Source organism: Amia ocellicauda, chromosome 3 (assembly GCF_036373705.1).
Source record: "Amia ocellicauda isolate fAmiCal2 chromosome 3, fAmiCal2.hap1, whole genome shotgun sequence".
Classification (NCBI taxonomy): domain Eukaryota; kingdom Metazoa; phylum Chordata; class Actinopteri; order Amiiformes; family Amiidae; genus Amia; species Amia ocellicauda.
This window is the reverse complement of record NC_089852.1, coordinates 42,259,867-42,317,927: the sequence shown is the minus strand read 5'-3', so window position 1 is coordinate 42,317,927 and position 58,061 is coordinate 42,259,867. Positions and strand designations below refer to the sequence as shown.

The 58,061-nt window shown below is 41.0% G+C and overlaps 1 protein-coding gene across 2 annotated transcripts; it reads left to right on the top strand.

Annotated features, from left to right (window-relative positions):
- The first annotated feature begins 427 nt into the window (after positions 1–427).
- LOC136746793 (nuclear receptor-interacting protein 1) lies at positions 428–39,094 on the top strand. Of its 2 annotated transcripts, none has more exons than XM_066699558.1 (2): positions 428–673; positions 31,982–39,094. In XM_066699558.1, exon 2 carries the CDS (start codon positions 32,441–32,443, stop codon positions 35,828–35,830), a length of 3,390 nt encoding a protein of 1,129 aa, XP_066555655.1. In that variant the 5' UTR covers positions 428–673; positions 31,982–32,440; the 3' UTR covers positions 35,831–39,094. The 2 variants fall into 2 exon arrangements, with proteins under 2 accessions (XP_066555655.1, XP_066555656.1); XM_066699559.1 differs by lacking the exon at positions 428–673 and adding an exon at positions 21,498–21,674.
- Positions 39,095–58,061: the final 18,967 nt, after the last annotated feature.

Sequence of the window (58,061 nt, the reverse complement as noted above, 5' to 3'; positions counted from 1 at the left end):
TATGCTAAGAAATATAATAATACTTATACTGCAGGTAAGCCTTAATTATAATGTCTAGGCTACAAAGCTTGATATCCTAAAACGAATGCTTGAAGAGATACCGAGATCTAGTGATACTGATGGCACATGTTCTACATATATAAATAAGTCTGCCCTTTTGGAGCATGCGTGGTGCAGTGTCGGCCACGGTTATTTCAACTGATACTCTGCATTTAAATGCAATTAGCAACTTTCGTGCGTTTATACATGTAGCAGGGAAGCTGTGACGGGAGCCCCTGGTGGTGTTGATTTAAAAGCCCTGGTCTGTGAGCCCCGGCCAGGGCGCCGCTGTGCCTTTAAAGCGCTCTGCACGCCGCGGGGGCGGGGCCGGGCCGGGAGTCGGGGATTCCGAGTGTCAACAACTCCGTCAGACGCGGCTGCGCAGCGCGGAGCCCGGAGTAACCGAGAGGCGCCTCGCAGACACGCTGCTGTACCGCTCTCCGGAGGAACACGAGTCCACAAGATCTGTTGTTGCATTTATATCTATGCTTTTGACTTTGGTTTTTTTTTTTATTTTCTCCCTCGCAATCCACGACCCCCCGAGTGCTCCTGTGATCAGCCGGGTCGCAAACGGATTTCCCACGTTTCCAGAGACGCCGCTTGTTTTCCGTGGGATCCTGGCAGAGCCGAGCAGGTACGTGTCGGGCGGACGGTACAGGAGGACGTGGTCGTCGGGTGAAAAAACGAAAGGCGAGCCGCTCAGAGTGGAGACAGGGCCGAGGCAGGATCTAGCTGATCGGCGGTGTATTGGCGATGGATCTGTTTCTGTGTGGAAAGCAAACGGGACTGAGCCCAGTTGTGGAGGTGTCGCTACATGATAGTGTTGCCTAATATGAGGTGATGGTGGGATTGAGTGTCTCAGCCCCCTAGTGTAGTAACGTAGTTTCCATTTTGTTTTATTTGATCAACAAATGCAACATTGGTGTCTCTGAAGGGCCATTGGCATCTGTGTGTATTGCGGTCTGGTGTTTTTCCCCACGGAGAGCCGGGCGAGATTGTGTCCTATAGAAAAGGGAAATGATATCTAAATAGAAGCGTTTCTGTTTTTGCTGGGCAGAGGCAGGGAGGCAGGGAGGCAGGCAGGCAGGGAGGGAGATTTATGCAGCAGTGTAAGCTTTTGTCAGCTGGCTTTTGTGTTCATTTTTTTTTTTTAACAATATCCAAAACGACACCAGGAGAGTTGGACAATGCACTTTAAACTGTGTGTATCGAGTACGAGAGAACTGTCTCCCATCGACCCTGTTAGTTTGGTACCAGTGGAACAAACTGGTCAGACGGGGAGATACACCCTGTGAACGCTGTGTTTTCCTCATTGCTGTGATTCATGTCCTTCCCAAAACTATAAAGTGCAACTGTCAATGTACATTGGCACACGTGGTCTGGACTACGTCTTGCTGTACAACTATTAAATTCAATTAATACGATTATAATGAAGCATACGGTTGCACTGAATACAATGTATGATACCAGCACTGCTGTGTATAGCACTGTTACTGCTTCCACATCCACCACCATTAACTAACACTACTGGTTTTTGGCTGGTATTTACAGAAAAGAGGCATATTGCACCACCTCTCTTCCCAGATAAACTCACTTATTATTTTTCAGGTCCCCCCCCCCCACACACTCCCCTCTTTAAATTGTAACCTGGTGTAGATGAACCTGAATTGCAAGATAAAGCATTTCCCAAAATGTGCACAATTGTAAGTTTCTTACTGGAAAAATAAGACCGGTCACTGACCCTCCTATGGCAACTTGGTCAAAATGAGTTCGGTGCTCCTACTAGATTGTTTTCTAAGTCCTATTCATTACGAATTGACCCAGTTGCCCGTAATGGTAACCTAGTCGAGCCCAGGGGCAATTTTCTGGTCACCGTGACTTTTTCACTTCAGGTGGACATTTGTGAATTTACAGCTCAACCTATGTGTTTTTGTTAATTTATTCTTAAGAAGGGGGAAAAACCTTTTGCTTCCTCTCACCTTATGAAGGATGGTGGCTTGGCCAGAGCACTGTATTGTAATAGAGTATCCACTTCCAACATGTTTATGTTTATATTGTATATATTCTATACTGGAGTATATTGACGCTGTCAGGTTGTTGCCTTTCACTTGTGGGACATCTTTGGTGCTTACAATGCTGGCATATGGCTGAGAAATGTGTAATATTAATAGAACACAAGAAAGCAAGACATTGTAAACCACACACACATATGTTTAACATGCATATGTGGCAGTGCAACAAATATTGCTGAAGTGAGGATGGAGCACTTGCTTGTATATGAACAGCTTGGCCTGGTCAAGGTCTTCAGCTTACTGTTTGCACTGTAAGCCTCTGAATGTATTCACTTTCCAGGTTGGCTTAAATTTTGTTTATTTAAAATGTGACCTGTAATCAAACCTATAAATATTAAGGAATCTGATCGGCCCCCTTTTTGCTGTATCTTAGTTCACAAATGTGTAATGTTTCTGAAGAAATGGCCAAATCTTAAGATACATAACAGTATTGAACGAGCAACATTTCTTAGAAGAGATCCCAGGTCCCCTCTAACCATGAGGAACATTTATTTTAGTATTGGGAATAAGAATTGACATTTTTAAGGTAACTGGAAAGATGTTTATGGATTTGGTATTAGCTGGGTTAAGAGTCATTATTAACTTGCTCTGGTTTTGATCAATATGTGGGGTGAAGAAGCCAAAGGTCCAGGTCAGAAGGTTGTGGAAGTCACTTGGGAAAGGGCATGCTGAGGCCATTTTGCTTTTTGTTTGTTCAGGTGCTCCCTTATGTATGTGAACCCCCGTTTCTAAATGAATGGATCTGTTCCCGCTATGTGGAAGCCCAATCTCGTATTTGTATCTCTCTACGTATGGGATCAGTGGAGCCTTATTGTACATAGTAGTCGGTCTAAGGTAGGTGTTATTGTACCAAATTTAAGTCACATTCTTAGCAGTGGCAGAGGGAAAGGGTGAAATCCTAGGCAGTTTGCTTATCTGTTTCTGATGCTTCTTCAGGGTGGTTTGTGTACATCTTTGTTCACTGAGGAATTAACATAGTAATTAGTGTGTTTTTATTTCTCTCTAAATGTCCTCTGGAGCCCTTCAATTAAAATATCTTACATTTACATTGTGTTTCCCATATTTATACATCTTCCTTCTTTGAATGTGTCTCCTGATGAATTTCATCCTGATGGAGATCTTAGAGATTAAACTGTTGATCTCAATGTGCTGGAAAAAAATATTGTCTGCATGTATTATAATGTTTGAATGATTTACCTTTTTACCCAGTACCGTATAACGTGTGCGTATGGTTTTTGTCTTTTCAGTTAATTTCTCCACCTGATAAACCCACATAGCTTAGTCAAAACAGACTACTGAACATTGACTGCTTACTTCACCTCTCAGAGATGCGTGAGCGTGTGATTTCAACAACTATTGTATAAACACCGGTGCGAAAACATGGGCTGTGTTGAATGCTGGCTCAATAGAATAGCACGGAACATTATCAGTTATGACAAGATTCATATTGTGACTTCTGTTGTAAACATCCGGTAACAGACTTTAACCCCGTACCTATGGAAATCGGAGAGGAGCGAATAAGGTCACGGTGGGGAAGAAAAGGGGAAATGAGATTATTGGGCAAGACAACTGTAAGCAAAGATACTCATTGTTACTGTTGCTTTAATTTAGGAGTCTTTGAAACTCTTCTGTAGGTGCAGTTTTTAGTCAAGTGTGACTGGAAAGGAGGAACCTTCCCTCACTTGTGGAATAACTGTGTGATTGTTTATTGGCCAGTGCCTCCCTGTGCCCTCTGCACAACAACAAGGCTTTCAATTAACTTTTGAAATTGATTGTTTTCGCAGTCTGTGTTTGAGGTAAATTATTCAGACATTTCCAAAATCACTCTGAAACAGAGAGAGATTCAGGTCAGCTGAATGTTACGCAAAACACCCACGCCCTCATACGTAGTCTAAAAAAAAAAAAATCAATTAAAAAGAAAACAACGACGTAAAGTTAATCGACATAAAGACAGTGTTGAATGGCAGCTGGAGAGAGTGCTGATTGTGTCAGCCCAGTATTAGTTTAATGCCAGTTGTGTGCTGTTTATTTATTTTATAAGAAAAGTTTCTCTGTGCACAGCCGGTGGGTCTAAATCAGCTTTAGGTAAGTGAAAAGCAAAGAAATTCAGGAGCTAAGGCAGCTTAAGACGTTGCTTTCTGCTTTGATCATCTGTCATCCTGGGAAATGCTTTGTAAAACTGGCTGATTTTTCCAATTGCTGCGCTGAAATGTCACCCAAGGCACCCAAGGAGTGTCAGTTATGTTGTCATGGAATATGTTGTTAAAGGCAAGATCTGAATATGTAATGTAGAAGGTTTAAAGTCCATTTTCACGCTCTGGCAGTGCGGTTGGTTTTGTGTTTTTAACATTTCCCTATTCAAAGCAGTCTTTCACAGACACAGCCCACAAGGCTGACAGGGTCAAAGTGCAGCGGTCATTCAGAATGATTCCAGAACAGTCTGAAATAAATGATATATCCATTTTAATAAGTTTTTCATTGGTGTATAATGTCTTAAAAACAGAGGAGACCTGAAATTGGATCGGAGAGATACGCTTTCTACTCAGACTTTCTACTATGAAATGTATATTGGTTGGGGCTACAGGTGCGGTTTAGGTCAAATAAATACTTTTTGAATTTTAATTTCACTTTTAAAAGTCTTCTTAGATTACAGCGAAAACAAGATGCTGCAGAGATTCGAAACATTTGTTCTCGCTTTTGAAATGGCATTAACGCTGACAGTGAATTGTACAAATTATTGTACAAATAATACATCGGAAGTCGGTCGCCACACCTGACGGCATTTCTAGAATTTGTTTTTTGACACCGTTGTCTTTGTCTCTTGATAATACCACCGAGGATCGGGTTTGTAAAATTGACAGCCGAATCCAAGAGTGCTTTTTAGCAGGCAGAAGCTGTCAGATGAAGGGCTTGTGTTCAGCACAAGCTCGGAGAAACAAATTAGTCTCCCAGCCTTGTGCAGGCCATCAGCGAATGTAGTTTTATTTATTTTTATGTTTCTGAACTTGCTCTGTGGTGCCCGGGGTGGAAGGTTAGCACACCAGGTCAGAACGTAAGATGTAAGGCTTAATTAAATTGCCTGAAATGGCACCGCAGTGTGACAGTTAAATGGGATTCTTTCGGACTTGGGAGTGTTATTCAACTAAGTCTTAATTTAACTGGGTTATATTGAGCGGAGCCAAAGAGCACGATGGCTAACTGAAATGCCAGTCATTCCTAGCCAATCCAGAGTCTTGTGAAGGTTAGAAGCTTGTCTGGGTGAGCTGAAGGATTGATGTATGAGCCTGTCTAGGAAAGAATTCAAAGTCCAAGGCCATCGCGGAGCAGGCCTGTTAGAGTTTGTCCTTCACAACTTCTTAGCCGGCTGTCCTTTTCGGGACCTTCAGCGCTCCGGCAAGGGCGCCGTGCTTGGTACAATGAGCTGTGCACAGAGAGATTCATCCTTACGTAACGATCTGACATGGCACACGTACAGCCGGCTGCTTCACAAAAAAAGATTCCAACTTAATTATAGCTTTCTCTTTTAAAAGCTTTTTTTTAAATTAAATTTCTGAAGTCATTAGCTAAGAAGGAATTTCTTTACTTATGAATGAGTAGGAAGATTGATATATTGCACAGAAAGACAGAAGGGAGACTGTGTGTGTGTGTGTGTGTGTGTGTGTGTGTGCGCGCATGTGAGAGAGGAGAGAAAGAGGGGGTGGTAGTGGGAGCATGCATGATATATTGTTCTGCTGGACTGATCCTTTTACTAAGAAAAATACATTTTTTTTTTGTCTTGGTTTACTGTACTCCTTATCAGAAAGATGCAGTGCAGCAACTTACTGTAAACCCACAATATGCCTCTCTCTACATAGGCTTGTATGTGGGTTTGTTTCTGACCATAAAATGTTTTTGTATCACAATTTCTTGTCACTTTAATCGCGTAGTGAAAAGTATCTGTCTGCTGCTGCACGTTAACAGTTGGCATTTATAATTGTACAGCCAATGCATTTTTGACTTCACTCACAGCAGTCTCCGTTTCTTCCATTAGCCTATAGGTTTTTCTCAAGCCCGTTTTCCCTCCAGCTTAATATTATAATTGAATCCTGGCCATAGATGGATAGATAAAATGGCTGGCCAAGTTCAGAGGAAAGTTTATCACAACATCTGATTGTTTGTGTGGGGAGGTGGAATTTCCTTTTCGGTTGATGGGGATCTGCACAAAGCGGTTCCCGTAGGTGAGTTAAAAGGGCAACTCCCTTTTAACTGGTATCTGTATAAAGTGCCCACTATTAAGCAAATTGGCCCCAGTGCTCCTTAATCGCTAAAGCAAATGGATTTCAGTGCTGTAGTGGAAACAATACAGCCCATACAGTGTTTAAAAAATGGTGGTTTGAACCACAGTGGTGAAGCCCATGCAAAAAAAACTAAATGCACAGTGTTTTTATTAATTTACTACAACAAAATAAAACCACAGCTGTGTCCTTTGTGCTCTACTGAACCTAGAATAGACCTGGTTTTAAACAACTGCAGTTTATTTATTTGTTTGCATGCCTTTTGTTTTTAAAATCTGCAGTCTGTTTCAGAAATCCTCCTTTTTGAGTATATATATATATTTTTTATCAATCTCTTGCTGGTTGCACAGCATGACCCCAGGCTACTCGCTGCTACCCAGGGTGCTTCCCAAGTGTTACATTATTTGTTTAGACCAGCTACAAGTCGAGCTGTAACAACCTCACAGCTCTAGAGCTTTGTGTGAAAATTGATAATTTTTTTCAGGTACTAAAAGTAGATCAAGCACAGTGGTGTAAAAGGTAACTCGGCATTTGACAACACCCCCCCTCTAATTAAACCAGACCTTGGCCAAAGCCACGGGGGCTGCAGAGAGTGCGGGGTCCGAGCTCTGAACTCTGGTTCCCTAACCGAGGAGGAAGAGAATCGCCCTGTTCCCCTCTGTGGAATTTCTGCAGAGATTCTCAAACGTCTCCACAGGCGAATCTGGTCTTTATCACTGTCATCTGTATTATTATGCCAAGTCTGTATCCTTCTCTCCCCTCTCATGGCGTAACCCTATTAGGTCAGGTCTTAAAGCTCACCACATAATCTCGCTGGTGGTGGGATGGTTTATTTCAGTCAGAATACAGCTACCAATGGCGATAAATCTGGTCCAGATCGGTGTGTCACGGCATATTTAATTAGAACTAATGGTTGTTGGTGATGGATTATTTTGATAAATGAAACTTTTTCGAAGAGGAGAGAGAGGGTTGATTTCCACATTTATTCATCATTGAGGAGATCAGTGGTTGTGCAAACACCGCGTGGCGCACTTTCATTAACGCTGCAGTCAGGAAATGAACACACGCTGCATTACTCGTACAGAAATGTAAAACCACTCCATCGAGCATGGGTGTCGAGTACATCTCTTAAATTTGACCTTTTGTTGTTTTAAAACTCTGGGCCCATGAACGCATCCTTCTCCTCACACTTTCAAATGGATTGATTTATTTTGAATAAGAATTTAACTTCATTCAGTATTCAAAGGAATCTCGCAGATTGTTCAGCAACCTGCCAACAACAGCACAGAATGGCTCTTGTGCTTTGGCTGCCAGAACTAACTGCATATGAATTTGTAAAAATCATAAATAGAGCTGTTCAGAAGAATATCCCATCATGCAATGAGAAGAATTTGCAGCTCTCTTTATTAATTTGTCTTTTTTACATATAGGCCTCTGGAGAAGCATCAGCGAAACGTTTTCCAAACATGACTGTTTATTTATTTATTTATTTTGTCCACTGACATACATCGCACCGAGTAGAGAGATACTTGTGACTAGACTCCTCTTAACGGCAACACACTCACAACTCATTGATTCCTGGGACGGGAGGGGAATCTAATAAATCGCTTTTGAAATGCCCACACAAATACGACAAATGCACTTACATGACAGGGCTTTTCTGATTCAACAGCTTTTAAATACCCTGTTCAGGCCTGTAAAGGGAACATATTTTGTAAGCCTGCTGATTCATAGGGCTAACAAGAGTTAGACAAGTGGAAGGATCGAGGCTACGTTTGTTGCTGGGCAACCTGGGAAATCTTTGGAGCACAGGTGGTTGTTTACCGCAGGTCCCACTTCAGGGAGGCAAGAACTGTGCCAGACGTTCTAATGATCACGCGTGGCATGCAGGACGCCCATTCCCTCCTGGTATTTAAAATGGGCTTTGATGAACAAGCATTGTCTAATGACGAGAAAAAGGATGTGTGGAAATAATGCCCGTTGTGTCTGATTAGTGGGAAATTAGATGTCCGTGTTTCAGTAGATTTTGCTAACAGTTTGCCTTTGTCTTTGTTAACATGACTAGCAAACTACTGTACCAATTAGTCCAAAGTTCATACCCTGAACAAAGTTCTGGACACGCCACTTTCTTTCTTCCTAAGTAAATCTACGCATTATTAAAATATTTTTTAAATTTTGTGTACCGTACATTCGAATAATGTCATACGCCAAAAAATAAATACAAATTAATTAAACGGAACAACTTTACAGCATTGGTCAATTATAGCTTTTAACTTCACGGCTTCAAACGTGTTCTGTAATAGTGTATTTTATTTTTTTTACTGTTCATTTTTCTTACTTCTTTTTGGAGGCATAACTTCAGTGGTCACACAAGCAAAAAATGAAAAATCAATAAAAATGTCCACCTAGATTTATTATATTCTGCTGAACACTATAATGGAAAAGGGTTTTGTGTTTAGTGTGGTGTGTGTTTAATTCATGCTAATGTATCTCTTGGTAAAGAGGTTTCTGGGATGTATTTGATTGGACTAAACTATACAACGTGTTTTTTTTTTATTGATTGATTGATTGATGGATTGTTCAATTAATCAGATACTATAACCAATTCCAATTTGTGGCCAGGAAATTAATGGATTTCTCAAAAAATCTGTCGGCGCAGGAATGCTGATGTGCCTGGAACGTATACAGAATGTAATTGTTGATTATGTATCTGTCTTTAGTGTTTTGAACTCTCTTCTTCCTGAACCAGGATGCCTTTTAAATTCAATACAGGGTAGTAACACACTCCCTTTGTTGCATTTCAATGAGCTTTTCCTGGTTAAAAATTATTTTAGCCCGGACAGAATTCTGTTTGTCTGCATTCATTCAGTTTGAAGTTGCCCTTGGCAGAGTTGTGAAGATAAGTGCATTTCAATCACAGCAAACTGCCTTAGACCTTTAGAAATGAAGCCGATGAAAAGAGAACGGGTGTTATGTCCAGAACTGAAATAATTGCCTTTGATCATTTAAGCTGCTGTTTAGCAATATTTCAAATGCAGATTTTGAGAGGATCTCTTTTAAATAACGTGACCTGAAATATATAATATGGCTTACGTGGATAAGTGTCTGGATGGAGAGTGTCTGGGATCTGATGGTTCGCTTATAGTTCAAGGTTGTTATCCAATTTAAGAGTTGTCCCAAGGTCGGGCAGGGTTTTATCAGATGTTATGTCAGAATGGGAGTCGCATGATTCTTTCTAAGCCAATGATTTGGGTTAATTATAAGTGAAAGAATGCATTTTGGGAGAAGTGTCCTACAGTACAGTTGATGACCTGGTGCCTACTGTGTTTTGTATCTGCTCACAAGCAAAAACCTCACTGTGACGGTGGGTTTTTATTACAGCTGTCTGCTGTGCATTCCTGGAGTTGCTGCTGCATTGTTTTGTGCTTCGAAGCAAAGTTGGGTTTGTGTGAGGACAGGGGCAGAGGTTATAAAACCATTATTCTCTTGGTTTAAAATAAAACAACAACAACAAATCCTTCCTTACAAATCTAGGGAATCCTTATGTACCCTTTTCACCCTGTTAATCAGACGCACAAAGCTGCAGTGCACTTCAAATTGACCTTAAACTGACTGTTTAAAAGGAAGTCTTAAGCAGTAGCCTACTTTGTGGACAGTCAGGTTAAATGTATAGCCGTGTATCTGTCATCATGCAGTTGATTGGATTAAGTTTCCTGTGTGTATGAAAGGGTCCCCTGTCAATATACCCTACAAGCATTTTTTAATAGCCTTTGTGATCTGTTAAGTGGAAGGGCCGAATGTTTGATGTATTATATCTCAAAATCATTAAAATAACGTAGTACTTCAGTTAATGTAAAACATTATTTATTTTATGATAATTTTAATCATAAGTATATTTTACAAAATACGTTGTGTGTATGGAATGTTCCTGTTGTGCAATTTAGAAACTCAACTTGGGAATAAAAATAGCTAATGATAACGAGTGCTTTTTGTTCTGACTAGTGCAGCCATTTACATTTTTCATGATTTCCTGAATCTTAATCACTCTAATAACGATTTAAATATTTTCTTGTAAGTATACTGCGCATTTTGTTCATTTGTTCACGAGCAATACATTTTCCGGGTGTCAGTCTGTAACTTTGATAGCCTGTTTAAATAATGTGACTTTGCTAACTATACCAGCTTTTCAGAGATGACATCAATTCTCGCATTGAATTCCCTCACTACCTGCCTTCCTCTTTCCCAAGTGAGCTGGTTCAATTACTCCTGAACCTTCAACGCTTTCACTGCACACTTCATGTAAGCCGTGCTTCCACTGTAACTTCACTCCTTTAATTGCTGTATCACATGGTTGTATATCCCCTTGTGGGAGTTTATGGTACAAAATCTTCAATGTCATGCAAGTTTTCCCTACTTTATGATTCAATAAGTTTTTAGACCATGCTGTCACTTTATTATTGCAGATTAGTAAGCAATTGGGGTTTTTTTGGTGGCAGGGGAAGCATAACAGTCAAGAGATGAAAAGCTAAAATCATTAACTGTTTAAAAAAATGTGAAGTGCAGAAGCTCCTCCTCTGGCCAAACCCCGGTGTAGAGTTTGAGATTTGTTGATGAACTGTTTTCCACTTTTCTGTCTGCTAACTCTCTTCTTTTGAGGATAAATTCACAGAAAGGCCCCTAGCAAATGCATGTGACGTACGATGCAGGAAGTCAGTATTTACCTTCACTATTTTCAACACCGATTTTTGCACGGGTGGTTGACTATTGACATGCAGTCTGTTTGTGTGCAGTTAATATTGCTTGTGTGACTTTAGTTTCCCGTTCTGGCAGTTGAGGTTTCTACAGATGTTGGATGCTACAGTTATCAGCAGGACATTTTCAGAAGTGTAGTCATCGGCACTTTGATTGTGGCCTGACCTTGCTAATTATCCTGAGTTAGGTAGTGCTAGGGAGTGCCTGTGGTTTGGTAACCTGGATTCATATCCTTTATAAAAATGAGATGACACAGTTAAATGAAGTGAATGGGGCATATAAAGACAATTACCTAATAATAAAAGCTTCCACTTATAAAAGTTCTGTGGAAAAACAGAGGGGTGAGACGTTATCTGAAGAAGATAATGTAACAGGTGTGTTTTGGGGTCTGCCATATAGGTTACTTCAGGGTAACTCTGCACAGGTGTTTTAGTTTTTCTTAAATGCTCACAGTACATACTCCTCAGAGACTGTAGAAGATTAATTCACTGATTTATAACTTTTAAAGCAGGCTTTTGAATGTATATATTATCTTTTTTTTTTTTTTTTGTATAGAATTCTAGAAAACCATCCTCACAGTAATAAAACTGCATTTAATTGCCAAATTTAGTAAGACAGCTAGCTTGGTAATGGATTAATCCAGAGGTCATGTGCTAAATAGTTTTTATTTTCTGAAGGGCACCACGACCCCTATTATATATTGTGATATTTTGGATATCTGCCGGCTCTGGTGGAACTTTGTGGTGAAGGCCAACATGATAACCCCTCGTGTCCCAAAGCTGGGAGTGTAGCACTGTGGTTCAAGGAGAACAGCAAGAACAACATTTCATGGCCTGAAATCAAGAATAGAGCACAGAGCACCTCTGGGATCAACTGTACCAGTGAAAAATGGCATCGAAAAAAAGCGCCTACTCTCACAAGTCCTGAAGTATTCCTCAGGCCATCTATCTGAATAATTGAAAACATCTTTGGGAAAGGCTGGACCTGCTCCCTACTAAACAGATTATCCACAGCTGTCTTTTGTATTTTGTCTGTTGTCCCAGCTTCCTTCACTGCAGTACATGCTGGCGATTTTCATTAGGCTGAAATTGACCATTTGTTTCTCCAGTGTGAGAGTAGCAATGGATCTCTTTCAGATTTTAGTCACCCAGTGTCCAGAATCGTCTGCCAGGGCTGAGCTCAGTGCCGTACGGTGCCGCTGTTCCAATTCCACCATGCTTAGCTTTCGGTAACCTTGCAAGAAAACCCTGACTTCACCCTGGAACAATGTCAGGTCCATGTAGATGAATATAATTAAATGAGTGCTTATCATCAAGCCGAGGAAAGTTTAGCGGTAGGTCAAGCTTGTTTGCCTAATATTGAAGGTCAGGCTGAGGTTAACACTTTAATGTGTGGAGAGAAAGTATGCAGACAATGGCAAGTACACAGCTCACTACAGTGTGAGAACATTTTGTTAAAGTCTATTTTTATTCTACCATCTCTTAATTTTCTATTTTTTTCGAGTGGTGAAGAAGGTCATCAACTATGGCCTTGAGGGTATTTAAGAGAGAATATTTAACTGAACGTGCCCATGTCTGTGCAGCTTTGTTCCAATCTTCTTCTTCTTCTTCTTCTTTATTGGAAGCCAAAAAAATCAATTGCTGACCTTTTATTAGAATCCAGTGAAACCCAACACATGATCGTAGTGCTGGAATCAACTCAACAAAAATGGCATCGCGAACAGTGTGACTGATGTAACTTCTACACTAAACAGCTGGTGTATCCACAAAGAAAGCTTGCACTACATGTTGTTGTTTGTTTTGTTTTTTTACTTATTACTATACGCTGTATAATTATTATAGTTGTATTTTTCAGTGGCAGCTTCCAGACACTGCAGAAAATGTTCATGTTTTTTTAGTTAAGTTAGAATTTTGGAAATCCTTTGCCTGTAGTGCTTCAAATTTAATGACTAAACTTTCTCTGGTACCATTGTTGTGTAGTCCATGATGTTTTTGAATAATACTGAACATTGTATTAGAAAACTAACTAAACTAACCATCAATAAATTAAGAAGAAATCCATATTTAGAAAGATTTAAGCTCTGTTGATGTTGTTAATAATTCATATCGCATCCAAATTATTTATGATAAAAACTCGATTTTTAAAGACCTCAAGCGAGCTTCAGACTGGATGAGCAAAGGCAGCCGTGAACCTTGTGAAATAATGTGGCTGCCTGCTGCATACATTTCGCTGGAAGCGGTATTTAATTAAGATGTGCATGGCTTACATAGACATACACTGATAAGACTTTAATACATTTTTGAGGGTATGAGAGCTTGGTCTCTGATTGGTTGGGTTAATGAAGGTCGTCTCTTTAGAGCTGCTTGATCAAACTCGGTGGAACTTCACAGAATTCATTCCATGGTCTATGAAATTGGGTCAGGGTGACCTACTTTCTCACAGTTCAGGGAGCCGGGTGGCGGAGCTCCGGGAGTCTGTATGGGGAGAAGCACTTTTTGCAAGCTCGGTGTAGAGACCAGGCCTCATCTCGGCACACGGCGGACACCGGGTCTGCATGCAGGTTACATCTTGTAAACAGCTTGTCTGATTGTTGTGTAAACCCGTAAATGAGTTGGAGATTGTCTTGTCATGCTGTGTAAATAGGTCTGGCTGACCTTCATTACACTGGTTCTGACATTTGCAATGAGGGCTGTGCAATGACGTCATTTTATGAGCTCTGTACCCCCACCCCACCTCCTCCTCCTTTCTATGAACCGCACAGAGTAGCCCTACTTCGGGTGGACAACAATGTGAAGTTTGGTTCACCGATTGTCCTCAAAGTGACTGCTTTAAGTGCAGTCCTCAATAGCGCAATGATGGAAATCAGGTTAAATGTATAGCTGTGAAGCTCCGGTCATGCGGCTGATCTGGATTAAGTTTCTTGTGTCTTTGAAACAGAACTGCGGTTAATATCCGGTGAATTGTGAATTAAATCTATATATTTATAACATATGTGAACTGCTGAGTAGGAGATGTATACCGTCTGTATAGAAGCTTTCTTGTTGTTGTTGTTTTTTTGCCTGAGCCAAACTGAACTATGGCTGCATTGTTCTTACCCTGACCTTGGTCTGAAACCTTGCCCTCTGCACTGAAAGCTCAGTTAGTCCATCTGTTGCTTATCTGAGTCCCTGACAGGTGTCCTCTTTATACGATATGCGCAACCTAATCTTTTATCTAGCATAATTTGGCATAGAAAGAGACTCCTATTTACATTTTAGGGGCTAAATTAAGACTAATGATGTTGCTTTCGGATTGCCTAGTCTCCAAGCGTTGAAAAAGACACGGCCTGTTAACTGTACACTGCGTTCCCTGAAATTCAAGTCTGTTCCATATTTTTCCAAAAATTGCAAGCCTGGAATGTATGCATCAAGGCCATCATGTCAGCCCTATGCTGATCATTGCATCTTCTTTGGCTAATACATGTTCTCTTCCTTCACAATGCATTGGCATGAGCCAGGAAGGCTGATCGTGTGGTCAAACAAACGGGGGGGAAGATAGTAGGAAACGTGTGGAAAACTGGAATGAAATGTGCATTCAGAGGCAGAATTAGACTCTGAACCTTCATTAGATGGATGTCAACAAGACAAAAAGGCAATCTATTACAGCTGCGAAGGATAGTGGCTGCACCACGTGCAACCCGCTATAATGATGAGAGGTCTGTCCGTTTTGGCTGGTAGCCATAATGTTTCTGAAGACTATGTCACTGTGACCAGTCTCTGTGTTCAACCTCTGAATTCAAGAACATCATGTCTTTGTTGACTAAGAGCCTTGCCACAGTTATTCCAAAGGACAGAAAAAAATAAAGGAAAGTAGTTTCAAAGAGGTACCTGCCCTTTCTTGAGCAGTTCTGTGTTGATGGTTTCTGGAGTAACCGTTACCTGGATCATACCTGTAAAAGGCTGATTCACACTGGCAAATCATACATCATCTTCCTATCGTTTATGTGGTCGTCTTCAATGTTTTTTCATGTCTTGGGTTCCATTCGATAGCTTATTTTGTCCTTCTGTTTGTTCTCCGATCAGATTGTTGTTTTTTCTGTCATTCTTGTTATTCCCAGCATGTATCTTTCCATGCTGCTTTGTGAGGTTCCCAGTTTCTGTATACTTTTTGTGTTTAGTGACCAGGTGTCAGAGCCATAAGTGAGCAGTGGTGTGTGTGTCTGTGGGTATGTATGTATGTGTATATATAAATATACATTCTGCTTGCCCAGGAAAGCATCCACTCAGTTTTGCACTGACTCATCACCTCAATAGAGGTTAGAAAAAAACAAAAGCTCTATATAACTTCTGAGGCCCCACTTGAAATTAATTACAGGCTGCAGCAAGAAATTATTGAAGTAGCAATAGATTCAAGTTATAGAAGTCTGTTGCCTTTCTGCACAATTAAATCTGCAGATGTGATGTTCATTGAGTAGGTTTCAGTCGGTTTGACTGCTCGATGCCAGGAATGCACTCCTATCCTTTTAGTAACCCAGTCACTTTAGCCCTTATGTACATAGATAAAAACTTTGTCTCCTTGCTCATTACTAAACCACATGGGGACTCTCTTGTAAGTAACTGTTTATTTATAGAAAAGTTCCCTATTAGTATTGCTTCAGATTATAATTTGTGGGCAGCCATTCAGCATATGGTGACAGCCAAGGAAGTTGTACATTGCATGCCTAGATAGAGAACAGTGTTTGTCCATTATCCACTAGTGTAACCAAAAGGAACTGATGTACACTGTATTAGACTGGGAAGGGTTAATGCACAAATTCCCAGAATGGTTTTCTGTACTTTGTGGTGAAATGTGTATAAAGGACAGGATAAAGGACAGAACGCAGGATGCAGCTATATCCGCATGAATTGCCAGTGTGCTTGTTGCATATTTGAGTCTCTAAAACAATCACAAAATCACGTGTATCAAATTATCCCGGTCACTTTCAAGGTCTGAACATTACAACTTAGTGCTAAAGTACCTTGAGCCTGTAAAGTAAAAATATAAGCCAGACATTTTGATTGCTGTCACAGCCAGCTCACTAGTAAAGGTAAGGATGCCATGTCCTATCGTATATCTCTCTTTCTTACTTCCTTTCTTCTTTTTATTCTCTTCTTCACACCGGCACATATCCGACAAAGAGCAACACAGATTAGTGAAGCCGAATAAAACAACAGGAAAAAAACAACAACATTTGAAACGATTGGAGATGTCCTTCAGCCAGTTTTGAAGGTTTTTGTCTTGCAAATCCAGTACAAGGACGCCTGCAGGCGTCTCGACCCTTGCTGCGCCTCTGATGCGGCTCAAGGTCACACTAACCCGCCCTGTGACATTCAGCAACAACAGGGGAGGGGAAAAAAAAAGAAGATATGCAGAGAAACCGTCTGCAATCTCTTAGAAAATGAATTCCTCAACTCCTGTGTGAGGAGTCTTTAACTACTGTGGTCTTTTAAAATATATACATATTGTATATTCTTATAGTATTACATTTTTTTAAATTACATTTTATAATTTGCCAATAAAACAAGCCTGGATTGTTGGCTGTGATGACAAGGTCATCTCTTACTTATTGGGAACACATGTACAGAACAAAGCTGAAAGGCTTCAAAACAGCTTTGTAGTTGACACACACACACACACACACAGAGACACTGAGAGATTTAAATTATTTAAAGGGACAGACGTCCAGAGCCAACAGACTCCACAGCTTGTGGTGACTGAATACTAAAGCTGCACCCACAGTTTTCATCCCCCCTGTTATCTTCTAAATCCAGCTTTATCTCCTAGGTAACTGGAGTGAGTGACCACTCCCAAGGCCGTCTCAAAAACACCACTGCCCTGGCAAATTGGCAAATTATTGTTTGTATGGCATCAGTCTCTGTTGGACACAAAGTGTCAGGTGTTTTTTTTTTTTTTTTAATATTACAATCATCTTCCTAGGAAAAGCCTTCCACTGCTTGAAAGCTTGTGAAAAATAAAAGCAAAATATATGAAATTTGTATATATGTGTGTGTATAATATATCTAACTAAATATAACTGACCATTGAAAATCAAAAACATTTTATGACTTGCCAATGCTTTAGTTAGATTTTTGTAGCTCATTAATGTTTTTTTTTTTTTTTTGTGAGCACAGGCGTTTTGTCAAATTTTTTTTTATTTTTTTTTTTCTCCACAACATATTTTTAATTAAAAAGTGTCAGCTGCCATGTAAGAAGCCTGAGGTTTGTAATAGTAAATTGTGTGTGTGTGTGCTTCAGTAGGAGGGTGGGTATCGCATGCTTGACCACATGGGTCTGTTGGTGGTAAATTAAGCTTATCGTGTGCTGGTGGGAGACCTCACCAGCCCGTCTCCTCTCCCACTGGCAGAGGCGGGTGACACGCGATCGGGCAGGCGGCGCTGCCACACATGTCGATGAACACACTGAAACAGCGGCCTGTGTCGCTGTGGGTCTGCCTTCCGATGGGATTCAGACCATGGAGGTTGAGCAGAACCAATGATGTGTGGTGTTTGGCAAGCTGGCACACGTTGGAGACCATCTGCTGATCGCGAGGCTATTATAAGTCGCTCAGGGTGGGGCTCAGATTGGTGCCCCCCCCCCGCTGCCACCCCCCACCATCATCGAGAAAAATACAGCAGCTTGGGAGCATTAAAAATGAATGTAGGTTCCTGAATAAGTTATTTGAGTTATATCTTCTAATTTGTAGTTGGAGGCAATATTACTGTTGCTTTATTGGCAAATGGATTTTTTGAAGACATTCATGGGGACTGAGTATGTGTCACAACTGTACCTAGAAGCCAGGTCCTCTGGTTTACTGCCGCGGGAAAGACCAAAAGCAGCCAACGATGTGATCCTTAGCGGATCCCATCATTAAAATAGACATTTCCGGTGAGGTTCACTCACTGATAGACCGTAAACGCAACCAAAACAGGTCCAAACAAACACTTCAAGTACAAAATGTTAACACTGATATGTACACTTGCTACAACACAACTTTACAGAATGACACGAAGTCTAAAGTTCATTTTCTTGCATTCCATCTCCTACAATACTGGTCACAATATTCTTGCTGTAGTGTGTTTTCCTATTTAGGTCTTGTAGTGTGGTTCCTTATTTACTGGGGTGGAGAAAATATAAATTTATGGAATATAATCTGATGTAATTCCTAATCGTATTGATAATAGTTGATCTTTATATATTGGTTCCGTGGTGGGCAGATTTCATCTCATGGCAAAACCCAGATATCTAGAGAGCTTTACATGGCTCTATTATCTCTTAGATTTTGATCTGCAGTTCAATACACTGATAAAATCTTATATGCAAAACCACATATGTCTGCCTGTTTGGATTTTTCTTCTGAAGATTGACAATGATCTCCTGGTATAGCGATGACCCAAGGTGCTGTTCTGAACCAAGAAAAAGAAGTACACATGATAAATGTCAACTTTTTATTAAAAAAGTTATTTAGAAATGTATTAATGCTAGCATTTTGCTTACAGAAACAAGACTGACTTGTTGAAAATCCCAGTTTTGGCATTCTGATGTATTCGTGAGCTGTTGGAGACTTCTTTTCAACAAAAGCAATTTCGGTTATTCACATTCTTCTCCAGCCATTTTCTTGAAAATACTCCGTACCCCTCGGTCACACGTGTTTGCACTGATGACTTCAGTTAATAGCTCTGAAGAAGCCCACGGTAGGTTTGCTTATTAACTGCCTCCCCATCTGGGGAAAAGGCAGGAGACCCAGACGCACTTTCCTTTTTAATGCACTGGCTTTTCTTCAATCGTTTAATTAAGAAGACCGAGATTATTCAGTCTGGAGTCGGCTCTTACACTCTTCCAGGGTCTCATTTATCTATGATTAAATTTATAACATTCTGTAACTGTACTGCATGTTCTTTGGGAGTCAGGAAATAATACTTGGGTTTAAAAAAAAGAAAACACAAGATAAGTGAGAAAATACTAGAAAGTGTGGAAGGAAACCGAATGGTGCAGAAATCGTGTGGCAGTTGTTGGGAAGTTTTTATTAGCATCTTTGCAGGCTCGTGAGATGCATTCATATGTGCCTCGCAGGTGTCATTTCCAGAGACCACTGAATGGTAAAACTAGCAAAAACTAATGGAGATAAATTACTTCTATTTGGGTTAATTTTGGTGTTTGTTTAAAGCTTTTTACCATATTTTCAGCCCTAAACATCTCACGGCTCCCTGTTGATTGAAAGACTTTTCATAAGCCGTCAAAGCAGAGTGTGGGCAATGTGTTTAATGGCTGCTTCATTGTGTATAAAGCAGCCTTGCAGATATGAAAACTAACAGGCCCCTGGGCACTTAATGACTCCTAATTATGAACTAAGGATTTCCTGATCTTCTTGGAGAGTAATTTCAGGACAGAGAGAGAGCGGTCTTCTGCTCAGTTTAAAAAATAATGACAACAAACAATCGAATCGTGACCACAACTATAAAGTAAAAAAAAAAAAAAAAGCACAACAAATAACACAAAACAAACGACTACACACAAGTGACACACACACACACACACACACACACATTATCTATATCTATATAGTTATGTGTGTATCTTTTTTTTTTTTTAAACAAACAATAGTACTCATATTTAACAAAATATATATATGTATTTGGTGCCAGCCCAGTCGCGCCTTCTTCCCTGGTGCCTAAGGGGTTAATAGGTTGCTGTAATTGGCACCCGCAGCTGCTCTTTCTTTCGACAGGGGATGATTTTGCAGCCTCCGCTTTGTGTGACAGCTGCCTAATTGGGCATTCTCCCCTTGTAGCGAGGCTGCCTCCTCCAGCCGGGCTGCTGACGAATGGCAGCGGATTACAGATGAGGACACACTGACCCGCTCGACCTTCCCGCGGAGCGGTGGGAGGGGCCTCGCGCGAGCTTAGCGCCGCGGGTCACTGGAGGATGAGGTCGTGAGAAGGTGGAGATTCTGCCAGGTGGCGGATGACAGAGTGTCACATGACAGTAGCCTGATGTCAGTATGTCAAGGGCACAGCTATTGGCACCAAGCAGACCCTTTTTATTTTTTTATTTTTCTTCTCTCCCCCCAACCTTTTTTTTTTTTTTTTTTTTTGTTTCCTCGCGTTTCTTTTCTAAAGGTGTTTTGTTACAGTTTCTCGCTCTTGGCTCTTTCCCCAGTTCAGTTCAAGCAGTTAGCAAAAGTATAGGGAACAGATTTTACGTGTGTCCTGATTTTTATTTTGTAATTTTTTAAAGATTGTTCTGTATTTTTTGTGTATTCTGCCTTTCTAGTTTGTAGGAGCCAACTAGGAAAAGGTTGTGTCCTCCCATCAGGAGCTAATAAGCACTCTCGTTAGGCTCATAATGAAATATTCCTGGCGCAGCAAACTCACGACTCTACCTCCAGAGCTCCGGAGATGAGCACTGCCTCATTGTGTTGAGATGTCTGAGGAGACAGTCCACATAAAAGTACATTTTATAACTGCTCTTTCTCAAATTACTTTATAATTGCTGTAAAAAAAAAAAAAAAGCTTTACATTTACTCTGACTGCCTAGTCGGTTAAATACGTAAATAAGTAAATCACAGGAGTAAGAATTGGTGTTTAAGTGATTAAATCGCACATCAGTGAGCTAAGGAACAGAAAGCTGCTTTTCTTGAGCGTATGAGAGCTTTCTGTTTTGCAGACTACTTGAGCTAAAGGCTTGGAAATAGAATTTAATTTCCAGGCAATTTGTATTATATACCCAGTTAGGCTGCTCAGGCGATGTCCTTAACTCTTTGAGAAGGAGGCTGTTAATGCCTTTTTCTGTGTAAAGTGCTCCAGGGCAGGTTAAAGCAGTGAAGGGCTTGCCCTCTTACGCATCTCTGCTTGGCTTCCTTCTCTGCGCTTTTGTTGTGATCGCCGCTGCCCCCCTCCCCAAGTCACCAAAGCAAATATGCAGCATAGCTTCACATCATCTGAGCACGGAGGCAAGCATCCTAAGATCTGTATGTGTGCCGGGGTCTTGTTGTTGTCGTTCCTCCAGGATGCAATTTCATTCCCTCGAGGTAAAAAGCCGTCAGTAGTAAAATGTGATGAATTAGTTCACTCAAGTAGACTCGCCCCTCTTCATGTCCGTGTGTGAGCGCTGGGGTGTGTTTGTGTGTGTGTGGGTCGAGTGTCTGCGTGGAGAGGGCTGTGGGTGTGTGGGGGGGCGGTGGGGGGTTGGGGAGAGTGCTGGCTGGGTTACTATAGGTTTAATGCTGACCTTGTTGTGCATGTACTTAGCTGCTTTTCAGTGCCTGAGTCAGGCTGCGCGAGCTCTTTAATCCCACGCCCTCGTACACGTATCCTTGATTAGTGGTAGTGGTTATCTCGGAATAAGACAGTCCGCCCTCCCTTTGCATTGGTCAGGACTAGGGCACAGGGGGGTGTCAAGTCGAAGGAGAGAGATAGGGAGAGAAGGATCCACATTAGTATTCCACAGGAGCACTGCTGCCTGCAGAGCAAATTGATTACTACAGTGTACCTGTACTTGGCATCACAGCTTTGGAAGAAAGGTAGGGCTATATATTGTGTTTCTGTGTTTGCATTACATAGGAAAAACATGCCAGGACTACTTAACCTGCTTGGCATCTCTTCCAGCACAACTGCAGCCTATCAGGACAGTATGATTTCAGTGCCTTGTGTATATTTTTAAGTAGATTTTGATGCTCCATTAAAATATAGCTCTATATTTTAATATTTATGTAAGTTTGAGATCATGTTTTATTAATTATTCTGATGTGATTGTGTTGTTTTGTTTTATGTTATGTAGTGCTACCAAGGTCTGTAGCAGAGAGAAATAAAAGTCAGTGCTTTTAGGTTTTCAGAGATTTAAGATGCAAAAGCAGCAGGAAGTTTGTTTGTGAGGAGAGTTGTCCGTTTTCCCTCCACTATTACTGCCTTCGAAAGTTTCTGTGGATGCTGCCTTTTGCAATTGTAGCACACCTACTTTTGAAAACTTAGTGCCTCCTACCATAGCTTTATAAACATTGATGTGAGAGTACAATCTCCATAATGAACTTCTTTTGGCTGGCAGAAACTGAAGCAAGTTTGTAAACTTTTTACAATTTTGATATCTGTACATATATTATCAAAACCTGTGACGAAGGTGATACTATTCCAGCCAGAACCAACTCTTATATGAACCAGTCAGCTGCAATAGTTATCCACACTGTGATTATTTATTTCATATCCACAACCTGGGAGCTGTTGTTTTATGTGCTATTGCTTAAGTGTACTTTAAAAATGCTTTTAAATACAGTTCCCCTATTTTTAAAGTTACGCATTTGTTTTAATCGCCATATGCTATTTTAAACTGTTCAGGCAGAAACCTACAACCATTCAAACCACCGCAGCCACCTGCCGTAATAACTGAGTTTGCCGGTGGGGGTTATCAGTCCGTTGACCTTTTCGACTATATTTGCAGTGCTATATTTGCAAGTTCCTCTAAGAACTTAATTTATATAACTGGTGAGACCCTTGCTGAGAACTTTTTAAATACAGAAGTATTTAGTTTTTTTTTTTTTAAATGTTATGTTTCTTATTTGACTATTTTATAGCTGTCCTATAAAGAGATGGGCTTCCTACCAGAAAGATGTTTTGCAGTCTGTGAAAAGTGTTTGTCAGAATCGTGCGTGCTTTGAGGAGTATTCCTTATAGTGCTGAAACCCAAAAGATTTCATGAAAGAGATCAAGCATTCCTTTAAGTTTTGTCCCAGTTGTGAAAACGCTCTTTTTGTTTTAAGTATTAGTAGGCATATGGAGGAGAAGAAACGCTTTTATCTTCAGGTGTTAGGAAGTTGGCAACCTCTGTACTGAGACAGACCAAGACAATCTCTTTTGTCTGCAATTCAGATTCTAACTGTAAGGCCAGTTGCCTGGAATTTACCTTAAGTTTAATTTGGGAAGCCGTGTTTAATCGTGTTATCTTTTAGTAGGGTAAGTGGATCTTATTGATTAAAGAGATTAATTAAATATATTTAGTAAGTTACTCGCTTAAAACAACTACCACCAAGGGAGAACTATTTTTTTAGTTGTAGCTGAGGGGTTTCAGTTTTGATTCTGAAATAATTCGTAAGTTGTTTTATAATATGCAGAAGGAAAATGGATCATTCAGAAACATCAGCTTTGATAATGCTTTGAAACACAAACTAATGTTTCATCTCCACTTTAATTTGCTGTGTGTGCCTGGGGTTGTTTGAGGTAATATATGAGTATAGGCAGATCTCATTAGCCAGATTTAAGTTCCTTGTTGTAGTGCTTTTTTATTTTTGCCACCAAAACAGCTAGATCTCACTGTCTGTTATGTGCTGTTGATTTAAATCAAGGCCAAGTCTGTAAATATGAACTCATGACCTAATTTTACTGACTTAAGGAGAAAAAACCCATGTGGCCCAGCTTTGTGTAATACATTTAAATAATAAATAAATACATTTAAAGGTACAAACTGTCTGATGGACATTATAACTAGGGCCAGTAGTCTAGTATTTTTAGTTTTCCTTGTAATTCCTATTGATTAGTTGTGGCTGTGGAATCCTACATTATGGCAGGGGTACATTTATTATATAGACCATGAAGGGAATCAGACATTTGTAAAGCTAATAAGCCTTTCCACCTTTGGTGTGTTTATCCTCAAGGCCAAGATCACCTAACATTCCCTGTCGATTTTCTTTCAATTCAGACCTAATTTGTAAACAGACATTTAGGAAATCAATAACACGCAGTGAATCAGGATCGTGGTGTTTTGCTTTTTGTGTGTTTTTGTTTTTCTCCTTTCTTTTGACAAAACCTATTCGATGATAGAGCATGTAATTTAGAAAACCAAATCATATTGTAACATTTGGGACAGCCTTTACACATTTATCACCTGGTCTAGTTTGTGCACGCCTTCTTCTAGAAATCTGACTATTTTCCAGCTCTATTATAGTGCTCGCTTTCTGGATGTAAACCTTACCCAGCACCTCAAGTGAAGCCATAAAAAGTTCAGCAACACAGATCGTGGTATTTTTTTAATCTGGGGGACGTCATGGCTTTAGTTCACAGAGTCAGGTGGAAGTGGGGGTTGTTGTAGATGTGCATTTAAATTATATTCCAGTTGTTCAAGAGTCGTCTTTAAATGTAGAGATGAAGCTAAATGTTTAACACCATTCATTTAATGGAGAGCACTTGCTCGTTTAATCTGAAATGCCAATCATGTTAGATAAGTTTTTTCCCTCTTTTCAACTGTCCATAGATGAAACAATAGGCAAAACATTTGTTCTATTTTAGATGTCATCTGTTTTGACTGGAGAGCTGCATGGTTTCGGCTGAAATCCCATTTATTTGCTTAATTATAAATGAACATTTTTGTTAAGTTCCAGTAAACCTAGGAAAGCACAGAATGTTCTACAATGTTCTCACATGGAATGTATTTGTATTGGTTAATATATTATATAGGCCTACATTAAAATCAAAATTCAATATCAAAGTATACATAAATAACAGTTATCCAAATTAAACCAAAAACAAACCAACATGGAAGCCAACACTTTTGGTCTTGAGACTCGGGTACGCCAGAATCCCATCATGCCCCAGCTGTGAGGTTAGGAGTCGCAGGGCAGCAGTTCATTATTTTGATGCAGATTTCAGGTTCCATTAGACCAAACTGGTGATGTAGACAGGTTTAGTTTTCACAAACTAAGATATTGACCCAGCGTGAACCAATTTTGAACTTTGACTACTTTTCCCCCCAAAAGTGTAGGAAATTGTGTTTTGGTCCAGTTTTTCAATTGCAATTAGGTTTTGAGTGAAAGAGGTAATGATTCACCTGTGCTAGGGATGCACAAGTACGCCCTTGTCTATCACTCAGGAAAACAGCATGAGAACATCACAACTCTGGAAAAGTGTGGTTGTGAATATAACCGCAGAATGGCTTCTAAGGCCTCGCAGTGTACTGCCATGCGTGGCAAATTGTGAGATTGGTAACCCATGCCTCAATTGTGCCATGATATTGTATATAACCGTATTCTTCGGATCTTCAGGTTTTCTATCTGGCTCTAGAGGATCGGCACCATTATCGACCTAAGAGAACATAAAAATAAGACTTAACCTCTGATTGTAGACAGTGGAACAGTAGTAGTCTTTGGTTTATGGTTTCCTGTGATGGAGTAAATCATATATTGCTCAGGAACATTGCTTTCTCAACTTTCCAGACGCACTGAAGATGATCTAATGGAGATGTTTTCAGTCAAGAGTACACATCCCAGGTTGGCAGTGTGAAATAGTCCTGAGCACCATCCTTCCAGTCGTGTGGACATTCCCTCCCAGAATTTCTTGAGGTTATGGGAATCTGGGTCATGTTGATCTGCTTTTTTTTTGCCCGAGTTCTGAGCTCTAATTGGTGGAACTAATGAGTGTTGTATCGGAACTGTTCACCCAGCACACGTGGATGCGTGTGTTTTCGTCATGCGTCTTCAGAAGTAGGTCACAGTGACCTAGTTTTTATTGTGCCTGGCCCTGATTGACTGAGTCACTGAGCACTCTATCTTAGGAATTTTTAGCTGCATTTTGATGGTGTTTTGCATGGGCGTTTGTTATAATAACAGCAGTAAATTGATTCTTTCAAGGTGACAGAGGACTGATTTTATAGTTGTTGTCTTTTTAATACTTGCACTGTAACTGGGCAGCTCAATAAATTCAGTGATGGAACTTTTCAAAGTTTTTTTTGGTTTTGTTTTCCCTCCTCTTTAATAGTCAGCTTGTTTCTTAGTTGTATTTTTTTAAATATAAAAACAAGCAAATAAATAAATGAGACAAATTTTAAATCATACTGTGATTTGAATCTTTTGTCAAGAAAGTTTTACCTGTTGTAATATCAGAAGTGAGGAGAATCTGTGTGTAAAAGTGGCTAGAGAAGAGAATATAAATCCATGATATTTCTCTTCTTTCCATGTGGGTGATACTGGACAGTTACCCAGTGGACAGAGTATTTTGTGTAATACTGCTACTTCTTACATTAAAAGTATTGTAATGGTTGGTTTTATAACTTGAGCCACATGTGCTAATAAAGAGTTATCACATATTAGAAGTGATATGTACAGCAAGGGCAGGTTTGTCACTTATTATTAAAGCCAAGTGCTTTGTATAGACGCCAGCTGTTACATCAAGTTAAAGCTTTGCTCGTCTGTGACCTTGACTTTAACTATAGATCCTGTATTTTTTTTTTTTTTTTCATCATGCATTTTAAATAGCTTAAATGGATTACAATTCCTGAACAATGGAAGTAATTTATTATCCAGTATTTTTGGGACAATTAATCTTGTACCTCTCATGTGAGCAATGGTAGATTGGCTTCGGATATCAAACCCCTGCAATTTTTATCAGGGCCCCATATTCATACAGATCTTTTTTCTTTTTTTTTCTCCCCCCTTAACTCTTCGTTCACAGTGTCTTACAGCGAATGATGTTAATAATTTTATGACCTTCACATTACTGAATGTCTCAAAGTGAGCAAAGAACATCTTTTCATCAGATGATATAGCTTTTGTGTCCACATTGCTTTCTTTGCCAGTGGCTAGTAAAATAATTTAAAATGCTGTCGGATGTTATTGCCTGACATTGTCAAAGATAATGGATAATTACTTGAAGTACAGTAACTCAAAAGAGATGCATTACCTTTCTTGTCCAGAGGGGTCTTTTTTTGGTCGCATTTAAAACGATGGATTAAGACAGATGCATGAGGTCATTTTAAATCTCTGTTCTGCAATATCACTTAATACCCACATTTTCCTCTCTTCAGATGCCATGTCTTGTATAGCTTGGTTCTAGCTTAATGGGATTTGTCTTGAGGGATGTCGGGTGTCTATAAACGCTATCTTTGAAATTTAATTTCAATGCTTTCACATTTTTAAATGGTACGATGTCTAAATGTATAAATGGGAATGTCTTGTTAATGCTCATTTTCCTAATTTGCTGCTGTGCATCCCAAAAGTGCCAACAGAACTTGTGCATAGAAATTCTTGTTCTTATTGTCCCAATACATTGAATTTCCTTGAAAACTACATTGCTAAAATGTCTATTAGCCTTCATAAGCAATGTGGTCAAGCACAGCTGTTTCTGCTGGATGTATCAGTGAGAATTACAAGAGCTGAGGACAGGAATTGTTTCATGTTGATCACATCGACATTCCTATAAGTTTTCACTGCAAACTTTTGTCAAAAGAAAATAAAGACCAAGTGTAGAAAACAGAATATGCCTGTTCATGTAAATGTTTGTCAGTGAACATCATCTGTGTAAAGCTATGCGTTTAAAATGATTTTAACCTAATCCTGAGAAAAATCTGAGTTCCCACTTGCCTGATGACAATATACTATAAATGATACTTCCACTATACTGTGGGGAAATAAAAAAAAAAAAAAATAACTTTAATGCAAGACTGCCTTTAAAGATTATCAACATATGTCAGATGCCTCTTATTCACGTAGTTGTCTTTAATTAGTCGGGAAAAGGTCAAAATTGGGTCAATTACATTCACATAGCAACTGCTGTCAACCCTCTATGAACAGATAGATCTTCCTGGTCAGAATTTCTATGCTATGGTTGTAATTTAGTTGTAATATATCCTGAGACAGGGGGAGCTGCTTCCATAGGAATCTGTTACAGATTTTTCCTAAGAATCCACTCTTTCATTAGAAGAGCGATAAGCATATTATTTCCATTTCTTACATCCGTAGGAGATTGTAAAAAGTCAGATATTGTCATCATGAAAGTGACCTTGCTACATCCGGTTGTTTTGATTTACCAAATTGTTAGAACCCGGCTTTTTTTCTCATTAGGTGTATGTTGAAGCTAAAGGTTGATACCAGTTTTTCAAATTTTCTGCTACTGCTACAAATCTGCTCAAATGCATTTGTGTTGCATTGGAAAAGCCCCAAGGAGCACCTGGCTCCGTTCTTCTGTTTATCTGTTTTGACAAGGGAACACTGTTTTTGCTCATTTCCTGTGTTTGGAGATAACTAATAATGTTGTGGTGTTATTTTGCCATGTTTTAATTAAAAAAAAACAGTCTGCTTCTTGGCAGACATGGTATAATAACCTTGAACAACAAAAGAATATATAGAAATATCAATGGGAAAGCAATAGAGTCAAGGTGTTAACAACTAACAATGCTTTGCAAGATGTTGAACACTGTGGCCAGTTTGGGAGAGTTAGTCGAGTTCAGTATTGGCACAACTGGAGGCTGTAAGGACTTATTAAATTGTCTGTAGTCTCATCATTTGTCTGCAAAACTGAGAATGAGACCTCCTGTTGGCACAACAGCCCGGCCAGGAGGGGTTTGGAAGGAAGGAATAGGAGGGTAAAATGGACTTCAGTGGAGAGCTAATCAGGACTAGATGGGATTTAGGCAGTTCACATTTAATTAACCTTTGTGGATTTTGCCTTCACACTGGGGTTTTCTCTCCTTCTTCAGAAAGACAGTCGAGGGATTGTAGTCTGCCGAGCTGACAGGCCCCTGGTTTAGTGTCTCATTAGGAACCCTCTCTTTGTACCGGGTTGTATTAAAACGTTATTGCGAGCACCATGCAGCCCTGTCACTGGTCTGCTCTGACACAGCCCCTGCCCCGGAGAGCTTGTGCTTGATGGGAGCAAGAGGTCTGTTCACACTCCACGGTCTCTCGGAGCAACTGCCAGCTAATGTGCCAATTAGTGTCTGAGCTCCATGACGTGGACACTTGTCTGGACTTCGGACTTAGACGATGACAGATCTTTTCAGAGACTGCCATCAGACGGAGCGATGACCTTCCATCGTAATTTCTCTGGGCCGAACTCGATACAGCAGCCTCCAGGTAAAGGTCTCTCTGGCAGACCGGGCCTCACGTGGTGTATTACAAGCCTAGATATATAGGCCTTACACTACAGTTGGGTCCACCTTGAGGAAACCGGCCTAGGGCTTATCTGATTTGGAAAGCTTTATGCTATACTAAATGGAATGTAACTTATACATTTTCTGGGTCCTTTTAACCTTAATGCTGCTGGTGATTAATGTGCCTTGCTCTGCACCTGTGATTAATTTTAGATTTCAGTTTCAGTTCAAGTTGTTTATTTCTGGAGAATCTATCGGCAAACTTTTTTATGAAACACTGAAGATTAAAGCATTTGTTTTCTTCAAGTAAGTAGACAATTTCCACAGTACTTAAATTCATCTTGATGTTGTTAGTGGCCCCTTGATTTAACTCAAATTGTCTTGATAAGTCTCTCATAGGGCTTTCTCTTTCCTTAAACTGCATTACTTCAGGTATTTCTCAGTGGATGCAAATTATTATTGTCAATTGCAGTTTAAGGTCATGTACATAGAGTTCTGTGTTTGAAGAGTTTGTTTTTCCAGCTGTGAGCAAGAAACCTAGACACTCGTGACCCAGTGGGCGCTGTTGTTTTTGTGTGTGTGTTATTTTTAAATCCAGTAATGCTTTAAAAAATACAGTGCGGTGAAGCATGGGCAAACAGAAATTGGATACACCAGAATGAGAGAAAGTGTGATAAACCATGAAACTACCGAGCCACTTCACTAAGGTAAATATAATAAAAGGAGACAAATCCCCCTGGAAATCCTTTACCACCCTGTGGCTGGCACTGAAGGTGTAGCTCATTGAGGAAAAGGGAATTTCATTTAGTGGTTTACTGCTGAAGGTGCAGATGGCATTTTTTTTTTTTTTTTTGCCTACAAGAACTGACATGGCCAAATCACACTGCAGAGTGAGAGCTAGATCGGGGGTTTCTGACCTTACATCCTTTTATCTATCGGCAGTGTATAAACTGCCTTAGAATATAATGTACAACATATGTTTCCACTTCAGTAACCATGGTGCACATCAGAACCAGTGCAAGGCTTTTGCTAAATAGCACAGATTGCATTTGCATGTGGTTTCTGTACAGTTAATATGTGCAATGATGTAGGACAGCCCAGTGTCATTTATACATTATCTGTAAAGGTCGACTAGCTTTTTTGAAGAGCTAAAAATTGAATATCTACAATAACAATCAAGTCCTGAACTTAGTGTATTGGCGAATAAAATAATCTTTGAGATGCTGCTTTGAAATGCAAGGTAGCTGTTTTGCAAGACAAGATTGTAACACGGATGCTGGTTGCCCCTTTTATATGAACAACTTGTATTTCCAGCCAACGGATTTAGTTTACATTTCTAGAAGCTGTTCCTTGTCTTGTGTTGTTGAAGTTTTGTCATGCAGTACTTTGATGAAAGCGGTATTAATCATACCTTTACCAATAGGAGAGGAATATTTTCGAAGCGGTTTACCACTTATTCTGGTATTTAAAGAAACTTGAAAGTAGGAAGCCATTGAAAACAAATGAAGGAAAATGCAGCCAATGGATAAATGGGCTAAAAATGCTGTTGTCTGTTATAAATGTAGAGTCTGCAGATACATTTTGTGAGTTACACACTACTGTAAGTCTGGCAAAATAAAAAAGATGAACTGCACTTCTGTGGGTCCTCGTGAAGGATGGTCCTGGACTTAATGAATCTGTACAGCTTTACTCTGAGCCTCATTCCCGTTACCCATAAAATCGCTCATTTTCTCCACATTGTTCCCGCGTGTCTCCAAGGTTCATGAAGTCCCAGGCCTTAAGTAGGGGCATTACTCACGTCAGTGGTGTTCAGTGGGCAGTCGGGCCCACATTCAGCGTACAGTCCTATCATTGGTCTCCTGTTGCTCAGATCTAAAGTGGGACTGATCCGTCGTGCGTGTCACTGCTGGGAAGTCGGAGAAGCTGTTGTGTGTGAGATCCCCGTAAGCGGGGGAGTGTAGCTAATCCCTCAAAACGATCTCTCGTATGTGAAATATGAGTTGGAGCTCCGTTAACTCCTGTGCACATCCAGGCCATCAGTCCCTTCATTTATAAAGTATGTTTGTCTGCGTGTTAAAAAAAAGTAAGGTATCATGTATTACTTTACCAGCCAAGGAAGGGTCTATTATAATTTCTTAGTCAGGGCTCATGTTTTATGTTGAAACAATATATGGTTGAGTCTGAGTGTGCTTCGGTCTTACTGCGCATTAAGTTAGATGGTGATTTAACAACTATTTTTCAGAACCAAACTCTCGACTTAATACATCAGTGAAAAGTGTTATTTTTACTGCTGGTACAGACACTTTCGTTGTGGTTAGTGGGGGAAAGGGCCTGAAACGCACATTATGTATCACCTTTAATTTCCATGACATTTAGATCAGTTTTTCAAAGTAGGTCACAGGTTTACATTAACTGACAGGCCTACAGGGTCATGTTTGGCTGTGTGTTGGAGGCTTATATACTCTTTTGAAATATAAAACGGATCCAGTATCGTCTCTTGTAAATAGATGTGAAGTAAAATGCCAAGTTTGTGAAAGTATTCAGGCTGAAAAATGTTTAAAATAATTAATGTAATTAGATCTTTTCAATTAAAGTGAGAGGACTTGGAGAAGTAATGCAGTAATGTGTCACTTCCAATTCGCCGTGTGTGCAGTTCTCCAATCTCACAATGGATATTTTTCTTCGATCTAATGTGAGTGTATTAAACAAAATGACATATCATTCTTGTTGCCAGGCATTTGTAGGAAAAGGTTGTGCGACAATATTTGAGATCTCATCTTAACAATTAACTGGGAGAGGAGCATGGGTCAGTAACATGGAGAGTCTGACAGTGCATAATATGGATTAAACTGTCAAAAATGGAATAAGCTTGTATGGAACAACAGAGTAAAGGAGACTTTGAATTCTTATTTCATCTTTGAGATGCACCGTTTCAAAAATCAATGCTCTACATGCCATAATCTGTCTTTTTTTCATTTCTAGGTGTGTCTCTGCTTCAGCCGGTGGGCAAGAGTGCTGCAAGGCGACTGTCAACCCGTGGACCCTCCCGATTCCTCCCTGCAGATCTCGGACTCATCCACAATAATTTAATGCATCACAAGGGCTTTTGTGAAATCCTGCTGACTCCTCACCGGCAGCTGGAATAAATTAGCGGGAGATGGTTGTTGACCTCGGATTATCAAAGTTTCACTGCCGCAAGAGAATGGCAGCTGGATAGCCAGCTAAGGGCGCTGCGTACAGCCGAATCAACTCTATAACACTATTCTTTATAAACATCATTTTTGTATTTTGGACTTGAGGAAATTGGCTCTCATAAGATAAGGCTGAAATCTATTTTTCATCTCTTTTGTTGTGATTGGAGGAACTTCATTTCAATCTTAATCTGATCATATTGTTTTACATATTGGTGACAAACCATACAAGGGAATCCTAATATTGAACATGACTCATGGAGAAGAGCCTGGCTCTGAGATGCACCAGGATTCTGCGGTTTTAACTTATCTGGAAGGTTTACTAATGCATCAGGTGGCGGGCGGACAAGGTGCCACGGCTACAAGGAGATCTGAAGCTGGGCACGGCGACCGGGAGCAGAGCAACAAGCCGGTCGCCAGCTATCAGTTGCCGAACCATGGTCCTAATCAGGAAGACCGGAGCGTTCCTCTTGGGGGATCCACACAGCACCTTAAAAAAGCCCGGCTGCTCCGCTCCTCTGAGGCCTGGACTGAGCCCGAGAGCCGGCGAATGTCCGCCCCCGTAGGGGATTTAAATGGGCAGAGCAGGGAGCTGCTCACAGGAGCTCTGGATGGATCCCCTAAATGCAAAGGAGAAAGCACTCTGCTGGCATCCCTGCTGCAGTCTTTCAGCTCCCGGCTGCAGAGCGTGGCGCTCTCACAGCAGATCATGCAGAACCTGAAGCAGCAAGACTACCCCCAAAGCGACGAGAGCACTCCAGAGGAAGACGAGGCCCTGAGATGTTTTGGAAGTGCGTCCAGTCGCTTAAAGGGCCTGTTGAAGAAGAATAAAATGCAGAACCACAACAGTGTGCCTTACCGCCGGAGAAGCAGCCAGGAGAGGTCCTCCGATTCCCCCCAGGCGTCACAGGGCAGCGCTCAGCCTGCCTCTGGGGATGCTCTGTCCTGCGCCGCCAGACTCAAAGCTGTAGCCAGCATGGTGAAGCACAGATCCAGCCCTGCTTCTTCCCCAAAACCCAGTGTTGCCTGTAGTCAGCTGGCCTTACTGCTCTCCAGTGAAGCTCATCTGCAGCAGTATTCCCGGGAGCAGGCCTTGAAAGCACAATTATCTGGGCGATCTGCCAGTGAGAGACTTGCAGCAATGGCCACACAGCAAACACTGGATAATAAGCAGGCCAACGTGGGCCAGCATCAGCTGTCCTCAGATATGGGAAGCCCTTTAAATGAACAGAATGGCACACTCCCTCGGACCACTGTCGACTCCAGTAAATGCAGTCCTGGGCCCATTCTGGGACCGAGCAGATCCACTAGTTCCCCCCGCGCTCTTCATCCTTTCAGGGAAAAACGCTCCTTCGAGAAACCAAACCCAAGACCCTCCCCAAACTGCAGCAGCTTGCTTTTGCACCTTTTGAATAACCACAACACGCAGCGGCAGACCAACGGGCACAGCCACCAGGAGGAAGATTACAGCGTCTTCCCAAACCACAGCTCACCGCTGCCATCCGACAGCGAATACTCCAACCACGAGAACAGCTTCACAAAAGACATTAGTGATGCAGAGAGCTCCAGCTCCAGCTGCTCCCCCATAGACCTTTCCGTGAAGAGCAGGGCCAGCGGTCCCATGTTGGGTTCCTCATCATCTCTGGACAAACTTACGGAGTCTCTGATTAGTAACTGGAACCCTGAGACACCCCTGCATAAAATCACAGAGAACAGAGAACTGAAAAACAGTTCGGTTATCAAACCCCATCACAAAGTCACCCTTCTGCAATTGCTGTTGGATCACAAAAACAACGAGAAGGTCAATAAAAGTGCAGGCAGTCCCGATGCACAGAGAGACGTGAGCCCTAAACCCAGTGCGGCTACTGGCCGGAACACGCCTATCAGTAGCTTGGAAGACAGAAGTACGAGAAACTCTCCCGATGTGATGTGTTTCCGGAAATTGCAGCCCTTGCCTACAATCTCACAGGGGCGAGACTCGAACGGCAGTGCATCGCCGTACAGCTTGAACCTGTCGCCTCAGGTGCAGGCGACTCCCTTAGACCTGTGTAAGACTAAATCCCACTCCGGTGAAAGTGCCCAAGAGTCCTCCTTTAGTGCCAGTAAATTATTACAAAATTTAGCACAATGTGGATTACAAAAATCAGTCCCATCACCTCCTGCAGAGACTCTCGCGCCTCCTGGTAAAAGGCAGGCATACGAATTAAAAACTGATAAACCTGTGGCATTGCTCGAAAGACTCAATGCCCCTCTACCAAGGAAAACACACCCTGTTCTCGAAGAGCCCCATGTGAGCGGGGTCAAGTCTCCATTTGTGGTGGAACCTACATCCCCCTCCGTATCGGAGATCGAGAACCTGCTCGAGAAACGCACCGTCCTTCAGCTGCTATTGGGAACCACCACCACCACCAAGGAAAAAGCAGGGAATAAGCGGAAGAGACCAGCAGCCAAAGGAAATGCTCTGGAAAAACAGTCCAACCAATCCTTGAGCCACGGGAGCTCAAACGATACAATGCTGGATGTCCAGATAAAGACTGAGCCGACGCAGGAGGTCCATGTGTCTGAGCATGATGGAAATGCTGAAGGAGGCCAAAGAGAGGAACAGAGGGAGGGAAACGGCCCTCTTCCTGTAGCCTACAAACACATTAAATCAGAGCCCTTCTCTTCAGAAGCCATTCCTAAAGATGGCCTGCTGAGCCAGCTGTTAAAACACCAGCCCGGTACATATCAAATGCATAAAAGCCCAGATGTAAATATGAGCAATGTGAAAGAAGGGTCATCTCTGCATCAAGGACCAGCAATCCCCAAAAAGAGGAAGATCTGTAAGGAACTGACTGAACGCTTGAGCTGTGATGTCCGACCAGGCAGCAGTGCAGCCCACAGGGAGGCAAGTGCTGAGCGCTGTGCCTCTGGCCCGTCTGAAGGACGCAGTTTCAGCAGTCCGGTGAACCGGCTGGAGGCCGACGCCCTCGGGCCTGTGGGATATTCTGTGAGCAGTTCTCCCCCAAAAGACAATAAAGGCTTCAATGTGCTGAAGCAGCTCCTACTTTCGGACAACTGTTTAAAAGATCTGTCGCAGCCACGAATAGGCGCCAACCCCGCTGTTCTTCAGGCTAAGATCAATGGGAACAGCCCCAATCTGCCCAGTTACAATCATGAACTCGCCACCTTGCAGCGCAACTCCAGTCCACAGGGGCTGGGGCCTCTCGACCTCAAGGGCTTCAACGCTGCCCAGGAGCGGAGCAACCCTCCCATTTCTCCGTGGGGTTACAGCACCGCTAGACAGGACTCTCCGAAACTCAACCTCGTCCCTGTCAAGCGAGAAGTGGAGGGCCCCATTCAGTGGGTTATCAGTGGGGAAGACAAGCATGACTTAAACCGCGATTCTCCCAGGCTGACCAAGTCCAACCCCATATTGTACTATATGCTGCAGAAAGGGAACTCCCATATCAACCGAGAGGGCAAAGAGAAAAGGGTCGAGCCGCTGCAGTGTGGGATGCAAGTGAAAATTAAAGAGGAGCCCGTGTCTGACTTGGATGCTTACACCCACAGACTGAACTTGAAACATCACTTGCAGCTCCACGAGGAGAAGCGAGGGAGTGACACTGATGGGCTCAATGGGACAGTAGAAAAGTGCTAACTGTTAAAATGGAGAAAAGGCCTGAATCCTTGAAAAATATATATATTATTTTCTTTTGTGTCTGTTTTGCATCACAGTTACTGGTTTGCCTTGATTACTAAGTGGTGAGTAGAAAACAGCCAGTGCAGGAGGCAGCAGGGAGATTAAAACTGAGAATCATTTCGTACATGTTACGAAACACTGGAAATCCAAAGCCTTTTCGCAATGGAAAACGCTTTGTATTTTACTTTTATGATGAATTTTCATTTCTCACCGGGTCAACTAACATGTCAGATGGTCCAGCTTTACCTAACACTGTAGTGGGGGGAAAAGAAGAAAATGACCAAATTTGCTGAACATCAAACGCCGTTGGATTTTCTAGAAATGTATTTTCAAGTTCCCAGGTATTGCCTTGCCATGTATCTTTTAGTATAGATGAATTCTAGAAAGGTATTTCAATTTGTATTTGTGTGTAGGAAGAATATTCTGTATTGCACATACCTTTCACTTTTCAGGTTGTTGTCATGATTACAATTTTTAACAGTTTTAAGAACCTGTCAACATAATGTCCTCCTGTGATGAGGTTTCACGATCAGGGGTATAGCGTATTGTCTTTTATAGTTCAATATCAGTTGTTTGTCTAGAGTCTGCAGTTACTGTAAGTCCAGTAACTCTGTGATTATGTTCAGTATGATACCAACCCTGCCTAACTACAAGAGTTCCTCCTTACAAGCAGGCTGTCAGCATGATCACTTCCTCTAAAGAGGGTAGTCCTGTCAGGAGATGATCGCTCCTTAATCGACTTCAAAGGCAAAATGTCATTTAGCAATTCATCTTAAGATCTAGATGATTTTTCAAAAGTACAGTTTTAAGAAAAATATATATATTCTAAATCCCAAAACAGGCAACCTAGAGGTTCAGTTTAATCAAAATGACACCTTTTTATTTATTCACCCAAACACATCTTTGTAGATATGCTCCAAACACACTTTTTGTAAGAAAACAAAAAGTCAGTATTTAAGAATATTGCTGACAGTTTTTGTTTTTTGTTCTTCGTGTTTTTGTTGGTTTGGTTTGGTTTTAAACCCAGCAGTACCAATGAGACGGAGCCTGTCTGGCTGCAGCCGTACAAAGAGAAAAATCATCTTTTACATCTGTCCTGCAGCAGAGAAAAGGCTCGAGTACAGTCTCTGGGGGTCTATCAACACATGCTTGAGCTTATCTACCTAAAGCAGTGCTCAATACACTGAATAGACCATGCTGAGGGGAACACAATGACTCAATTAAAAACAAAGCCCCTGATGAGGAATTCGTTAATGCACCATTGCATGGTTGTTTCTATTACGAAAGATAAAAATGAAAAAGAGAGAGAGTGAGAGAGAGTGAAATATCAGAAATGATGATTATGAAAGGAATCCCAAAGAAAGGAGATCTTCTTTCATGACATCGTCCCTTGGAAGGTCCTAAGGGTGTCACTGTGCTTTATTCTGTTCAAGGTATAAATTCACAACCTTCTGGGTCAAAAAGCTGCAACATGTGTATATAACTCCAGGGTACTTTATACACCGTCCTTTATCCTCCATTTTGATCGTGTACATGACAGGGTGGGCTGCTGGGGGCGAGCTCTGCGCTCTTTCACATGGGAGCTAGAGGAAGAAAAGTGCACCTGTCCTTCCCAATGTTCTTGCACAGTAAATTAGTCGTTTCTCATTTGGAATGAGCCCTTCGGTGTTGTGAGGTGTTCCCTAGACTTGCAGCATGTGAAGAGTTGTTTTGTTTTTTTGTGTTGTAAAAAAGTTGCTTTTTAACATTTTGATTACAGAATTCTTTTTATTTTGTTTCAGCTTATTGTGTGAAATTGTGTGCTCTTTATAAAGACCCTCTAGCATTTTAATTGTGCCAAGCTATATACAAAGTACAATGAAAGACCATATTCCACATGTTTCCTGCCTGACGTTAATTGGCGAGCTATATTGTTTGAAGCAAACTTGGCCATTCACGCTTAGTGTTATTGCAGTTTTTTCAGATTTGATTTTTTTTGTCTTTTTTCCCTTACTATGTAAATCGAAACTAAAAGCAATTTTTTTTTTTTTTAATCATAAAAAAGGTGTCCTCTCCTGGTACATAGTGTAACCCAGATGTTACTGTTCTTAATTGGAACCTTTGACACACTAAATGCGTTGCCCCTTGTGTTTTAGAGTGCGTATCTGTCACCGTTAACGAGGGGGTAATGGGTAATATAGCCCGTCAAAGGTGTAATCCTGAGACCAACATTAACATTACATGGAAGTGATGAATAACAGACTCAATCAACATTTCTTGACACTCCCAGTCCAGTGGGTTGGGAAGTTATAAGCACGTGTTTCTGGTTTAGTTTTTTCCAGCTGGGATTGTTAATTTATGCATTATTTATTCAACTCTGAAGCGGGCAGAAAGACAGAGGGTCTGATGGAGTACACTTAATCACTCACAAACTGTTCTTGAAGTCTTAAGTGTGACATATATTGATATTGGGTTTTATGTTTGTTTCTTTGAATGTAGGTCATTCACATGTGATGCTTCTTTAAATTTAATTAGGTATGATGAGTGATTTTTTGTAAAAACTAAAAAACCTAAAAAAAACAACCTATATTTCTGTAAATAGTACTTTCATTATGAAAGATAGCTATTTTGTATTGTTTAAGAGAAAAATAACGTACTAGTTTTCAACTCCCTAAGGTGATGTAAATTCTGTGTAATAATGTACATAACTTGACAGAGGATGAACTGTTTCTTTTGCATGTGTCTCTATGTTGTAAGCTAATGATAATCTTTGTTCTGCAACATGTTATGTCATGACTGATGTTCTACACCGCTGCCTGTTGCATGCAGACGCATGGGAAATACCTGTGCATCAATCCTGGATGTGGGGAAATTAAAAGTCTTAAAATACTTTATCATGGAGCCTCATGAATTTAAAAGTGATTGAAGTTGGTAAATAAAATTATACACTTATAAACAAATATTTAAACTTTGAAAAACTAATGTGCATTAAAGATTTCATTTTTTTATTATTATTATTGTTACTTGCATCAGAAAGGCGTGGTTTACAAGTTACAGTACGTACAGTGCAAGAGGAGAGGCAGCAGTGATGTGAACTGTACAATATCAATTAAGGGTTTAAAAAAAATCTGAATCTTCATTCCATGTCAAAAGCTGAAAACCTTTTTGTTGTTTTTCTTATTTTGGTGTTTACTTCTTGCACAGATTTTAAATAAAGTACTAAAATGCACAATTTGAATAAAAATCATGTGTTGTTTCCTTTGTTACCTTTGTAGCTACTAATATTACATTGTGTGTGTGTGTGTGTGTGTGTATATGTATATATCTATGTTGAACATTGGTATAATCTAAAAGTTCTATAAAACAATGTTAAAACATTTTCCTGAAGGCATAAGCTACAGAAAACAATTGCCAAAAAAATAAAAGTATTGAAAAACTTGAGGAACCTACGCAAGATGGCAGCTAATCTGTTCATGAACAGGTGTCTTGCGTCTCAGTTAAAGAGTCCAACGCCGTGCAAAAGCACTTGAAAGAGCAGAAACTTCAACCCAGACAAAACTCCAGCCTCATACCTGACCTATATTCTGAAGTAAGCCTGAAGTTATGACCTTAATTCCTGCTGGTTGCAGTGACTAAACACACAGGGATGAACACCGGCAGAGTTCAAAAGGTGTCTGTTTACCTGCAGCGGGTCAGAAGATTGTGAAATGCAACACAATCGGATACAGCGGGACACTTTTATTCGAATGTACATCTTGCCGGGGGCTTCGACGCACAAGCGAGATCTTCAGATTGCAAAGCAAACCCTCCCTCTCAACCCGGGACCCCCTTGTAACTGCACAGTATCTGATCAGAGGAAACAAACCCTCTTGCAATATATATTGTTACGATATATATACTTAGATACACATACTGACATTGTATTTAAAGGTTGAGTTATTTAATTTTTATGGTATTGTGCATTTGTTGAGGTGATTATACTGTTACAATTTAACCTTTATTTCAGCACTTAGTAGTTTGTTTTTGATTAATTATGCTCCTTGTTTTACCGTCATGGTTTTTTTTCATTATTTGTCAGTCTTCTCATAAAGAACAACAGGGAAAAACACAAGGTCCTGGAGAGGAAGGAACCCATATAGAATTGTGCCGATTTGAAGTGCTTGTGGAGTATGGTGGCTTCATACAGAGCAGATACATCCACCCTTCAAATACATTCATATTTTTCCCCTGGATTTCAGTTCTGCAGAACTCTGTATGGAAGTGGACAGCTGATGTCCTCATTCGCTCATTTTTATAATGAAGGAGTGTCTAGAATATGCCCCTGCCAAGATCCTTTCAATGCACTCTAGCATGTTATATACTGTGACACAGGTATAGGATACACAGTTGATTGTCAGTAATAATACACAGCATTCATGTTTTACAAAGATCTATCCTATTCAATTATTCCTCTTGGGGACGAATGCAGAAAGAGTGTCGAGGAAGGCCCGAGGGCAGGAACAAAGAGAATAGCCCTGTTCTTGTACGTTTGTTTGTTCCTGTGAAGAGGAGTTGATTAAAGCAGATCTGTGCAGGATAAGTAACTGTGAGTACGATCTGTCTTTGACATTTTAGCAGCTGAAGCCCCAGAAGTAGGTCATGGCTTTTGTGTGTGTGTGTGTGTGTGGTGTGTGTGTGAGAGAGAGAGAGCGAAAGAGAGAGAGAGTCTGTGTCACAAGTCAGGCATTTATTCGAAGGTCAGGATTTATAAGTAAAAATAGGTTAGGGGTTCATTATAGAAGGTAAGTCCAGGTCTAACTTGACAGTAAAGTTTTCAGCCTAAACACCATCCTTAACTATTATAGGCCATCTGCACATTGGAGTGTTGTTCTCTGTTGTTACGCTGAGAGAAATTTGAACTCTGTAAAGGCCTTGTGGAGCAATGGGGGCAAATACAAAGATACAGTTTTTTAAAGGGATAGAAAAAAAATAGCAACATAGAGAGCATATTCATTTGTCATATTTTGTTCCTCTGCTTAAAGGAAGACAAAAGCATTTTTCTCTAGGCTGTGCAAGTTTTTTAAAGTCGCTATATTCCCATATCATTCCGCATAAACTTATTTATGAATCCTAAGAAGTGACATTTTCTTTCTTTTTGCAGGTACTTGTCCAGCTAACCTGGTAAACCGGAGGATTGTCCCTGGGATGTGGACTCTGAAATGTTGTTCTCTCAGTATGACCTTGACATCTTGGTCACCCCAGTTGTCTGGGTTCGCACCAGGAGGCCGATGAAGGTAAAATGTTTCATAATCACCCTTTTGTCCCTGGTTCTGTGTACGTGTCACCCGCTGTGGAAACAGGAAGTGACACGGGGCCCAGGAATTCACTGAATGTTCTAAACCAGGGATCTTCGATTCTGAACTTAGAGGCTGTCTCGTTTTATTCTTAATCATGAAATGAATGGTTTTACATGGCTGGGCTCGAGGTAGCAGAAAAACCTGGGGAAGCAGGCCCATGTGTTTGTGGTTACATTCATAACTTGAGCTCTCTAGAACTGGAAGATTGAACGCATCTCTGAAATCGGCATGGTTTCCCGCCCTAAGGGATGAGACTTGCGAAAGCGCAGCTCGTACCCAGTGGCTCTCGCTTGCATCTCTTTAATGCTGCTCTACTTTAGGACTTTACAGATCTTCGTTTTTTTAATTGAACTTTCAGATACGCAATTAAGAGATCAAAGAACTAGAAAGCCAGGCAGCTCTGGAGTGGAATAGCACTCAGAGCTACAAATGAGCCCCACTGCACTGAGATAATTTAATGACCCCAGCGCTTCAGCCTCTGAAACTGTGTGCATCACAGGATTTCACCATGTTTATTAATGATTCTGGAAGGGAAACTTACTCTCTCTCTTTTTTTTTTTGTACTTCTGCATTTTATCTTCAATGCTGCAACGATGCATTCTCCTATTTGACACAAGAGCCACAGCTATACATCTTTTGCCAAGATTTCCTTATTATAATCACATACAAGAGCGTAACCTTTGGCCATGACTCACTATGCTGTATCTTGCGTGTCTAGTGCAGGAGCTTTAATATGCAAACGGATCCTGAAACTAATGAAAGCGAGGCAGAGAAATATGGGCCACTTTAAACTGTCTGAAACCAGTATTGACCTGCCTCACACCGAAAGATGGATTTTTTAATTATCCTTTATTTTCGTGATTGAAGAACAGTCACTAATTGGAGGCTCGTTATATATTTCTTCAAACGCCAGGACATCCCATTAGCCCGTCATCCTAGGGTTTCACAATGTATTCAGAAAAGCAATTTTTTTTACACCAGCGAAAGAGTGGAAAGCTTCAGAAGGGGGTTAAAACACAGAGAGAGCATGCGCCAATCATGAAAGGACTGAAATAAAAATGTTCCAAATAACCCATAAACATCACAGCAGCTCATTTGCATTTGTGTCTTTCTCTTCGGAAGGACTCTTTGTCTATAACAAATACTGCAATCAAAATATAGGATAGTATAGTATATAGTATAAAATATAGTAGCCAGTGACTACAATCAGATATAAATGGAGACATGACCTAAAACCTGTATTTTTGTATATTATATTGATACATTATGTTTGTGAGATGTGTATAAACAGTAACTGGATCAAAAATGGCCAATTTTTTTGTTCCTCAGCTGCTCTTTTTAAGCCGTTTGTCTGTCTCCTGGCAAATGTCACAGGAACGTTGAAATATATGCTTTTGCACACCAAATATTTATTTTATGTACATATTTGGTTTAGTATTTCGTAATTAAATTTGCCTCAGGACATAATCCCTAATGTACCCATTGCTGCTGTCCTACTGGGACACCCTTCTAAAAGAGTCTGCCGTTCTCCACTGCTTAAACAATAAACACACGTATCTCGCACATGTTTTTACAGCTTGTTTTCGCTTGGAACGACACTTCTGTGAAAAGAGAAGCTTCTTCATCAAATAACTAAGGGATAGTAAGTGCTTATGTGCTGTTTGCCTCTGGGTACTGTACACGTTGCCCCCAGTGTGACTTCCACATTGTGTGTGATCTTCGAGTAACTACCCCTTCCTTAAACTTGGCGTAACCTTTCGTCTTTGTGTGAACTTCTCCTCCAGTAGATGTTTATCAAACTCTGAACTGCGAATAACCCCTCACTTCCTTCAGCTGCAAAAAGAAGAAACACTCCACTAATCAGTCACAAGGTTATAACTAAGGTTAACTTTTAAAATTCACAACCCTCTATTTGTCTGAAATGAAGAAAAAAACGATAATTTAAAAATGAGAGATTTTGCCTTGGATCTATTGCTTCAATGGCAATGAACTATGGAATGCATAGGGTCAATTGCATGCAGAGATTGAAAAAGAATACAGAAATTGAATTAAGGGACTAATCTGAAAGCACAGGCCAGTCCCTCCACGTTGCACAAAGCTTTCAGTGGAATCTGTTGACACTGTCTGGAGAGGGGAGAGCGAAGAACATAACCCCGGCTGTCAGTTTGTCTGCTGCCACATAATCGCTATTACCGGTATATTAGATTCTTGCCACATCTTAACTGTCTGAACTACAAGAAGAAGAGGAGATGTCAGCCCTGTGTTTCTTAGCTGTCACTTTTCACACCACTCAGCCCCTGACCACAGAAGTGTGTGGATTTCAGTTACAAACAATGCACAGCTACAGGTGTTTTGTTCTTCGCGTTTACCGCTGTCAGTTTGTCTTCTGTACAGAATCCCCTGGCTCTACGTTTGCAAACAACAGAACAAATGTCATTGCGCTAATTGGATTTGAATTTCCCCCCTCACTTAAGGAAGAGGGCTGCAAATGTACACATTATAACCCCCCGCAAAATAAAGCATTTTAAAATAATAAAGATTAAGTACATTTGTCTTTTTTTCCCCCCTCAAAAGACAATGTACTTAATCAGTTCTCTTCCCCCTTTGTATCTTGAGAATTAGATATGTGTAGAACAGCCCATATAACATATAACTAGAATTAATAGGCCCGTAATGCGGTGTGACATTTAAAAAATTAAGCAAGAAGGGAAATAAAGTATTTGACAGATTACAGTTCCTGCAGGATAAAGGAGCTCTTTACAGTCTCTTTCCTAGAGCTATTTGGCTCTGACAAGGTGAAAGTTTACATATTGAAGCAGCTCAAGCAAGTTGGAGCGGACTCTTTTGTTGGGAACCCGTTTGACATTGGGGCCATAACTAGGTCATGACTGATTTAATCTGCAGAATGTCAAACACAGGGCTGTAAGAATAGCTTTAAAGTGTTACTTTGAATGTGAAGTAACAATGTTGGCATTCATTACAGAGTTCCTCGCCATCCTTCATTGATGGCGGTTGAGACGAAGTTAACTGAAAAATGGCATTGTTTGGCTTCACGGTGCTCCTCCGCACCATTTTTATTTATTTTGCTCGTGACAGGCGCCAGTTTCGGCCGAGGGCAGGAGCGCATAATTTTTGTGGCAATTTTTAAATCAGAAAAAATATATAAAAGTGGGACTGTTGTTTTAAGACAGGGTTCTGAAACAGAGCATTTAAATTGTGTGAGATTTATTCATTCATTATGTAAAAGTATAGTGTTTTTGTAATATCAGTTTGAGACTTAAATACATATTACAATAAATACTGTTGAATAGATCATTTTAAAGACTACCAGATAAATTTGGCCAATTACATTTTTCCTCTTGTTTCACTGCATGATTGCTGGGGCCATTTTCTGGCACTATTCCTTGGAAGCGCGACCAGACTTTCGAATGAAGCTCGTGATCCACTTTTTCATAATATCTCCTTCTAGTTCAGGGCCCCCAGTGTTTATTTTCCACTTATACCCTAAATCCCTGACTGGAAATGATTCATTATTTAATTAAGTCAATTTCTTTTAATTGAACTTTTCTGAGTGTCAGACAGTTAATTACAGACCACAGCTGTAATTAAAAGGAAAACAGGTCCGGCTGTCAAGTACGCTCACAAATCCGTCTTCCTCAGTTCTGTGACACAATACCACAGTTTGACAAGGGAAAGAAAATCTTAAATATTGGTGACTAATGAAGATCCTTTCAGTCTTTATTTTGGAGGAATCTGGCACAGAAATGATGGAGGGGAGTTTGATTCATTCACCTTTCAGTTTGCTTAGACCGTGTCATCTTATTTTCTCTCCCAAGCTGAAAGCAAACACTTTCTCACAATCTGAAAGAAAGGCCTTTTCTCGTCTACGTGTCTGTGAGTCACCTGCATATTTATGACATTATCCCCCCCCCCAAATGCCAATTTCTAGGTCAGACTAGGAGAAATTGAAAGAAGGAGGATTTGTAGACAGCTTTGGCAGACCTATATTTCTCTATTCATCATTTTTTAAAGGGCCACACAAAATGTCGGTCGAACACACCGATGTATTGGAGTGACACATGTGGAGGTACATATTGGACTCATCACTAATCTGCAGCTTACAGTATTTGTAATGTAATAATTTGTATATTCATTTGTACCCACAGCACAGGACTAATGGTGGTGACATGTATGAATTAACATACACAAAATAACCAAGCTGTGCCCTAGGACTAGAAGGGCATAGAAGTTGTAATTAAAAACAGCGACATTGCACATGGTAATCCCTATCTCTCTCATATCTTCAGCCACTGACGTGAAACTAGGTTATGTCTGAGGTGGTGAGGGGTGCCCGCATGCCAGCTGGTAGGCCGTATTACAGAACGCAAAAGTAGGCTACGTGAGGCTCTACCCACTCCTTTATACTCGCACAACACGCACAAGATGTGTCACGCAGACCTTCTTCTGGACGAGCCATCCGTCAGTGAGTCTTTCATTTCCTGATAACAGATCTGTCTTTGCCGTCGCATTCACAGCACAATTCTGTTAAAAAGGGACTAAAGACAAAAGTGTGCGTGTGTGCGTCTCTTGGTTGGTTGAATATGTATGTATGTAGGCAGGCAGGCCAAGTTATGTGGAAACTGGGCTCCAAGTATCATATCCTGTAAAGTTGTGCCCAACAGCAAAGAAAAACAAACCCTGTAGAGGGAATTTTTTGCAATAAATAACCAGAAAACAAGCAGGTGATGGTTTTGCACACAGGAGATTGTGTTCATAGTCACTGAGGTCTTGTAATTGTGTCAACAGCTGACACCAAAGATCACGACTCCTCTCTCTCTATTCTTTATACAAGAGTCTTTTCACTGGATCTGTTCGTTTTGGTATACTGGTGTGTTTCAGGTGCTTATTGTCCAAACATGGCTTACATAGTCCCACAGAATGCTGGGAAAGTGACAGACAAAAAGATGTCCTCCAGAGAGACGCGTGAGAACCCAGACAAAGCCGCGTGCAGGTTGCATTGGAAGGAGCATCAGGTGATACCCGGCTCGATTCATTTTTAATGTCTGTGGAACACCTTTTCATCGGGAACCCAATCTCAAAGCACTTTGCGGGGGATCGGGTTACAACAGAGCGTAATAAAAGTACAAAAGAAGTGTGACAAGATACATAGGCAATACAGGCCACTCATCAACAGGTTTCAGATATAAAGAATGTGAAGCTAACAATGCCTAGATAAAGACTCGTTCCAGAGCACTACAAAGTCAGCATGTGAAGCTAAGAAGTGAGGTCACTGCAGGCAACTCTGATCTGTAGCCAGATACCATTAAATATATTTTTAAAGTGCAGCCCTGACCCCTATCCTAACCCAGTTTCTACACACAATCCCATCCCCTGCCTTAACCTTATACAAGCCGTACGATTATACTGGTCCTAAGTAGTGCTCCCTTTTCTAAAAATGTCTAAATTAGTTTTAGTAATGCATGACAGTTAGTTTTATTTGCATGTGGGCAGAATAGGCTAGTTTTTGATGAGGTAAGAACAATCAGTGAACTAGAATTTAAAGTATGTGAAGATACTTTGCATGTTACAGAACTTTTTGCATAGTTTATTACTGGATATGAACTAGGAGATTGTACTGATTGCACTGCTACACGTTTGTAATGCTTAAATTGTCGTGAATATGGGCGTGTGCGAAGTAAGAAATAATAAACCACAGAAGCTTTTCATAATGGAGAGGTATATTTAATAAACAGAATAAGAAAAGCACTGATGCAGCATTGGGCTGTGACACAGATCTCTACTCCACCGGAGACTAATATTTTAGTCATTCAAACTCGGACCTGGTTCAGCCTGGATTAGTGTTCCCTGATAAGGTCTGTCTCGTTCAGTTACACCCCCTGTCAGTGTGGTGGGCTGTGGGATCTGATATGAAAGTATCCTCGGCATCCTGAGCGGCTGTGGGATAGAGATGAGCTGATTCAGCAGCCACGATACCTGTGCTCTGCACTGAGAGGCGTGCAGTTTAATTAACGCAACGCTAGACCATCTCAGAGGGTTCTCTCGACTGCAGCGTTCAGATGAAGTTCTGTCCCAAATACTGAAAATAATTAATTTCAAATTAATTAAATCACCAGTGTAATTTGAAATGTAAAGGGCAGAGTAGTGCCATCGCATTGTCTGACTGTCGAAGGAGTTTTGCTAGAGGTTTTCATGTTTTACCATGCTGCCCACTAGTGGAGAATGACAGACATATACATTACACAAGGCCCCTTTTTACAGGAATGCAGGACTAAGCTTTAAGTGTTGTGCAGAGAGATGCTTTGCAAAGGTGAAAATCATAACTGGTATTAACGCTAAATTTGTTTTCCTCTGCATTGTCTTAAAACCATTACACCCATGGGATGTCAGTTGGCTGGAGTCTCAAAGTTATCTACATTTAATTTCCTTCAAATAACATTGATTTGAGGCTTGGCACATTCTTTGCAAGCATGATGGTGTACTCTATCAAGCGGCAAAGAACTTCGTCCAGTCACACCTTGGATGAGATGCGGACAGGATTTGCACAAGTGTAGTAAGGAAGCAAATAATCCGCTTTACATTCTATAGAGAAGGACGAAATGTTAGCTTTGCAATAATATCCAAAAGCTTATGTTATATTCGGTTCTGCTTTTTAAATGTACAAAAAATTAAGTAAGGTTATGTTTTCAATGTCTTGTCTTGGGCTGAGGCCTGTACATCTTTGTCAATATTTCCAGCATTTTTATATGGATGTTTAAAATGTTCATTTTGATAGATGTTATATGGTTTACCTTCCAAATGCTTGTCTTTTTTATTAATGCTTTATTACACCTTGCTGAATTTGCATGACATTGACCTTGGTGTTAAAGGTTTTGAGTTGTGAATTTTGATGGGAATTTGCAGAATGTACTGGAATCCATTTTCTTCAAAGCAACATCCGGTGATTGTAAATGTAATCAATAAAAATGTAGGCCCATATAGCTCCAATTCATACCACGCTTTTATATCTCCATTTGAGCAAATTAGTCTCATTGACTGTACTGCTGCACCAAGGAAGCTGTATTGTTAAAATGGATGATCCACCACATTACATTTACATCTGCTTCCTAAATGTGAATGCTAAGATGGTTAACAAACAATTTTCAGGCCTGGAAGGCACTTGTTGTAGCACCAGCAGTCTACTTTTTAAATGTACAAAAAATTACGTAATGTGTGTGTGTGTGTATGTATATATATATATATATACACTCACCTAAAGGATTATTAGGAACACCTGTTCAATTTCTCACTAATGCAATTATCTAACCAACCAATCACATGGCAGTTGCTTCAATGCATTTAGGGGTGTGGTCCTGGTCAAGACAATCTCCTGAACGCCAAACTGAATGTCTGAATGGGAAAGAAAGGTGATTTAAGCAATTTTGAGCGTGGCACGGTTGTTGGGGCCAGACGGGCCGGTCTGAGTATTTCACAATCTGCTCAGTTACTGGGATTTTCACGCACAACCATTTCTAGGGTTTACAAAGAATGGTGTGAAAAGGGAAAAACATCCAGTATGCGGCAGTCCTGTGGGCGAAAATGCCTTGTTGATGCTAGAGGTCAGAGGAGAATGGGCCGACTGATTCAAGCTGATAGAAGAGCAACTTTGACTGAAATAACCACTCGTTACAACCGAGGCATGCAGCAAAGCATTTGTGAAGCCACAACACGTACAGCCTTGAGGCGGATGGGCTACAACAGCAGAAGACCCCACCGGGTACCACTCATCTCCACTACAAATAGGAAAAAGAGGCTACAATTTGCACAAGCTCACCAAAATTGGACAGTTGAAGACTGGAAAAATGTTGCCTGGTCTGATGAGTCTCGATTTCTGTTGAGACATTCAGATGGTAGAGTCAGAATTTGGCGTAAACAGAATGAGAACATGGATCCATCATGCCTTGTTACCACTGTGCAGGCTGGTGGTGGTGGTGTAATGGTGTGGGGGATGTTTTCTTGGCACACTTTAGGCCCCTTAGTGCCAACTGGGCATCGTTTAAATGCCACGGCCTACCTGAGCATTGTTTCTGACCATGTCCATCCCTTTATGACCACCATGTACCCATCCTCTGATGGCTACTTCCAGCAGGATAATGCACCATGTCACAAAGGTCGAATCATTTCAAATTGGTTTCTTGAACATGACAATGAGTTCACTGTACTAAACTGGCCCCCACAGTCGCCAGATCTCAACCCAATAGAGCATCTTTGGGATGTGGTGGAACGGGAGCTTCGTGCCCTGGATGTGCACAGTATTAGTATGGTGTTCCTAATAATCCTTTAGGTGAGTGTATATATATATATATATATATATATATATATATATATATATATATATATACCTCCTTAATTTAGACAGTTGATGTATTGTTTTATTAGGAATTAAGTAAAAACGCTTCTGAATCACATGCACCCTCTAGTGGAATAAAACGAACATACAATTGTTATTCTCACAATACTAAACCCACTAGAATGCATCTCAGCGTACACAGTGGTACCATGCCCCTTATGCTAAGTTGGTTTTATTCATATAACTGTTAATGTCAGATTAGTTAGATTAATATTAAGGAGAAATTTGTACCAAAACTTGGTAAATCGAGGACCAAAAAACAGAGGCCAAAATGGTTTAATACAAGTATGCAATAAAATATGGAGAAAGAAAATGTTGTATAGCACATACAAAAGGGATAGAGACAAAACAAAACAAAGAATATGTTGAGCTGCAAAGAGACCTTAAGAAAGGGATCAGGAAAGCAAAGAGGGAAATAGAAAGAAACAGCTCTTGGAGCTAAAACTAATGCAAAGAGCTTTTTTCAATATTACAAACAGCAAGAGGCAAATAAAGGAGGAAGTGAAACAGATAAAGGGCAAAAATTGAAGTATCTTGGAAAATGAACAAGATGTGGCAAATGTTCTAAATGAGTATTTCACAGAGGTTTTTACAAAAGAAAAGACAGATAACATGCCACAGGTTAACAATCAGTCCAGTCAAACCCTAAGAGAGATCAGGATAAATGATGAGCAGTGGCGGTTCTGGGGCCAGTTGTAATATTAGGGAGGCCATCAATATCAATTTCTCTCAGGGGGTGGGGGGTTGTCCGCACTTGTAGTTGGGGGGTGCTGACGGTGATTTGTCCGTAATGTTAGCGATGTTAAAGGGAGTAGCAGAATTTAAAACAAACAAATCACCTGGGCCAGATGGTATATTTCCAACAGTACTTAAAGAAACGAGGGAAATTATTTTTAAGCCGCTAAATCGAATATTCCAAAAGACACTTAGAACAGGGGATGTGCCAACTGACTGGAAGACAGCAAATGTCATACCAATCCACAAGAAAGGGGACAAAACTGAGCCAGGAAATTACAGACCAATCAGTCTCACCTGCATCAGCTGTAAAATGTTGGAAAAAATTATTAGACAGAAAATAGAGGAGCATCTTAATGAAAACCATATTCTTGGAGATAGTCAACATGGGTTTAGATGAGGTAGATCATGTCTTACTAATTTATTGGAATTTTTTGAACACACAACTGCAGCTGTAGATCACGTGAAAGCATATGATATGATATACTTAGATTTCCAAAAAGCTTTTGATAAGGTTCCACACCAAAGACTGATCCTCAAATTGGAAGCTGTAGGCATTCAGGGTAATGTAAGTAGATGGATTATGAACTGGTTGATGTCTAGGAAACAGAGGGTGTCGATTAGAGGAGTCGCTTCTAACTGGAGTGAGGCTGTTAGTGGAGTTCCACAGGGATCAGTACTAGGGCCTTTGCTTTTTCTAATCTATATTAATGATCTGGACTCTGGGATAGTTAGCAAACTTGCCAAATTTGCAGATGCTACTAAAATAGGTGGCTCAGCAGATACAATCTCGGCAGCACAGGCTATTCAAAGGGACTTAGATAATATTCAGTTGTGGGCCGACACCTGGCAGATAATTCAATGCGGACAAGTGCAAGGTATTACATGCAGGTAACAAAAATGTCCACTATAATTACACTATGGGAGGAATAGAACTAAATGAAGTAACGCATGAGAAAGACCTAGGAGTCTACAGTGAGGGAAAGAAGTATTTGATCCCCTGCTGATTTTGTACGTTTGCCCACTGACAAGGAAATGATCAGTCTATAATTTTAATGGTAGGTGTATTTTAACAGTGAGAGACAGAATAACAACAAAAAAATCCAGAAAAAATGCATTTCAAAAAAGTTATAAATTGATTTGCATGTTAATGAGGGAAATAAGTATTTGATCTCCCTATCAATCAGCAAGATTTCTGGCTCCCAGGTGTCTTTTATACAGGTAACGAGCTGAGATTAGGAGCACTCTCTTAAAGGGACTGCTCCTAATCTCAGCTCGTTACCTGTATAAAAGACACCTGTCCACAGAAGCAATCAATCAATCAGATTCCAAACTCTCCACCATGGCCAAGACCAAAGAGCTGTCCAAGGATGTCAGGGACAAGATTGTAGACCTACACAAGGCTGGAATGGGCTACAAGACCATCGCCAAGCAGCTTGGTGAGAAGGTGACAACAGTTGGTGCGATTATTCGCAAATGGAAGAAACACAAAATAACTGTCAGTCTCCTTCGGTCTGGGGCTCCATGCAAGATCTCACCTCGTGGAGTTTCAATGATCATGAGAACTCTAGCTGTGGGACTCCAGCGAGAAGAGGACTGCGAGGAAACGCTGCACAGCAACAACAGGCAACCATGACGATCTCTTCCCGTCCTGCTCTCTCCATCTTTTCGGCATGCACCTGCGCACCATTGTTTCCCTAACCCCTCCAACCTCATCTCTCTGCCTCTCCCCTCCTCCTCCCTCCCCTCTACTCCACTCTCTGGGGGCCTGTGGAACTGCCACTCAGAATCCAACAAGGCCAACTTCATATCCGCCTTCGCCTCCCACCAGTCTCGCTCTAACAGAGACATGGATCTCCTCAGACAACTCTACCACCCCTGCTGCATTATCCTCTCTGTTCATTCTGTCCCACTCCCCTCGTCTTACCGGGTGGGGAGGAGGAACAGGGATCCTGCTCTCCCCTTCTCTCCTCTTCTCTGTCCCCCCCTCTCTCTCCTCTATCTAGACCCACAGCTTTGAATTCCATGCAGTGAAAATCACCTCTCCCTCTCACCTCTTCCTTCTAGTCCTCTACCGTCCACCTGGTCCACTCAACTCCTTCCTGGATGAACTCAACTTTCTTCTCTCCTCCCTCCCCTCGCTGTCCTCACCTACCATCCTCCTGGGAGACTTCAACATCCGCCTCTCCAACCCTTCCCACTGTGCCGGATTTCTTCCTCTCCTTCACTCCTTTAACTTCTCTCTCTCCCCGTCTCCCCCCACTCACAGGGCAAGCTGCCAGCTAGACCTCATCTTCTCTAGAGGCTTCTCCCCTTCAACACTCTCCATGACACCCATGGACATCTCAGACCACCAATTCATCTCCTTCTCCCTTTCTCTCCCCTCCCTCCCTACTCCACCCACTCCCTCTGTCACCTTCCACTGTAATCTCCGCTCTGTCTCCCCTTCCACCCTTGCCTCCACTGCCCTCACTCTCTTACCTTCCATTGACTGTTTTTCCCATCTATCTGTCAACTGTGCTACTTCCTCTTTGTTCTCCTCCCTCACCTCCTCCCTTGACTCTCTCTGTCCTCTCAAGTCTCATCCTGCTCGTCCCTCCCTTCCTCAGCCTTGTCTCTCTGCTGTTCTCCGCGCAACCCGAACTAGTCTGCGTGCCGCCGAACAGAAGTGGAAAAGGACCAAACTCCCAGCCGCCCTCGAAGTCTACCGCTCTCTACTGTCCACGTTCTCGTCCTCTCTCACCTCAGCTAAGAAGTCTTACTTCCAATCACTCTTTGAATCCACTGTCAACAACCCCTGCAAACTCTTCTCCACCTTCTCCTCCCTCCATGCCCCCCCTCCCCTCCTCCTCCCTCATCTCTCACTGCTGATGATTTTGCCTCCTTCTTCTCCTCCAAGATTGCAGACATCCGGAAGCTCTTCACTACTCCACCCTCATCTCCCATCACACCCAAACCTCCTACCGATCAAGCTTCCTTTTCTTCATTCTCGCCTCTCTCAGATGCTGAAGTTTCTGCTCTCCTCCTCCGTCACAACCTACAACGTGTGCCCTCTCCCTTCTCGCCTCTTCCAAGTGACTGCTCCTGATCTTCTCCCCTTCATCTCCTCCCTCCTCAACTCCTCACTCCTCTCTGGCTGTTTCCCCTCTGCATTTAAACAAGCTGCTGTCATCCTATTACTCAAGAAACCAACCCTTGATGCCACCTCTCTGCAGAACTACTGCCCTGTCTCCCTACTCCCCTTCCTCTCATAGACTCTCGAGCGGCGGGCCACCGTCAGCTCTCTGCATTTCTATCACAACACTCGCTCCTTGATCCTCTGCAATTCGGCTTCCACACAGCTCACTCCACTGAGACGGCTCTCCTGGCAGTCACTGACTCCCTCAGCTGTGCTCAGGCGGCCTCCCTCTCCTCAGTCCTCATCCTCCTTGACCTCTCCGCAGCATTTGACACTGTTGATCACTCCATCCTCCTCTCCTGCCTTGCTGACCTTGGAATCTCTGGGACTGCTCTCACCTGGTTCTCCTCCTACATCAGTGACCGGTCCTACCAAGTGACATGTCCAGAAGACTAACTCCTCTCCACTCTCCTTCCTCCAGAGCCCGCTCCTTCTCATCCCTGACCCCTCAAAGGGTGGAATGACCTGCCCACCGAAGTCAAAACCTTGACCTCATTCTGGCGCTTATTCAAGACGCATCTTTTCCGACAGTACTTGTAATATTAGTCCTCTATCCCTGCTAATTAGCACTTCACAGTTTTATTATGCTTCTCGCGTTCTTGATTTGTTTTCCTCCTTGCTCCCTTTCCCGTAACCCCTGACTGTGACCCTACATCTTGACAGCACTTGGCTTTCACTGTCCAGCATGTAGGAAGTCACTTACTGTACTTGTGTAAATTGTAAATTGGAATTTGTAAAATGTATTATTTTGAATTATGTTTTAGTTAAATTGAAATTGTAATGATTGATGCCTTGTACTTACTGTATTTTTGCACTTATGTTGTAAGTCGCCCTGGATAAGGGCGTCTGCCAAGAAATAAAATAAATAAATAAATAAATAAATAATAATAAAAAAATAATAATAATAATAATAAAAAATAAAAAATAAAAAATAATAATAATAATAATAATAACGGTGAGGAATCAGCCCAGAACTACACGGGAGGATCTCGTTAATGATCTCAAGGCAGCTGGGACCATAGTCACCAAGAAAACAATTGGTAACACACTACGCCATGAAGGACTGAAATCCTGCAGCGCCAGCAAGGCCTCCCTGCTCAAGAAAGCACATGTACAGGCCCGTCTGAAGTTTGCCAATGAACATCTGAATGATTCAGAGGAGAACTGGGTGAAAGTGTTGTGGTCAGATGAGACCAAAATCAAGCTCTTTGGCATCAACTCAACTCGCCGTGTTTGGAGGAGGAGGAATGACCCCAAGAACACCATCCCCACCGTCAAACATGGAGGTGGAAACATTATGCTTTGGGGGTGTTTTTCTGCTAAGGGGACAGGACAACTGCACCGCATCAAAGGGACGATGGACGGGGCCATGTACCGTCAAATCTTGGGTGAGAACCTCCTTCCCTCAGCCAGGGCATTGAAAATGGGTTGTGGATGGGTATTCCAGCATGACAATGACCCAAAACACACAGCCAAGGCAACAAAGGAGTGGCTCAAGAAGAAGCACATTAAGGTCCTGGAGTGGCCTAGCCAGTCTCCAGACCTTAATCCCATAGAAAATCTGTGGAGGGAGCTGAAGGTTCGAGTTGCCAAACGTCAGCCTCGAAACCTTAATGACTTGGAGAGGATCTGCAAAGAGGAGTGGGACAAAATCCCTCCTGAGATGTGTGCAAACCTGGTGGCCAACTACAAGAAACGTCTGACCTCTGTGATTGCCAACAAGGGTTTTGCCACCAAGTACTAAGTCGAAGGGGTCAAATACTTATTTCCCTCATTAACATGCAAATCAATGTATAACTTTTTTTAAATGCATTTTTCTGGATTTTTTTGTTGTTATTCTGTCTCTCACTGTTAAAATACACCTACCATTAAAATTATAGACTGATCATTTCTTTGTCAGTGGGCAAACGAACAAAATCAGCAGGGGATCAAATACTTTTTTCCCCCACTGTATGTATTTGTTTATTTAATTATGTATTAATAGTTTCAAGTGCAATAACACAACTGAACTGTTTTATGTTTAAAGTAACAATTATGCAAGAGTCTAACTGGATCTGATTATTGGTTTAGCTGGGGAGGAGGTGGATATAGCCACAGCTATAAATGGGTTAGTACGTCGGTAACCAAGGGTGGGGTTTGACTTAAAATGAGACCTAAGTGGAGAGTCTGTTTGGAGTGTATTAGGAAGGTAAAGAACTGTTCATCTGAAACAGCAGGAGAGCTGTTTGACGCTTTTTGACGATTTAGTTGCCCGCTACACTTGATGTGCTTGCAATAAAGTAAATTGCCAAAAGGATATGAACTCTCATTTGGGACTTGTGTCACTTCTTGCTTGAGACCACTCTCCCATGTTTACATCCTGACAATATTGCTGTGTGAACCCTGGCTATCAGTCCACAGGATGCAATCCTGCATGTATCAAGGAGACACACTTGAGATGTAGTATAGAATAAAGTGATTTATAACATATTTTTTTCAAATGCTATTCTAATTTATGGTTTGAGATCATTTCTACTGACATAAATCAGAGATTGTACACAGTTTAGTAGTGATCTGCTTGAGCATTTAGCTGTTTAAGCCCTGTAGTTGTTCAGTGGTGCCACCGCTGTTTTCTCTCATAGGTATTTTGGCTGTGGGCTGGTTGTCCCTGATAAACTGGAGGGCTAGAAGATACTGGACCTAGGCAGTGGGTCAGGAAGAGACTGCTACATACTCAGCAAGCTAGTGGGGCTGAACAGGCAAATCATAGGCATCGATATGATGGAAGAACTGGTACTTATTTAAGCATTAATTGTGGTGTTGTATATGAATATGAACACTGAGCTTTACTTTTGAATTCAACTATAAAATCTGGCCATGAGTAAAAGAGCATTTGAGGACACTGTAACTTGGAAACAAATGTGCACTAAAACATATGTATGTGTGACCAATTTATGGAATTGGTTCATTTGCCAATACTTAATTTACACTTAAGCATAAATATTGCCAGGCCACACCAAATCATGCACAGAAGTGAATACTCGTTTGAGTTGATCTACGATGGCTAGAAATCATGTTACGTAGTAAACACTTTGGAGAAATGTATGTATCATTTCTACATTTATTATTATATCCTGACGGCTCGTAAATACATCCAATACCACGAGGAGACGTTTGGTTTCGAGAGGCTCTGTGAAGCTGGACTGCATAATGATTATTTTGATGTGCTGATGTAAGTTTAAATCTCTGTAATGAAAGAAATGCCACCTCCGTATGCAATTTGAAGGATACAAAAGGATTCTCACTTGTATATCCTTAACTGTATCATTCATTCAGTGTCGACCAACTATAATCTAAAAAACAGGAGCATGTATTATTTACCTTTTTAAACTTCTGTTACTGTATTTGCAGTACCATGCAGCACACCTATTGCTAGACTCTTACTGCAGGTAAGGAATAAATAAATGTTTTCTGCCAGTTTCTGATATTTTATTTTTAATAGCATTTGTGTTTAATGTAAAGAAATAGATCCTCCCATTTATTAAAAAAAAGACAATTGATTTTTTTTAAATGCGTCAAACACACGTAATCTAAACTACACTCATGACACATTCCCTACACACTTGGGACTGATAACTGTCTCTTATTTTAAGTTGGCAACATGGGGGTTCTGGTTTACACAGTACCTGAAATTGGTCTGATGTCCACTGATGTGTAATTGCGTAAGTGTAATTATCGTGAAACACGATTACAAGTCTCCCCAAGAAGAGACGAGTATCAAGTTTCTTTTTGCAATTATTTCCTAAATTACTTTAATCCTTAATTACTTAAATGACTGCATTAATTTCTACACAGAACAGGTGTAGGAAATAAGATCTGATGCTTTAATAAAGCATTCTCAAATATGGTTTTCTTTGGACAGGTGATATTACTTTTGCATCTGCGACATATCATTTATTCAAATTGCCAAAGAACAGGAATGATATGAAAGCAATTGTGACATACAAAGGAAACGTGGCCCATCATCCTGACCAGCTGAAGTTTGATGCCTCTCACAACTTAAGGTACATGTTTAAGAAATCATCAATTGACCATGTAAAATTATAATCATTACTCGACTGTATAGAATGAAAAACAGAGAATGGTTCTTAAGAGAGGTTTGGTATTCATTTCATATATCCTTTAAGGTATTTACTGGACATGTACAATTACTTAGCTGTACTAATTTGATATATTTTGGTGACTTTGTGTCGGAAACACAATCTACATTAAACATGCAGCTGCAAAAGGTTCCTCACTGATTTTTTTTTTTTTTTTTTAAGGGTGGAGTTCCACAGGGATCAGTACTAGGGCCGGTGCTTTTTCTAATCTATATTAATGGTCTGGACTCTGGGATAGTTAGCAAACTTGTCAGATTTGCAGATGATTCTAAAATAGGTGGCTCAGCAGATACAATCTCGGCAGCACAGGCTATTCAAAGGGATTCAGATAATATTCAGTCGTGGGCCGACACCTGGCAGATGAAATTCAATGTGGACAAGTGCAAGGTATTACATGCAGGTAACAAAAATGTCC

What these genes read in the sequence shown, in the direction of transcription:
- LOC136746793 (XM_066699558.1), top strand. Translation starts at nt 32,441, where the DNA reads ATGACTCATGGAGAAGAGCCTGGCTCTGAGATGCACCAGGATTCTGCG.